This window comes from Jatropha curcas, chromosome 6 (genome assembly GCF_041381405.1).
Source record: "Jatropha curcas cultivar XTBG-Jc1 chromosome 6, XTBG_Jcur_1.0, whole genome shotgun sequence".
In the NCBI taxonomy this organism is placed as follows: domain Eukaryota; kingdom Viridiplantae; phylum Streptophyta; class Magnoliopsida; order Malpighiales; family Euphorbiaceae; genus Jatropha; species Jatropha curcas.
Window position 1 is genome coordinate 25,630,785 of NC_143156.1, and position 63,286 is coordinate 25,694,070.

The 63,286-nt window shown below is 32.9% G+C and overlaps 5 protein-coding genes across 9 annotated transcripts; 2 read left to right on the forward strand and 3 right to left on the reverse strand.

Annotated features, from left to right (window-relative positions):
- Positions 1-2,172: 2,172 nt before the first annotated feature.
- LOC149495805 (putative aquaporin PIP2-5) lies at positions 2,173-5,869 on the reverse strand. Its single transcript, XM_089722206.1, has 4 exons — positions 5,449-5,869; positions 4,672-4,967; positions 2,791-2,931; positions 2,173-2,673 (listed from the first exon to the last, which is right to left on the reverse strand). Exons 1-4 carry the CDS (start codon positions 5,747-5,749, stop codon positions 2,554-2,556), a joined length of 858 nt encoding a protein of 285 aa, XP_089578332.1. The 5' UTR covers positions 5,750-5,869; the 3' UTR covers positions 2,173-2,553.
- A 10,296-nt stretch (positions 5,870-16,165) lies between these two features.
- On the reverse strand, positions 16,166-23,618 carry DCP2 (decapping 2). The gene is made up of 8 exons (XM_089722972.1): positions 23,277-23,618; positions 21,914-22,065; positions 20,937-21,064; positions 19,715-19,810; positions 18,680-18,832; positions 17,548-17,651; positions 17,396-17,463; positions 16,166-16,713 (listed from the first exon to the last, which is right to left on the reverse strand). The coding sequence occupies exons 1-8, from the start codon at positions 23,351-23,353 to the stop codon at positions 16,532-16,534; spliced, it is 960 nt and encodes a 319-aa protein (XP_089579098.1). The 5' UTR covers positions 23,354-23,618; the 3' UTR covers positions 16,166-16,531.
- Positions 23,619-31,866: 8,248 nt separating this feature from the next.
- LOC105650905 (Zn-dependent exopeptidases superfamily protein) lies at positions 31,867-45,537 on the forward strand. The gene is made up of 13 exons (XM_012237866.4): positions 31,867-32,437; positions 33,164-33,402; positions 34,008-34,164; positions 34,479-34,556; positions 35,047-35,121; positions 35,211-35,330; positions 36,113-36,277; positions 36,383-36,905; positions 37,604-37,760; positions 39,142-39,251; positions 40,838-40,950; positions 41,877-42,240; positions 44,958-45,537. The coding sequence occupies exons 1-13, from the start codon at positions 32,078-32,080 to the stop codon at positions 45,281-45,283; spliced, it is 2,787 nt and encodes a 928-aa protein (XP_012093256.1). The 5' UTR covers positions 31,867-32,077; the 3' UTR covers positions 45,284-45,537.
- Positions 45,538-46,391: 854 nt separating this feature from the next.
- On the forward strand, positions 46,392-49,732 carry LOC105650906 (Acyl-CoA N-acyltransferases (NAT) superfamily protein). The gene is made up of 3 exons (XM_012237869.4): positions 46,392-46,645; positions 47,136-47,532; positions 49,252-49,732. Exons 1-3 carry the CDS (start codon positions 46,498-46,500, stop codon positions 49,538-49,540), a joined length of 834 nt encoding a protein of 277 aa, XP_012093259.1. The 5' UTR covers positions 46,392-46,497; the 3' UTR covers positions 49,541-49,732.
- A 794-nt stretch (positions 49,733-50,526) lies between these two features.
- Positions 50,527-60,440, reverse strand: LOC105650907 (phosphoglucosamine mutase family protein). Of its 5 annotated transcripts, none has more exons than XM_089723095.1 (18): positions 60,279-60,440; positions 59,376-59,588; positions 58,983-59,049; positions 57,598-57,781; positions 57,112-57,164; positions 56,561-56,649; positions 56,116-56,253; positions 55,738-55,802; positions 54,051-54,111; positions 53,859-53,976; positions 53,701-53,782; positions 53,518-53,590; positions 53,383-53,444; positions 52,086-52,181; positions 51,826-51,980; positions 51,657-51,753; positions 51,118-51,195; positions 50,527-51,037 (listed from the first exon to the last, which is right to left on the reverse strand). In XM_089723095.1, the coding sequence occupies exons 1-18, from the start codon at positions 60,283-60,285 to the stop codon at positions 50,930-50,932; spliced, it is 1,746 nt and encodes a 581-aa protein (XP_089579221.1). In that variant the 5' UTR covers positions 60,286-60,440; the 3' UTR covers positions 50,527-50,929. The 5 variants fall into 5 exon arrangements, with proteins under 5 accessions (XP_089579221.1, XP_089579219.1, XP_089579220.1 ...); XM_089723093.1 differs by having other exon boundaries at positions 56,116-56,352; positions 60,279-60,439; XM_089723094.1 differs by lacking the exon at positions 60,279-60,440 and adding an exon at positions 60,132-60,233 and having other exon boundaries at positions 56,116-56,352.
- Positions 60,441-63,286: the final 2,846 nt, after the last annotated feature.

Consider the following 63,286-nt stretch of genomic DNA (forward strand, 5'->3'; position numbering starts at 1 on the left):
TGTAACATAACAAGGTTGTTCTTGAACCCATTGGACCAACTTAAATTTGCTACCTTTACTAATACATTTTTCGAAAAATATATTTAAACTTTTACTTCAACATCTATATTAATAATTGTTTTCATATATAAAAATTTATTTTACATTTTAATTAAGTTTTATTTCACAATAAATTGTATAAAATACCATGTAAAATAGTAATTTCCATAATATTATGTTATTCTTTTTAAGTTGCTCATGAACTTTTGAATTAAGTTAAGAGATTATTACAATCCTTCAAAAAAAAAAAAAAAAAGAGTGAACTTAAATTTGTATTTGTATTTATTTTGTTTAATTAATTATTGAGTGACTTCATCAAATTTTTTGAAAATAAGCTTAAACGTATTTCAAATTATTTTATAATAAGGATTCAATTTTTCGAGAAAATTTTTAACCTCCAAATCTTCTTTTAATAAAAATGAATATACATAGAAAGGAGAAGAAAACAAACGATGTATAGGGATGGGAAGCGAACTAGTGATGGCTAGAGGTGTGCAAATGATGTTCTCGTGGCGAACCGGAAATCAAATAAACTCATTTTCATTCGGTCAGTTTGCTTAAGAGAAGTTCAATTAGTAAGTTTTTTTTATTTGAACAAAATTACTATTCAGTCCTATTTAATTTGTCGGTTAGATTTAAAAGCGAACATATATATATATAGTAAAGCAAATTAAAAACCTATCGAACTGACTGATTTTGTTATATAAATTAGGCCCGTAAAGTATTGGCATTTGGCTAATATCATAATTTTATTTTATCTCATCTACTCAATAAAAATTAAAAATCATTTATATTGACGGAATTTGAAAGTTTGATAGATTTATCAAATTCCTGTATTTTGTTTAGTAAAAATATATTACTAAAATTTATGAAATTGATAAATTTTAGAATTGCCTCAATTTTACTTTTTTAATAATTTTAATCAATTTATAAAATTTAAACCACCTAATTTTAATTAAAACAATATTTTTTGAATTCAAGAATTTCATTTTCAATTAAACGTAAAATTTGAAATTATATGAATAATAAAATCCATGATTTTTTTTTTTAAGAAGAGAAATCCATAAATTATACACCACCAATAATTAATAATTCACAAAAGATCAAGCCCATTGGTTTGAAAGAAAGAGTAAAGGCCTATAGGACTCATCAAGAAAGTGAAATATCAATAGAAAGCAAAGGTTCTCTTCAATATCCATTTCCAATTTCAACTTCCAACCAAACTTGAAAGCTACAATTAATTCCTCCAAAATTATCAACCTTCATCATAATCTTTATAGATTGAGTTAAGATGTCATCGTTGTCGTCGCATACTCTAAGCACGAAGAAAAATATTTATCTCGACTGAGTCTATGCCCTTATTTATAGACCAAATAAATAAAATTAAAAATTCTTTAAAAAGTATTCCGATTTTATTCTTTTTTTAATGTATGATAAGAAATACTGTGTCTCATCAACTTTGATTTTTTGGACCAAATAAATAAAATTAAAAATTCTTTAAAAAGTATTCCAATTTTATTTTTTTTTTTTTAATGTATGATAAGAAATTTTATGTCTCATCAACTTTGATTTTTACAAGTTATGAATGTGATACCAAATGTTTGAATATCAGAATCCTCTAGAAAGGATCTAAGTAATAAGATGTAATTAATTAATAATTAATGCAACTGCACAATTAGTGAACACAAAATGGCTCAAAGATGCAGAATGGAGTTGGCAAGATCATATGTTGTGTTAAAGTCCCTTAAACAAATGGATAGGAAAAACAAAATTATTGTATATTTAATTATTATCTGGAGATATGTAATATTCATAGAAATCTTTTGAGAAGAGCTCACATGTTCTAAACATATGTATCTGGAGATTATTAAATTAGAATCTTTAGGTCATGATGCTAAGTTTTCGTTTTCTTTTTTTTAGCAAGATCATAGATTAATTTTCTGTCCAAGCATATTTATTCATTTTCGTAATCATATCTCTGTCATGGACTGTGGTCTGGTCATGAATATGAAAAACTGGTAATTAAATGTCAACAAAGTTGCTGTTAGGCTTGTGGGTTGGGTTTCCATGTCAAGACCTTGATGATTTATATAGGCACATCAGTAAAGTTGACAAGATCAACTGAAAAAAAAGTTGACAAGAAGGCATCATATCATAACCCTTGACTTTTAGCAGAAGCAAGGGACTTGACCAAGTAGCCTAACTTTTCTTACAAGCATATCATCAATAAGTGCAAATTAGTTAAGTAGGAAACTAAAACATCATAATAACAATGTAAGAAAAATTCTAAAGGAAACAGTAATTACTAACAAGTGCTTGAAAAGGACTAAAATAAAATAAAAAAGGAAAGGGATAATAAAAAAAAGCCTCCCTTTTCAAAGAGACTTTATCTACAATTCCATGATCCTCTCAAACCCCACAAAAGGTTAAAGAAATCACCGTAGCACAACCACTTCTAAATTTTTAAATTTTTTTTTTATTTTCTTAGAGAAAGTAGTCTCCAATTTTGCAAATTTAAACAGTTGGGTTGCTCCTGAATGATCCAAGAGCCTTCACAGCCCCAGCTCTCAAGATGAATTGGTGGTAGAAGGCTGCAATAGCTGCGCCAAGGAAGGGTCCAACCCAAAAGATCCACTACAAAATTAAGAAACAAAAAGATGATTAACAACAAAATTAAGCACCCTTTGCAGAGTTATTAATTAACAATAATTATCTTAATTAATGAGAAGTTTTTAGAGGATATGGACTGACCTGGTCATCCCAGGCCTTATCATGGTTGTAGATAACAGCAGCTCCCAGACTCCTAGCTGGGTTGATGCCAGTGCCGGTGATTGGAATGGTGGCCAAGTGAACCATGAACACAGCAAATCCAATTGGAAGTGGAGCCAAAACCTTTCATAAATTAACAAAAAAATTCAATATAGATGTCATAAAATTTGTGAAACTCACTAATTAAATAGATTTTCTTTTAAAAAAAGATTCTAATTGCAAAAGGAAAAAAGAGAGAGAGAGAGAGAGAGAGAGAGAGATGATAAAAATGCAAGCATTATGAGAGTTGCCGAAGGCAGCAAAACGTACATGTGAAATGGGAACTTAATTAGGTAAGACATCAGTTCTAATGATCACATGATATTGGATACATGCAAGTGTCATGGAGGAAACTATTTATACCAAATAGAGGAAAACGACAATCAAGCAACAAAAGTCGTTTTGTTTTGCTTTTAATTTTAAGCATGCATAATGAGTTTTCATTCATTAGAAACTCCCCATTTGTGAACTGTCATAGGCAAGAATAAGATTTGGAAAAGACAAGAAACAGAAGAATTATACTTTTTTTTGTAAAGAGAGAACAACCAAAAAAAAGGTGACTGAAATGCGTTTAGACACTCTTTTAACAGCAACCACAAACATAAAAGGACCCATAATATTGTTGAACAACATGCACATGGTGATGCAATACAAGCTCCTTCTACATTATTACTATCATGTCAACTTATTAGACGATGTAACTAATTTCACATGACAATGTAGGAGTTTTTTATGAGCCAATTCCCCATTTGGGAGGGTTGAGATCCCAACCTTTTGCTACTTTTGTACACTTCTCTTTATATATAAATCACCAAACTAAAGTTAAAGCTTCTTCATTACAATGCTAAATATTTGTCATTATGGTGAATAAGGAGGAAGATGCACTGCAATTTCAAGTTTCAAGAAACAACCACAGAAAACAATAAGATTATTCTTTCTTTTTCTTTTCTTGGAAAGAATGTATTTTATATGCTTTTTATACAAGTACTTTAGCTGCATATGAGGGATAAGATCAGCAGAAACCATTATTAACAAAAGAAACAATATCCTAAAGTTATATAAATTATAAATAATATTATCTTTCCTACAAAAACGAGATACAAGGTTTTGGAACTATTTGTCCGTTTTCTATTCCTTTTTTTTTTTTTAATGGTTCTTCCTTAGTTCTCTCTTCCATCTTGAAACTAATGAGTCCTGAAATTCTATATATTCCCTATTTCTTCCCTAGTTATAGATCCAACACTAAATTAATTAAGTTACAGAATTTTATTAAAAAAAAAAAAACATCCATAAGGTTATAAATAAATAATCATTATCATGAATTTATGTAGAGTTGTATAAAATCAATGAGCACTATTTTTTTTAAATCAAAAAACACTAACATTTATAATTCTTCTAATCCTCTCCATAGCTATAAATCTTAGTACTATCTATGCTCGGTCTATAAATCTCTATTTTTCTAAATATTCTCACTTTTTTTAGCGCAAAAAAAAAAAAAAAAAAAAAAAAAAAAAAAAAAAACCATGTTGCTTAAACCTAATTAACATTTAAGGCCACACAAGACTTTTATGTTTTAAAAGCCAAGGATATATTAAATGTTACAATTAAGTCAACATTTTTTTTTAAAAAATAAAAGGAGAATATTGTCCAAGTAGATGGATGTTGCCAATGTATTAATAGACCCTAAATGTTACGCAATAGCAAAAAAAAAAATCCAAAAAAATAATTAGCATTAATATGAATACAGTACTACTACAGTACTGCATACTACGTGGGGAAATAAATAATGAGAAATTAATAGGTGAGAGAAGTTATGGTACATACAGGGACATGGGAGTCTCTAGCACTCCTCTTGGGATCCGTGGCGGAGAACACTGTGTAGACCAACACAAAAGTGCCAATGATCTCAGCTCCTAATCCAACGCCTGTGCTGTACCCATCAGCCAGTGTGTTGGCCCCACCACCATACCTCTTATAATATGCACTCTGAAAAGCCTTTACTAGCCCAACACCACATATGGCTCCTAGTGATTGGGCTACCATGTACATCACAGCCCGTACCAATGACACCTTTCGGGCCAGGAACAGCCCGAACGTCACTGCTGGGTTAATATGCCCTCCTGCTCATAGTAGAAAAATCATATTAACGCCTGCTAAGATACGCTGCATATTTATTATATTTATATTCGTTGCTCTCTTGGAACTTTTTATCCATTTTTGTAGAGAGGATCCTTGAAAGGTAAAACACTTTTTTAGTATCCAGCTTAAGAAAAACGGACGTAATATTCTGTAAACATAATGCAAATTATGTATACGAAAAAAAAAGTAAAATAGGAAGTAAAATCTGTTTGTTTTCCAAGAAAATTTTGATGAGAAATCATGAGAAAACAAAATAGATTAATTATTTCTAAAAGAAAAAACAAAAAAAAAAAAAGCCATTTCCAGAAAAATTTCGATGAGAAATCTTAGAAAAGAAAGAAAGAACAAAAAACAGCCATTTCCTATTTCAAGAACCAAAAAAGACTCACTTAACTTCTGAAGAAAAAGAAAGAAACCAGAAGAAGAAGAAGAAGAAAAAGAGGAAATGGAGCTAGACTTGACCTGAAATACCAGCAGTGCAGTAAACAAGAATAAAGATCATGCCACCAAAAGCCCAAGCGATGCCGAGAATACCAACCCCACCACAAGAATCGGCATTCTTGGCAGGATCAGTCTGGCTCTTGTACCCAATCACAGTTAAAACAGTTATGTAAAGGAAAAGCAGAGTTGCTATAAATTCAGCAATCAGAGCTCTGTAAAATGACCATTTTGTTAGCTCCTCTGCATCAATCAATGGTGCTGGTGGTGGATCATGATAGTCCTTAGCTGAGAATGATCCCTGTTCTGCTACGTCCTTTACCATCTTCGTTTCTCCTCTTCTGCTTTAAAATTTCACCAACAGAGAAACAGAGGAGAGAGAGAGAGAGAGAGAGAGAGAGAGAGAGAGGTTTAGGCCTATTGGCTTTGAGAGTGAGTTTAAAGGTAGGAAGAGATGGGTATATATGGGGAATGCGAGAGTGAGTAGAGGCTTTTGGCATATTTTTTTTCTTTTTTTTTTTTCTTTTTTATTTTTTGTGTTTTTTTAATATTATTTTGTTATATTTGCTAAAAATATGTATTCTAAAACTTAAATTAGTTGCGCCTCACTAAAACTTGCCTATACGCCCATTTATAAATTAAATTATAGACCTATATAAATCGCTTTAACATGGTATATCAATTAAAATATATTTTAATTTAAATATTTATTTAATAAAAGAATCACCTTAGCATAATAATTTTAAACCTCAAACCCTTGATTTTATAATTAAAATTCAATTGAAAATACAATCTATGATTAGTTCTTAATTTGAAATTTAATCACGTAAAAAAAGTCATTGATTTGAATTTTTTTTTTACACTAAAAGAGTATTCGAAATAAAATCTTTTAAATACTTGATCTTACGTAGATATACATAATATTTTAACTGATGGGATGTCCTATTCATCCATAATGTTTTTTAATGATATTGAATCCTTTTCAACTATATAATTTGTACTGAAATAATAATTGTTGTTTTTAATTGTAGTAGAACAATATTTTAAAGCTTAAACAGCTTTCTAAAAGAAAAGAACTATAATTTTCAAACACTAACTACTGCAGTATATATATTTATTTTTCCCCAGAAGGCAGAATTTTTAAGGAGGAAATAACTCAGATGCCAACTGTGCAATGCACTATCGATCCTATTTGTGAGGGTTTTGGCACAGAGAGCCTAGCACTTGACTTTTCACCGCTCCGTCTGTCAAGCTTTGGCCTATTTGCTTAATTTCTCTGTTTTGTTTACTGACCAATCCCGTGCTTCCCACTTACTTCCAAAAGGATTTTTCTTATTACCAACTTGTTTCTGTCCATGTCATTCTTTTTACTTAATCCTTTTATTATTATTACTTTTACTTCTTTGCTACTTTAACCCATCTCCTAATTAAAAAGTAAATTTGAATCTCATTTTTTTTTAAATAAAAAAAAATTTAAAGCTGTAAAATAAGTTAAATTACTTCTAAGCTATCTAATATTCACTTGAAAAGATATAAATTTCATTGAACTCGTTTGGTAAATTTGATAAATTGAACTGCCACCTATTTATCAAACTCATTTAATAGGTATTCTACAGACGTGAATGAATTTATTTCTATCGCATCTTTAAAGCCTTTATAGGTTTTGGTATAAATATTTTGTCATTTCAATAAAAACAAACTGAAAAGCAATCTTTGTTATAACTTAATATAGCATCTTTCATTATTTTCTTTTCCCTTTTTAGAGGTCTAAGCTTTTAATATTTTTACCATCATGTCAAGATATTATTGATATAATTTGGTATTTTTTTTTATTAAGAGAAATGCAGTAATAAAATGAAATACTTATATAAATAGCAAGACATCAAATTCCAAAACAATTCATATTTAGAAATGGGACAATTTTGAAAATCATTTTAGTTTAGATTTAACATTGCAAGGATTCAATTTTTTGATACTAGACTTATAATTAAACTATAAAAAATTAGGAAAAATTCTGTGATTATTCAAGAAATAATTTTAAATGGAAAATCTAATCAATAAGGTGCACTTTGAATTTTTTTTTTTAATTATAAATATTTGATCATATAATCGTTCACTTTTCATCAACATGAGGAGTAGATGGTCTCAAATTCGAATCTTTTCGGCCACAAGAATTTTCATTAATTTGGTAAATAAGAAAAAGGCTACTTTTTATTATATAGGCTATGTATTAATATTTCAGTTCATCGGGTCTTCAATGAATAAAAAAATAACTAATTGCTATATATTAATAACTAATTATTAACATTAACCAAATAGTATATCTTAAGTTTATTGAGATATTGGATTTATTCAACACGTGCATTTTTGTAACATTCTTTTTTTTTGTTCGTAAAAAAATCGTGTATTTTTACATTAAAAATGCTATGACTTATGAAAGTATTAGGGAATAATATAATAGTGGCTTTATTTGAAGAATAATATTTAATTTGCCCTTTAACTTCATTCATGATATACAATTTAGCTAAAATTTTAAGTTTTTATATTAATTTTAATAAAATTTCAATTAAAACACTAATTAATTTGACCAAATTTCGACTAATCAATATCTTGTGTAATATGCAGTAAAAAAATTGTGATTTAATTTTCCTTCAGCTTAAATGATTATTTTTTTTTAATAATTTGATCAACGCACTTGTTCCGATTAAAACATGAATTTAATTGATTTTTTTTAAATTGATTTAAAAACATACTTTGAGATAAATTATATATCGAAAAATTTGTTATAATGAAGAATTACTCACAAAGTTTCTTGTTATTTATAGTATTTAAAACAATAGAGAAAATTTTGTTAAAAGAAGAAAAAACCGGTGGCCGGTGGCTGAACCCAAAAGATAAGATAAACATGTCTCACGCGCACAGACCCATTAATGAGTCTAATGTACGGGGATTAACCCGGGCGACACTCTTTCAGCCAATCTCCCAATTGGCTCAGAGTCTGAGAAAGAACCACAGTGCAGTCCAGACGGGGACCACGTAGACACGTCAAAGCCAAAAGCTTGACTTAAATCGAGAAGTTTGAGAAAGTGAACACGTGGACGTTTCTGAACCAGTTGTTGATGGAGTAAGTTTAATCCCACGTGGCATAAATATATGGTTTCAGATGGCTTGACGGTTGGCAAAGGGCAGTGAACTTTGAAGGGCGTGGAGAAGTGGGACCCCATATGTTTATATAATCAGTGGTTTCTTATTGGACAAGAGTGTAGAAGGTCGTCATTATGATATTTTGTTTTTAAGAAAATAAAAATAAACTAAAAAAATGGTGAATGGTCATGTCAAATTTTATTAGCGACAGGTCAAAGTTTTTATTTACTGTTGACTGTTGTACTTGTCTGATTGAAGACGAGTGTTTTTCAAGGCAAACTCCATTTTTTACTGTTATGACAGTAGAAAAAGGGTGAAAACTTTCAGGTTTTTGACCATTGTCATTCACATCAAAAGGTTAAAATCTAAGACCCTGTTTGGAGAAGAGAGTAAAGAAAACAAGGAAGGAAAATAATTTTCATACCAACACAGCAGGTGGTTAACCAAATGTTCAGGCTCACCGGTCACCGCAGACTTAGCAAGTTTTCAATGTTGGATAATGATAAGGAAAAGAAAAATTTATAACAAATGGATTGTTTACAAGAGTGGAATCAAATTAGATTTTGGCTAGTTTCCATTTAATTCTAATTGGTTCTAACAGGATCGGTCTTTTACATCCAATCTACTTTGATTATTTCTAAATTAATTTTGATCCAATTTCGATCTCGTGGCTATTCTTACTCATAATAATATCTTGAATATTATATATATATATATATATATATATATATATATATATATATATATATAATATTTCTAAAAAAATGGTAGACAAGACAAAATCTATCATCTATTTATGGCCTTGTATAAATTACAAATCTTTATTTAATAATTTTATTAATCAATAATTAGTATAAATAGGAATCTTTTAAGTTTTTTTTAATTCGATGTACCGTAATTATTGAATAAGATGGAATAAAGATGGTAATATATATCAATGTTTTTTTTTCAGAATTGAATATTACACGTGGATGTAGTAGAGTATGATTGCCAATTTTTAATTATTTAAACTTGAGGTGAGAGAATTTGCAAATGTAAAAATTGTAGAAAGGATTGGTAAACAAATTAAAAGGGTGTTGCTTTTTTTAAGATTAAGTTATAGTAATTTTTTGTTTTTTCTGTTTTCTTTACCCAAAAAAAAAAGTATAGTTGAGTTCAGTTTGGCTTGTAGGTTTTGTCATTTGCCTCTAATTATCAGTTTGGAATGGTCATACAAAATTGCTATTGCTTAACGTTAAAATTTTTATATGACCGTTGTAAACAACTTAACACATGCTTAAAATCAATTTTTCTTTTTCTTTGAAGAAAAGGATTTTCCAAAAAATTGTAGAAAATCAGCAAAATATAATAATGTGGAAAAAAGAGGTAGTGTGGGCCCTAGTGTTAGCTGACAAACAAATGTAATTGGTAGGTCAGCCAGCTAAGCAGAGGGTCTTCTGCACATGAGAGCCCACCACCAAACTTACGTGAGCCCACTCAGCTTGACCTCACAAGCTTTGTCCTTAAGCAAACAAACTTTACCACTCACCGCTTTTGTTTTTTAACCACATACTTCAAAGTGGAAACAAAAAGGAGAATCCAACACTTCTCTGTTTTTCTTTTTCCTTTTTTAATAAATAAACTTTCTTTTGGAATTTCGACTCTAGAGGAACTTTTTTTTAAAATAAAAATTTCTTATTTAGGTTAAATAATTAATAAATACGTTTTAAGTTAATATATTAAGAGAAAATTAGATTCTTAAATGAAATATTTTATTTTTAGTATACGTTGTTATTTATGATCAAATTTCAATGGGTTAAAATAAAAAACTCAAGCATAAGAAACTCAAAAATAAAAAAATCAATTCATATTATGATTTTTGTCTTTTTTTTTTATATCTGAAAATTTTTATTTTATTGTTTCCACAGTAAATAGAGATTGAAAGGCTCGTCAAAGAACAGAGGGATATTATTTATTATTGAGAGATTTAAAATATAAAATTATCATTATTAAAAATATTTCATAACCACATTAGGTTATAAAACGTAAAAATGCATGTTGTAATTAGCAGTATTATGATTTTCTGAATGGCTGCCCACCCGACAATATTTTGTTATACCAATTATTGAAGATTTTGTATTTCTAGCATGCAGTTTTTAAATTATTTCCTTTTGTTTATATTCAAATGATAATGAGATTGAGAAGAATATGAAGTGATAATGGCCGTATCTGAATATAACTATTTTGAGACAGCTCGTGAAGAGATATTCTCGTAATTTCATACCATTTTAGAAAATAAATAAATAAATAAATAATTTCCAGTCAAAAATACGATTCGAAATGCGGTGGCTTATGTAGTCCAACCACTTCAGAATTCGGTGCATGAAGTGCAGAGATATGGATCTTTTGTTTATTTATATAAAATTAATTTAATATTGTAATACCAAGTGCATGGTTAATTACTAATTAGTCTCCATAATTAAAATATAAACATTGTAAGTACGTGAAAATTTGTGGTTTATTTGATTTTATTATGTGTTTTAAGAATGTGAGAAATAAAAATTCTCATAATTAGGATTTTTTTCTACTAAGGAGAGTTCTTGGAATTAGAAAAATAATATAAGTATAACCTTATAAAGGAAATGAGGCAAAACGAACATAATTTATACAAATATTTTCTCTTTTTTTTATTAAAAAATAGATCGATTCTCATTTTACAAGTTAATTCACTATCGACTAAAAGATTAATAACTAGATCAATTACATAAATATTCAAATAATTTTTATATTAAAAATCATAATATATTAAATCTTATAAATCAAATTTCTGAGAAAATATGCAAATTAATGTACTATTAAAAAGAAAAATATGTTGATAAATAATATAAAAAAATATATATTTTTTTTTTGGTCCAAAAATACAATGATAATTTATAATTTTTTTTGGTTACACAAAAATATCAAATAAAGTCGGGGAAATTGGACAAACCGACCAAGGGTAGACTCAACCAGTCAGTCGGTCAGTCACCCAAACAATGGGTTAGTGCCACGCAGTAAGGTCTTCGCCTAACTTAACTCAAATGATTGGTGAGTCACGCTGTCACGGACTCGAGACGTGGGCAGCCGCAATTTCTTGCAACAAGTTGAAGAGAAACAGGAAATAGGAAATGGGAAAGGAATTACTTAAAATCTGGGCACGTGTCCACAATCGCTCCTGTCTTATCATCAAGATTCACTTTCATAGATTTACTTGCAATTTACTTTTCTTCGTTTTGATCTATCTATCCATTTTGCCTTGCACTTCACATTTATAGATGCATTTGTTGTCATCTTATGATTGATCGTGTTTCTATATTTCTGAAACTAATTCACATGCCTAAAAATATAATATCTCAACTGTTCTAAAAGAATAATTTTTAATTTTTAAAATTATCATATTCTTTTAATTTATTTTTTCATATTAATCTCTAGAGTTTTTACTCAGTTATTAAGTCCGGATAAAAACTAGTTTCTTTGTATAATCCATATATTATTCCGACTTATTTGGCTTTTCAATCAATCAAATGTAATGTAATTTTAACTATAAATAAAAAATATTTTAAAATATTTTTATATAGTAATTAATAGAATATAAAGATTTTCCAAGAAAATTTAATCAATATTAAATTGAATGGTTAATATATCAAAATTTCAGAATTAATTATTTTAAGATTTTTTTCCATTGTTTAGAAAATTTCATCAATATTAATTATTCACACGGATTATTACATAGGAATATTGTAGAAAAGTGAAAAAAAAATTTCTAAAAATACAAATGAGACTGTTATTTCGAGACACTTATAAGGAAAACTAATCTAGACTATAATTTTGGGATTCAAAAAATATCAATTATTGTTAACGAAAAAAGTCCTATCCTAATTATAAAAAGTAACATTCGGAAAGAAATATATATATATATATATATTTGTAATAGATAATGGTTCAAATAGTTTATAAATGTAAATGATTAATAGTTTATCTTTATTTTTTAGTTATAATAATAGAAACAATAATGAAATAAATCAAGAATTATGAAATCCGATAAGGGATTTCTTTTTGTAACTCAAGATTAATTGTTATCTCTTCTTTTTGTATAATATACATACAGATATGTCAGTCAAATGTGGTCTGGTTGGTCTTCTCACTTATATAAGGAGTGAGAACTCTTGAGTTCGAGTGCTCTCAAGTTTGAGTTCTATATGTTGAATTTTCAAAAAAAAATATATATATATATATTGAAACAAATAAGGAGTGAAAAAAGAATAATAAAAAGAAAAATAAAAAGAAATATAGAATAAAAGGTAGAGAAGAGCATGGACAATATATTGAAAAGAAATTCTTGTCTATTTCTTTGGGCGTCAAGAAATCAAGCTGGTGATTCGCAAGGCCCCATAAGCTTTGGATATTGTAAATGACTCATAGTAGCTAATCAATAATAAGAATCAAAATTAGGACCACTTTAAAAAATTCAAAAGAGCCCTTCTTTATATATACATTTATGGATAAAATTTTTATATTATGACATAAATATCTAACTCTAATGTTTAACTACTCGTGGTGATACCACACTTCGCGTGGTAATATTTATAAGTTACTTAAATTGTTTTATTATTATTTTTTTGTTTAAACCGGTAGTATCCGACTCTACATCTCTCTCTACAGGTATATTTAGTGGGGATTGAATCCGAGAACTCTTTCCACATGTCCAATCTGCAAGCCATAACCCGTAGATAATTATTTTATTATTTCATTATATTACTATTTCGAAAAGTTTTTAATTTGTAGCTTCATATTAAAACCTAATTGAAAGTACTTTTTGTAAAATTTTAGGAATAATAATAATTGAGAGAAAATTTATATTGTATTCAAAGTTGAAGGAGAAAGAGAAGAATTTGCATGGTATTCAAATTAATGTTCTTGTCTCTATTTAATTATCTATAAACTATAATTATTTATATTTAAATGCCTAATTATCAATTTATCGATTTAAATAATTTTAAATAATTAACTTATTGAAAAATATACATCCAATCAAATTGTAAAAAATAAAAAAATTCTAAAAATTCTTTTAAAAAAAAAAATCAATACCGAATATAAAATGAAATTTTGGACCTTCTCTTTGTTTGAGCTTTCAGATTATAAAACTATATATCTTATTTTTAAGACAATATTACTTCTAAGTTTGAGACTTTTAAAATTTTAAATTTATTGTGTTTTTCGAATTTAAGCATTTAAATGTGTTAGAATCCTATTATAAAATTTATACCACTCTTGTATAAGTTCATATTTTAAGATAAGTGTACTTTAGAAAGGAAGATGAATATGTACTATATATTGTTTAAATTCAATGAGTTCCTAAAGAGGGCCAACATGTTTCCCATCCACAACAAAATTTACCATTTTAGGGAAGAACAACACTTGGTTTCTTCTTCTTTTTCAAAAAATTTATGCTTTAAAGATATTTTTTTTATTCATATTTTTCTCTTTCTTTGATTTGCTTTTGAAAGATGAAAGGTTAGAAATGGACGAAAAGATTGAAGTGTCAAACATAATCAAAATTTAAAAATATAATCATACATTTTAGAAAAATCAAGGACCGACTAATATATTTGATCGTTATACAGGGATGTAATAATAATTTTTCTTTTTATTTTATGTATTTTCTATTATGATGTATATAAAAAAAAAGGACAAGGGTTTCAAGTAATTTCTGAACTTTCCTTTCCATTCTATGTAAGTCGATTGATCCATATGAAATATAGAAGCATGGACTCATCAATCATGAGAATAAAACTTCAACATTTATTCAATTAGCAAGTGAATTTACTTATATAGCTATTGATTATATTCAATTTTATGTTAAAATATCATAAGTGACAGAATATTAAATATTCTAAAGACCTATATATATGTAATGAGTAGAGGGATCATAATGATATTATCTTATTAGATATTGAGATTTTATCTCCATGATTCTCGTGTGAATGATTATTCCTCCTAAGCAATAAAAAGAATAAAAATACAATAACGAGAGAATGAATCGTTTATCTTATTCATTCAAATACAGAAATTATACTAAAAACGTATTTTGAATTTTTCATTTTTTTTTAAATTTTGACTCATAAATTCTAATGAAAAATCTTTTGGATATAATTCTATTGATATTTAAAAAAGAAAAAAAAAATTGTGATAGGAGGCACATTATGAGAAAATGACATATCACTATATGAGCAAAATGAGAATCTAGTAATGGGAATATAACATATGCATAGAAAAACAGAATAAAGGCCTATTGCCCTCTTATTTTGCCTCACTTCATAGCCATATATGTCATTTGTGATATGTAACTTAATGCTATGTTTGTAAATTGAAGAAAATGAGGTGAAAATGTGAGTTTATTTGGACTTGGACTAATCAATATTAAAAATTAATACTAACCAATTAGCCAGCTAATTTGCTACCTTTATATGCTCATTATGAATTTATTATTTAGCGACGTGGGATTCTTAACACCCTCCTCTCCTCTCTATGCATCATCTAGCCATATCATATATGGCTCTCATGTAGGGACTATATGATCTTAGCAGCCAATTAGAGTCATTACATTGTAATATATATATATAGTTCATATAGTAAGATTAAAGCTTAGAGGGAATCCTTCGTCATTACCTTAGAAGACATTATGTTTGTTATAAGTGATTGAAAAGAAAAAAGATGTATCGAAAGGGACTCAGAAAGAAATGGACTTGACAGATACAGCCACTAGGCGTCACACCACCGCCAGTGCCACTAACCTTGTGAGATTGATTATACGTTTCAATTTCATGATATTAAAAAGCTATTGCTGTCCTCTCTCATCTTGCAAAGACTGGAAGACATGCTTTATTTTACACCTACCCACTTACAATAAAATAATAAAATAAAATAATAAAAAAAAAACCTATTTTAAAACATTATCTATTTTTCTTTCAAAATTACAAACGCAATAAGCAACCAAAATTATTCACAAAATAATTCCCTTTAAATGACTTTTCATTAATTTCTATGATTCCTCATTTAAATAAAGATAGCAAACCTAAAATACAAAATTTAAAGGCTATTATTACTCCGAGACAGTAAATTAATTAGCTAAAATGCAGAGAGTGAGAAATTTCGAAATTGAATCCTCTGAACCATAGAGAATTTTTATCAGAAAAAGTAATTCCCCATTTTATAATCTATAATATTATCCTAGCCTAATAAACCACATAATAAATCATTAACAAAAAAAAAAAAACAAACAACTTAAGATATTATTTGTAGAGAAAGAAAGTAGCAAACGCCCAAGAGCTATTTAAAGCTTCGAAATCATCTTACCTTAAACAGGTGAACAGTGAGTGAATAATTTGCTCATTTCATCTAGCTTATGTACAAGTTACTTCATTAATGCTTGGAAATGCTTAAAGGGCAGAAATGTTTTATCGCTGTAAAGCCAAACGAAATTACAATTTGAGATAAACAGACGATGAAGATGAACAGGCACCATTTGTCAGGTAATTTTTCCTTTCAACCTCAACAAAATATTCTAAGGACAGACTAATTTCGAACATAGAAGCAACATATATTCACTTTCCAATTAACCAAAAGAAAAGAAGCAACATTCATACTTTAGACTGACGAAATCTCAAGATTCTTGGCTTAGAGACAGACAAAACAACTGATAGAAAAGACACTTGGCTTTTAGCAACAAAAGGATCTCTAGTTCAGAATTTGACAAAGCACTCCCTGCCATAAAAGAGCTTCTGTACAGGATATACACTAAAACCCAAAAGCAGAATACTGAAACAAACGATGTACATCAGACACAGTTAATTGGCATTAAGGTGATTACTGATTCTTGGTATTACAGAAGAGAAACACTAACCCAGCTATGTGAGAGTATAGCATTTACAAATAGTTCTCAATGTCAAGCAGAAAAACCAGCTTCCATTGCATGCAAGATTCCAGCAATGTCAAATCTAAAATTTCGAAAGCTTTTGCCAGGGCCTGTGTCTGGAGGATGAGTATCAGGTGCAGGCTTAGTTGATGGAGTCTCCGTTGTTATGCCACTCCCTATAGAAGTGTTCTTGGCTTTCCACACACACATGCCTTCACAGAAATGAAAAAGAGCTAATCAGCAAGAATGGACAAGAAAGCTAGCACATTAACCTGGTTTTCAATAACAAGATCTGAGGATGCTCTAAACACTTGTTATATCTGAGGATGCTATAAACACTCGTTATATATGCAGCTTCCAGAGGCTCCTTAGATGGCTGGACTTTGTGAATGCCACCATTTTACACTACTGCAATTCCTCTATTCCTGTTTTAAACCATGATTCTCCTTTTTGAGTCCAACAATACATTTTAGCACTCTGGTGTTGGTAGCCAACAAACAACGACTGAAAAGAAGAGCAACTGAAATCCTGCAACAGGCTGACATGGACGCGCTTCTTTGATAAAGAATTGCAATTCATTTATTAACAATTTGAAATGTTATTGTACAACTGTCTTAAATCAAAACCCTAAATGAAATCTCATATGGTTCCTAATTGCTCCTAGTAATACTTTATTAGTTATCAAGTAACCTCATAATCATCCCTATGGCCTCAAAATACTCTTCCCAAATATCTTACATGGGCTGAAACACAGGAGTGTAAAGGAAGATCTCCACTGCAAAATGTTCGATTAATTATTTTTTCATTTATTAAACTGTATTTCGATAAGATTCACATAAAACAAATGCCAAGAAAAAGGTATCAGAAATTCCAGAGGAAACAGGACAATGAAACCTTTGATAGGCATATCAGGTCTTGTAGCTACAGGGGGCTGGTGCTTTGAAATCCACACTTTCAAGGACCTGCAGTTAGACATGAAATCTATTGAATTTAGAAAGGAAAAAGAAAAAAGTTGAATCCATAAAAAATCAAGGTTAAACACTCACCTTAAAAATGGGGCAACCATGTAAAGCTTGAGGCCAGTGATCCCACGTGATATTACCTCATCACTTGCTGGCTGCAGTTCGTCAAGCCGTTGCCATGCAATTTCCTTCAGAACAGATAAAACATAGCATACTTCAACATTGTAAGGTATTAAAATGGTACATTCTATTGCGTAGCTGTAATGGTTAACTCATTAAGGTCATCCAGTCATTGATGAAGGCGGGGAAAAAGAATTTGGCAAGCTACAGGAGACAAAGCTGGTGAATTTGCAAACAAATATAGTTGGTCAAGGATCAAGATGCTGGCAATTTGAAACAGAACACTCAAATTGCCAAGAGAAATTCAAGGCATGACATGAACTGATTTACATTAACACAATATAAAAATGTTGAATTTATATTATGGCCATGGACTTTATAACTAATAACAATTGTGGCCAATTTAGTGTGAAAGTGTGTTAATGTGCATAAGAAGTTTATGCAGCAATCCTAACTGACAAAAACTACATATTTTATTCCTTTTCAACATTAATAATACAAGATACTATTCTTTTCAAAGTTTTTTTTCCTTTTGTAATAAAACGATTTTTAATTTGCCAACCATTGAGAAAAGAAAATTATTTTTTGGAAGGAAGAAAAAAGTCCCTAATTATAGACTATAGCACACATTAAATTGACCACAATCATAAATATCAAAAAAGCGAGCAAAGCTCAATTCAAGAAGAAAAGAAAAAAAAAAAAAGAGCAAAATTAACATTTTTATGATAACTAAGCCTATATTAGTTAGTGACTATTATGAGTTGCTTGAAGTGCTTGTAGATAAAAATACAAAAGTTGACACAATTCATGATACAAACACTATTTGAGTGCAAATTGCCATCCCTGGTAGTTGTTTCTTCCAAGAAGCTCTAACTAGTAACTAGCATGGATTCATGTTATCTCTATCACGATTGTATATGCATGAAAGTACATATACATTCTTATTTGGTCAATTTCTAACAACAAATTTCACAGATGAATAAACTTTTAGTTGCAGATTTCAAACGATTCCTTTTGTTTCCAGTTAATAACATATTTTAAATAATGAAATTAGAAATAACAGCCAAAGAAATCTAGAGAACAAGGGATCACATACACTGATCTCCTTTTTTGTAAGTGGTGCAAAGGCAGTATCATCTTTCACACCAGCAATTATGTAAAGTTTCACCCTCTGCTGTCCAAACATCTCTTCAATGTATTCCTCTTTGTTGAGAAGCTTGGAAACATCAAAACCTGTTTCCTCTAGGACCTGCAGCAAAGCAAGTATAAAGTTATTTTAAATTTTCTTTCTTTTTTTTTTTTTGAGGGGGGGGGGGGGGGTGGGGGAGAAAAATTTAGAGACTGCTAAAGCATTTTTTTTTTTTATCAATTTCCCCAAGTTAGCATAAAAAAGTATGCAATGAACCAATTATTTTTGTTTCTCAAAGACCCTCTAACTTTGTTTTTACCCTCCAACCTGAGAACAAATAAATTAACTCTCAGCAGTATTCAACATTCATGCCACAAACAAACAAAAAATGATTGAGATTTCAAATGCCAAAGTCAAGAACTTCCTCCACTTAGCTAGGAATTAAAGTTGAATAAGAGTAAGCTAGCATTTGGATGGGGATATCTAAAAAGCCTACGTCAATGCTACCCGAGTCTATTAAAGTATAGCAATCTACTCTTTCAAGGAATAGTCTGGTTTGTACACTAGAAGGACTATCACATTAACGCAAACTGGATTTATAGTCTGCACTGAACAGGTGAGAACCAAATATGGAAGCAAATTAAACATAATTTATGTATTTCAACCTTCTTCATCTCTCCCAAGAAAAGGAGACAGAACTTTCTCATGGAAGGAAAACATCAAGCCCCATTAAAATATTGCACGAGCTCAACATCCTTGTTCCAGCAAGGTTGGTTTATCCTGCAAAGATGTGTAACGTACATTTGCCGAGTGTTCATTCACATAGCACAGATTAGGATCTGTGTTTACATGGTTTCAGCATGCAACATATAGTTACTATCAATAGTCCATAGGTTCAATTGTTCATATGAAGAGCATCCACCGTTCACGCACAATGAAATACCAAAAGATAAATGAATGAGGGATTATGCAAAGTCAATATTACATAAGAAACAAGCTTACTTCTCGAATGGCACATGCATGGTCTTCCTCATCCTTGTTCTTTTTTCCCCGTGGAAAACTCCAGCTTGTTCCTTTCCAACCCTTCACTAGCAAGCACTGCCAATCACACCAACCAAGCTAAGAAATTGGATACAAGGAACTCCATTCTTTACTTTAATATCAGATAAACCTGGCAAGTATGATAAGTAAACCCAAAAAAATTACTGGCATCCCACCCCTTTCGCAGAAGGTCCAACAACTGGGAAATAGTTTGCCAAACAGACTAACATGAAGTATCTGACGTTTCAGCACTAAAATCTATAATTAAAAGCCATACAAGATTATTGGAACAATCATTACATAAAACAAAAGAAATAAGGTAGGCTGTACGCAATCATTTCAGACAAAGATAACCAAATCTTAAAATTATGTATCTTGTTAGTTTATATATATATATGTAATCTCTTTTACTCATATGTACATTGAATTTCCATTCAACTTCAACATCAGGATTTCAATTTATATTGGTTCAATTTTCAACATTTTCATTAACACTAAAGGGCTGCATTGAGAGCACTATTAACTATTCAAGAAGAATCAAATAAGTTACGATAGCCAATGAGTTGAGAGCCATTAGTTGCTGGGAATCCCAGTAGCTACTGATTCTGTCAACTCCATGCTACTTTTTCTGCTAAGTCAGATATTGAGAGTTGTAGCAAGCTTTGGAGTAAATTGTCGAACACAAACTTACCTCGCTCCCTTCTGAATAAATATAAAATATTATCAAAGAATTATATCTTGATCGCAATGACAAACTATTATCTTAATGACACAAATAATACTTGGATTACCAATAACATTCTCATTTTTGTGCAATATATCCAAAATTTTCAATCACTGTTCTTTATCCTGATCATTTACGATGATAATTAATGACTAGTGGGATATACATAAAACAAAAAATGAAAAAAAAGGATGCTGTATTTAGGACTTCATGAAAATGATGAAGATGCCTTGCTGCAAAAAGATATTCTAGTAATTCAAAGGGAAGTTATTGGCAGGGCTATGTATCCATGTTCAAATCCAAAAAATATTGCACAAATTGACAGCCACAATATCAAGTGCAGAGATAGAGTAAAGACTAATTGCTAATTGGTAATAGATTTCACGTTGCAGAACCCCAGTCACTAAACAGGGGTCATCTATTAATGTTGTTGAAATATTTCAATATAGGATGCCTCACCCTTTCATATGTCTCATCCAAAATTATTGCCCCAGTTACAGGAACTCGAACTTTGTATGAAGTGAAGTCTTTAAATATGTCATCTATGTGAGCAACATATGGTCTCAAAACATCACAACTGTTAAACACTGCAATATTATTAAGGAAACAAGAAAATTTGATAAAGAATAGAACAGGAAAATGGAAACTTGTGAACTTATGAATAGAAGATATAGGTGCAAACTGCAGCTTAAAATATTATGAAAATACTCTTCATGAAGTGGTAGAACATGATAATATAAACAATGTGATGCTTCATATCAAATCATCATATAGAAAAATTCATAGCAATGATAAAGCAATTGACGTTGGCTTATCTGGTTTCTGTAGTTTTTGTGAGAGAGAACCAATTTTTATTGCATGTAAATTTAGATAGGACAAATCTCATTCCAAACTTAGGGTCAATATGGCCTCAAACAACAAAGTTACTAAAAAAGATTGAAGTGGCCTGCTATGCTATATTTCAAAGAATGCTCCATTAGCTTCTTCCAAACTCCAATTCACTCATATAAATTGATCAATGACTCCTTTTTCCAAATAGACATGCTAACATCTTGAAAACTTAAAGAGGTTATTGAACCTATCATCAACCAATAATTAGTAACAGGTGCTTCTGACTACAGGAATCATGGGCATTTCATAATCGAGACCACTTCGATGATTGTCACGCACAAAACTGATTATAAAGAAATGAAAAGCCTCAAGGTCCCTAAAACACTTTATCCTTATATGATGAGTTAATGACAATACTGCCTGCTTGTGTATCTGTATTGGTTTGTTTGAATACAAAAAATGGTTGACAGAAAAACAACACAAGAATACATAGGGAATCAAGATAAACATTCATTAACAAAAGAACAGTAAATTAGCAAATAAAAAAGAATTTTCAAATGAAATTGTGTAACAAAAAATAATATCAGATACTACAAAGAGGATACTTAATGATGTGAATTCCTTCAGATTAAATGACTTCAATGAAGGATTTTTTTCCACTGAATTGTCTTCATAGAACCAATGCGCATACTCCACGAGGAATAGAATTCTCTCAAATGATTGTTGATCTTCTTTTGGCACATTCAAAACAAACCGACTGCATCAAAATTGTTGATAAAAAAAGGGCTTCAGATGCAAGATTTTAAGAGCATGTGGTTTTCTAAGAGGGAAAAAGTAAGAGGATAATAAGCAAAGAAGCTTTTCAAATCCTGCAGGTCCATTTCAAGAAGAATTCAAAGAAATACTACAGCATTTGCATGCCAATGGTGCAGTATTAGGTCAAAAGAAGAGTGGATAGTGCAAAAGAAGAGTAGGTAGTGCACTATAGCAAACAGTTCTAAAGTTAAGATAGCTCAAGACTACTATATGCCATCAATTTAGTTCACAGCATGCTAAACACACATATTAGTCAGAAGCAATACTTGAAAACACACAAGTGTGTGCTGCATGCGCGATTACATTTGTGGATAGAGGCAATGTGCAATTACATTTGTGGAATTGTTTTCCCTTCATGTGGTAACCATAAGGCAAACTACGAAACAGCTAAAATTAATAATTCTTCATTTAGAGCTAAGAGAGAACATGGAAATAAAAAAATATGACTTTTGATATAATTGGATTTGTGGACTGCATGCAGTATTATCAACCTTAATCCACATCCAAAAGTTGATCAGCTAAGCCAGCAGCAAAGGCTCAAGAGCCAGCTAAAGATGGAAATGATACACCAACTTAATAGTACACTCCCATCGTTGATCTGATATCTAATCAAGCTTCTTTTCATCTCTTGACTAACTCTATACCTTGGTCAAAGCCAGGTGTACACTAGAAAACAATGGATTCCGATGGTTTTCAAAACTAAAAGCTGTAAATTCATTCATATAGGAAGTAATGACTGCCAAAACCAATCTTAATGTGCATTATTTATGTACGTAGCTGCCAGAACACCATTTTGGTTCTAGAAGTTTAAGGCAAAGTAGGAAGTTCGTATAACACATTTAACACCTTTATTTCACAAATGTAGAATTAAAATTTACCTATCACCCATGAGGACATCTAAGTTACTTCTTCAAACTCAAAAACTAGAAACTATTGATTTCAAATTTTCATGACTACTTCTCTCGGAATCATTTTCTTATCAACCAAAGAACTATATCAACTACGGTAACAATCTAAATTACCCTCGAAGTTTCACCAATCTCCAGACTGAATCAACTCAATTCAAAACAACTCAAATAGAAATTCACTTCCTAAAACTACAAATCCACAAATTCTAACATATAAGAAGTGAAAGAAAGTGAAGGAGAAAACCTGCAGAGATCATCGAGGAGTTCTTGAGGAGGGAGGCCACCGTTCTTCAACTGAGTGCTGGAAGATCGATTAGACATGGTGTTGTCTGGTTAATCTATATCTAATCGGTGAAATCTAAAACCCTAATTTGGATTATATACTATAAAATGGGACAGTAAAAGGAGCTCTTTCTATTGGTGAATTTATACAAAGAGGGAAAGAGCTCCTTTGTGTGGGAAATTGAGATCAAATTTGAAGCTTTACACAACCAAATTTTCTACTCTATACGATTGTTCTTCTTCTCTCTGATAGGATCTTATTATATTGGACCGGCAACCGGCAGATGTTGGAACCGGACTAGACCGTGTATAGACAGCAATCCAAAAAAATATATATATATATATAAATCTGTAGATTTCAATTATATGAATACTAAAAAAATAATCCTCAAGAAGAAAAAATAACCCTGTGAAAAGAGCAAAAAAAATAGGAATATTATTTGAAGACTAATCTTATGATCGTTCCAAATAAATATAAATCTGAAAATCATTAAAAAAAATTAAATTAAAATAAAAGATAATACAGTAAAGGAAGTGATTTGAAAAAAAAAAAAAAAAAAAAAAAAAAAAAAAAAAAAAAGGAGAACCGGAAAAGAGATGGTTAGGCAAATAAATCATTTTGTGTTCTTCTAATCTCATTAAAAGCCCATTTAGAATAAATGAATTTCACAAAATTTTATGAAATTCATTCAGAAATTCAAAATATTATATTTGAAATAAAAAAAATATGAATTTGAATTCAACAAAATGAATTTTGTGAAATTGGGTATGTCTAACTCAAATTCTACTAAAATTGATAGAATTCTACTAAAATTGATGGAATTTGCAAATAAATTCTACAAAATTGAGTATTGAAATATTTATTAACAAAATTGCCCCTCCACTATAAACTCAACTACTTTTACTTTTTTTTTTTCCTTTTTGTTTATTTTATTTGGAAAATTTCAAACTATAGCAACATTATTTTTTTTTTAAATCCAATAACTACGTTAGTCTATATTTTTATTTTTTTTGAAAAATTTCAAACCAGTAATGACGTTTTTTTTTTTCTTTTTGATGCCTAGCAATAATGTTAGTTATTATTACTGTAAAACTGTAAAAACTGAGTATCAACAATTGTTTTCAAATGCAATTAAAAACAATAATAACATTCTTAATATTTTTTCTTAAATCAATAAAATTTTTTACATCAATTACAAATAATTATTATGATAAATGTTACTGCTTATATAATTAATTAATTAGCGTGAAATATTAGTATACTTCTTTATATGAAATTTATTATTTATGTTTTAATAAAAAAATGACAAGTTATTATATCGTACATAATAAGGGGAAAATTATTATTTCGTCCCTGAGGTTTTACATAATTATTTAAGTAGTCCTCGACATTTATACATATATTTATAATATCCCTGAGGTTTGCCACTGTCATATTAATTGGTCCTTCCGTAAAAAAAAATACACTTTTTTTCGTTAATTTTGAGAAGAAAAGACAAAATTATCCTTTGAAAAAATAATTATTTTGTCCCTGAGGTTTGCCATAATTATTAAGTAGTCCCCTATATTTATACAAATATTTATAACGTTCCTGAGGTTTATTTCCGTCATATTAATTAGTCCTTCCATAAAAAAAAAATACACTTTTTCCGTTAATTGCTCTGTCTAGAGAGGTTTATTATGTTCGTTTTCAATATGAGAAGGTTTTCACGATTTGCTTTCTATGTGGCCGCATTGGTCATACAGAGTTATTCTGTGATCTTCGGTTATCTAAACCAAGAGAGGAACTGATTTTGGCCTGGGATGATAGTATTCGTGCTCCGGTGAGGCGTGGAGCGAGACAACAGAGTTCCTGGATCCGATCCTTTGGTGTCGCTGAAATTTCAGCAAATTGGACACTTAGAAATTCGACATCCATTTTGGAAGGAGATACCATTGTGGTGAGAAATTTTTGTAACTCCTTTTATGGTACATCTTCAAATCTTGACGAAGGCAATAACTCTGATAAAATGGAAGATGATTTTTTTGAAGAGGGCGGAGTTGAAGATGTGGCTTTATGTATCAGTGATGAGACTAAAAAAAGACAACGAATTATTCCTACAACTCCTAGCACCGTTGCCGTTTCTAATCAAAATGATTCTGCATCTGGGACCACTTCGACCATCAATCAGTCGGAGAAACATACATCGATCGATCCTGTGAGGCAGGATGGCCGGAAGCAATGAAGATCCTTTCGTGGAACTGTCGAGGACTTGGCAACCCTCGGACAATACAAGCTCTATGTGACTTTGTTGTAATTTACCGCCCTGTTATTTTGTTCCTTTGTGAAACTTTAGTTCATAAAATGAAGCTTGTTGACCTTTGTTCTTTGTTGCGTTTTGATTCTTGCTCTTCTGTGGATTGTACTGGGAGAAGTGGTGGTCTTGGTTTGCTTTGGAAGAATGAAGTTGATGTTTCCATATCTTGTTACTCAAATAATTTTATTGATGCTATGGTTCTTTATTCTGGTATTTCATGGTGCCTAACTGGTTTTTATGGGTTTCCAGAAAGATGTAGAAGGCAGAACTCCTGGGACTTGATTAATAATTTATCCCGTAGACATAATGGTCCTTGGTTATGTGTTGGGGATTTTAATAATCTATTGGCTGATTCAGAGAAGATTGGTAGAAATCAATATCCTAGATACTTGTTGAATGGTTTTAAGGAGGCGGCAGTGGAGAGTGATTTATGTGATATTCCTGCTAAAGGCTATAAATTTACTTGGTTCTTAAAAAGATTTGGCTGAATTATCACCCATGAGAAACTTGACCGTGCTATGGCTAATAATTGCTGGTCCTGTTTATTCCAGGAAGCTTCTACAACTACGTTGGTTTCACCAACATCGGACCATGACCCATTGTTAGTTTCGACAGTTGAGGGTGAGGTACCTCGTAGGAAGGAGAGGAGGTTCCGTTTTGATAATGCATGGCTTCATAACGAAGATTTGGTTGGAGTAGTTCGAGACAGTTGGTCCTCCTCCATGGGTCTGATATAATGCTTCGTAAAAAAATCTAGTATAGACGCACTGCAAAGTTGGGGTATGGACAGGAATTCGAGATTTTGGAAGAAAAAGAATAGCTTGAAGCGTGCTATCGATTTTGCTCGATAGGTTGATCCTTTTACTGATGCCACATGTTTAATTGGAGAGTGGGGAAATATTCTAATGCAAGAGGATGCTAGACGAAGACAACTCAGTAAACAATTTTGGTTGCAGCATGGTGATAGAAACAGTAAATATTTTCATGCTAAAATCAAAGCCAGAACACGCAAGAATTCCATTAATAAACTACAAAACGCTGCGGGGTAGTAGATTGAAAAGGAATATGAGAAGCAGCAGCTGTTTGTTGACTATTTCACTCATCTCTTTACGCATAATGCCATGAATTTTCAGCCCATTTTGAGATTGGTACACAGTACAATAAGCGATGAAGATAATTGCATGTTGATAGCTCCCATCTCACTTGACGAAGCAAAAGTAGTAGTTTTTCAAATGGGTACTGATAAAGCACCCGGCCCGGATGGTTTGAACCCTACTTTCTATCAGAAATTTGGCCTTTAATTGGTGGGGATTTGGTAACTGCCTGTAACCATTAGCTTCAACAAGGTATTTTCCCAGACTCTCTCAATGATACCTTAATTGTTTTGATCCCTAAGAAAGATAGACCAGAATTTGTTACTGATTTTAGACCTATTTCATTGTGTAACGTGCTCTACAAGATTGTGTCTAAAATCCTAGTGAACCGATTAAAATTTGTGTTACCAAATATTATCTCTTGCTATTAGTCTGCTTTTATACTTGGACGGCTTATCACTGATAATATTTTAATCTCCTTTGAAATGATGCATCATCTTTAAGAAGCCAAGTAAAAGTAGATGTGGAAATTGTGCACTGAAAATTGACATCAATAAAGCCTATGACAAAGTTTGATGGGCGTATATTTATGCCATGCTCGAGAAAATGGGGTTCTGTGCTATGTGGGTAAATTGGATGAAGATGTGTATGACTTCTGTAAAATATTCAGTTATTGTTAATGGGAATACTGTTGGATCTATTGCCCCCGGAAGAGGTTTACGGCAGGGAGATCCTATATCGCCCTACTTATTTTTGGTATGTGCAGAAGGTTTGTCACTACTCTTCTCAGAAGCAGAAAGGTGTGGTAAGATTCATGGTGGTAAAGCTGGTCGAGGGTGTCCCAAAATCTCCCATTTATTTTTCGCAGATGACTCACTTTTCTTCTTCAAAGGATCCAATACTAAAGCCATTAATGTTAAAGGGATCTTAGCTACATATGAGAGTGCTTCTGGTCAATCGATTAATTTTCAGAAGTCTGGCATTACGTTCAGTCTGAATACTAGCATGACTGTGAAAGCCGATATCAGCCATATTCTGGGCGTGTTTAACCCCTTTGAGGGTGGTTCTTACCTGGGGTTACCTTCTCTGATTAGTAGGAATAAAAGACAAGTTCTTGGTTTTCTCAAAGAAAGAATGTGGAAGCATATAAATAGCTGGTCTAACAGATTTCTTTCCAAAGCGAGGAGAGAGATACTTATTAAGTCCGTGATTCTAGCATTGCCGGCTTATTGCATGAGTGTCTTTGAATTGCCTCTATGTCTATGTGATGACTTGGAAAAAATGATGAATAGTTTTTAGTGGGATTCGAAGGGTAGTGAGAAGAAGCTCCATTGGTTAGCTTGGAATCGAATGTGTGGGAGTAAAAAAGATGGGGGCATGGGTTTTAGGGATCTTCATTGTTTCAATATGGCTATGTTAGCGAAACAGGGGTGGCGTCTTTTGACTTCGCCTAATACCCTTCTTTATAGAGTTTTCAAATCTAAATATTTTTGTGACGGGAGGTTGCTTGATGCACAAACGGGTCATCACCCTAGTTTTGTCTGGAGAGGTATAATGTCTTCTAACATGGTCTTGAAACATGGAGTTAGGTGGAGGGTTGGCAATGGTAGGCGTATTTCTGTTGTGAAGGACCCTTGGTTACCCATTGATGGAGCCTTTTATGTGGAGGATGATAGTCTCTTTATTGATAATATTCTCCTGGTGAAAGATCTTTTGGTGGAGGGAGAGAGGCAATGGGATGTGGCAAAGATTCTTAATCTTTTTTTTTTGAGGGATATCCACACTATTCTTGATATCCCCCCTTAGTGTGAGAGATTTGGAGGATGAGCTGATTTGGTATTACGATAAGAAGGGTAATTTTAGTGTTAAATCTTGTTATTATCTTGCCTTGAAGGTGTTGGGAAGGGGTGATGAGAGTATCGAAGGTGAGGGGTGGGGGAGTATCTGGAAGTTGAATGTTGCACCAAAAGTTAGAAATTTCATTTGCAGAACCTTGCGTAACTTATTGCCTACTCGTCGGGGATTGAGCAGGCGGGGTGTGAATGTGGACACTACATGCCCTTATTGTGATTTGGAGGAGGATATTAATCATGCATTATTATTGTGCACAAAGGTGTTGGAGGTTTGGAAGGTGTGTAGGGTGGAGGAAGCTTTTACTAACCTTTCTTTTAAATCTCTTTATTTGCAGGTCTTGAAGCAAAACAATAACGAAAAGTTAGCTTTTATCTCTTATGTTGCATGGAGTGTGTGGGATGCTCGGAACAAATTTCTTTGGCAACAAATGGCTTGGTCTCCCTTGAATGTTAGTGCTACTACTTCTATTGTTTTTCAAGACTTCAAGAATGCCTTGGTGAAGTTGCAAATACCCCAGGTACAAATTATGCACGTAACACCTGCTATTACCAATCTGAGAGAGTGGACTTGCCATGTGGATGCATCTATTTTTTCTAATATACGATCAGCGGGTATAGGGATTGTTTTTTAAGACAATGAAGGCCATTTTTTGTGTGCTATTTCCAGCTTCTATGAAGGTCAACCCTCTCCACTTATGGCAGAAGGTTCGGTTCTGCATTTCACTTTACAGTTTATAACTCGGCATATTCAGAGTGAGGGTACTATCCTCATAGATTCTCAAAGTATTTTTAATGCTCTTTTGTCTAAGACTAGAGATATGAGTGAGTTGGATATTGTTATTTCTGATAGTATATTGTTATTAGCCTCCATTCCACTAGTCAAAGTTCGTTGGATCAGAAGAGACGATAATATAGGTGCTTATTGTCTAGCTAGAGCGTCCTATCATTTTAATCGTGTTCATGTTTGGGACTCAGTGCCTGACTGTTTGATGGATTATTTTTCCTTGAGATAATATATGATACTTTTTTCTCTTTCAACAAAAAAAAAAAAGAATTATATTTACAAGTGAATTTCAATATTTTAAATTCATTTACACCAAACGGAGCATAAATCACAAAATTTTGTCAAATTTATCTATTCAAATTTTGTGTTTGAAATAAAAAATAAAAAATTAAATTTTACAAATTAAATATAATTAAATTCAATTTTATAGATTTAAATATGACTAAATTAAATTTTGTTAAAATATGTAAAATTTTTCAAATGAATTTCAAAAAATTAAATAACTTAAAATTTTATGACTAAATTATCCACTTCTTCGATTTCTAAAATTATAGCGTAATGAGTGTTTTAACAAATAAAATTAAATTTATTCTAAATTTTAAATTTATTCCAAACGTAAAATTTTATTTATAAATGAATTTCACATTTTAAATTCATTTATACCAAACATATATAGCATTAAATTAAATTCTATCAAAATTTAAATACAAATAACACGATAGGATGTAATAAACACGTTTATGTATATATTATTTAAAAATTTCCCCTATATTCAACCGGCTTCGAATCATTGCTATTTGACTCGGACCTCGAGAGTTACTCATTTCCTTTCGAGTTAACTGCATCGTGATCGAATGGGAGTAGATAAGAGGCTCGTAGGATTGGCTTTAGCAAGAACTGTAACATCCTAGTGAGTTGAGTTGAGTCATTTCATAGAAGTAAGTTGAGTTGGGTTGAATCAAACCTTGTTGGGGTAGAATGAGAGTATAAGTGGACTTATGTGAATGTAAAGTTTGGACTTGTTTGCATCAAAACATACAGCTTGGGTATGAAGTTGTAGCCTTTGTATACTTGAGGTACCAATTAGATATGTTACACAGCCAAATCATTTCTTCTAGAGACTACCCGTGGATTCCATTTCATTTTCATTTCTTCATCCTTATCTTCATCTTCTTCCTCTATTTTCCTCTTAAACTTTCCTTTCTCCATCACGTTTAATGGTGGTGAAGATTTTCATGGGAGTTAAACATTAATTCAACTTCTATGCTATCCAAGTAAGTAAACCTTCTTGAATTTCATACTTGAATCATTTGGTGATATTTTTAGATGATTTATGAGAATTCTTGTGTATAGGAGAAGAAAGTTCAAAAGTAGCAGAACAGAGAAGCTAAAACAGAGTCCCAGCTTTTTGAAAACAAGGTGTGATATCTCTTTATATTTACCATTTTCTTTGCATGAGAAATTGTGTGGAGTGTTGCTCATGAGATCATATGTTGCTTATTGTGGAGTGAGAGGATTGAAAATGATGTGAAAACAGGGGATGGAATGAGTTTATGAACCAGAGTTTGCTGGAAATTTTACCAGCAACTTCATCTTGATTTTGACCCCAGTAAACGATGGAATTAGGAAGTGTCATAGAAGAGTTATTTGTTCCTCTATGTGTTATCTTTACGTGGGCTTTTGAATCATTCAATTTGAAGTTGTATATTGAGAGTTATGGCCAAAAGAATACAGACTGCACAGAATCACGTCGCGCGCTCGTGCATGCTGGAAAGCACGTCGCGCTCGCGACTTCCCATTTCGCGCTCGCGACTTGAGTCAGGTAGCTCTCTGACTCTCAGTGTGCGCATCTCGCGCTCGCGAATCACACAAGCGCGCTCGCGACTTCATCTCGCGCTCGCGACTTGTGCTGCGCGGTCGCGACTTCAGCCAGAAACACACTGACTCTCAGGATGCACAAGTCGCGCTCGCGACTTTCACATACGCGGTCGCGACTTATGCTGTGACACTCTTTTGCCTTTCATTTGCTATGTAATTACATTCCTTGGCTCAACATGCATGCATCCAATCATTTTACAACAAAAATACAACATAAGAACATGGATTAAAACAACATATAAGCATTCATATGATGTGAAATCAAATCAACATGATGAATTATGCAGTTATGCAACCATTTATATGTTATTGTGTTACATTGTTGACATGTTAATATTAAGCTCCATTGAGGTTGGGTAGAAACCATGTAGATAAGGCTATGTCGCGACATAGAATAGCAGATCTGCGCCCCATACAGTTTGGAACTCCGGCTACAGGCCGTTGAGTGGATATGATTAAACCGTGCGGTGCAAATCCGGTTAGGGGCACCAAAACGGACAATATTGACATAGGTGAATCCAGTTCAAATTCCTTCCCGATGCTAAAAAAAAAAAAAACGCGAACCAACTAACCAAGTATTGGGTTCGTTCGGCTCATGCTCCAAACGGCATGCGTTAAATACCGACCTCAACGGAGCCATCCAAACGACATGTGCTCTTCACCGTTAGGACTAGACAGCAAGTTGTAGAAGTCAACTAAAACTGCCATGGCAGTCTGGCTCTGGCAGTTCATAACCAGCCTTTAAACCTTAGCACCTTCGTCTTCCACTGCGCAAATTGAAACAAACTCCTCTCTCTTACGCTCTGTCTCCGTCTGTCTGTCTGTCTGTCTCTCTCTGTCTCTCAATTAAAGTCAAAATGCGAAAAAGGCCCGAGGCTTCGTCTTCCAAATCGAAGCCGTCGAACGCTCAAGAACCTAGCGATGATGATGATACCACTAGAAATAGCAATTCTAATGTTGCAGACGCAAGTGGTTCGATTACTGGAAGGAGAAGTAGTAGAAGGTCAGGGTTTGTGTGGCTGATATTGTTCGGGGTGCTTGTGTACTCTTCATGGGCTGTTTACTATTATCAGTTCGAGAGTTTGCCATCGCCTCTCACCGCTGGCCAAGCTGGTAAGAGAGGTTTTTCTGAGGTGGAGGCTATGAAGCATGTTCGTGCTTTGACTCAATTGGGTCCCCACCCTGTTGGGTCTGATGCTCTTGACCTTGCTTTACAGGTATTTTGTGGGTTTTTGTGTTTGGCATGTGTATAATCGGAGATGGGTTTTCTTTGTTGAGCCTTTTTTTGGAAAATTTGCTTGTTATTATCATTTATCTATGTAGTAAAATTGGCCTCATTTAAATGAATAAATTAAGTCTTTAGAATTTTAATATGCTAACTATAGGCTTTGCATTACCGCTTGAACTGCACAATGTTGAAAATGATGATTAGAGGTAATTAGATTTAGTTTTTAAGGGAGTTTTACATGTTTTAATCATAAAAGCTTCAAACATCAATACCAAATAGGCTTTTAAGTAGTCTCATTATCATTGTAAAAGCCTGTGCTTGTTAATCTCTTGCTTGCAGTTTGAAAATGAATGAAATGGTTTTGGAACATCCTGTTTGTGTTTTGAAGTGTAGTGTGGCTTATCAGTTTTCATGTCTGTTGTTTATTTGTTACTGGTTCTTTTAAAGAACAGTAGTATATTAAAACACTCAGTTATATTTTATTTATTAATCTTGATTTGGAAATGGGGAACCAAATTAGAAGAACTTCATGAACTTTTCAAGTTTTATCACATGTTATGTGTTTGGTTTGGGTCTGTACTCTGTACTATTGCTATTTAATAGTCCATCCTTGTATAATTTTACTTGGCATTATCATTTTCTTAACGATTATGTAACAATATTATAATGGACAACCATTTATAGATATTTTCTTTTAACATACATTCTACCACAGTATGTTTTGGCTGCAGCAGAAAACATTAAGAAAACAGCTCACTGGGAGGTTGATGTTCAAGTTGATCTTTTCCATGCAAAATCTGGCGCTAATCGTCTAGTCAGTGGCCTCTTCAAGGGGAAAACACTTGTTTATTCAGACCTTAATCACATCGTACTAAGAATCTTGCCAAAATATGCATCTGAAGCAGGAGAAAATGCTATTCTTGTGTCTTCTCATATTGATACCGTTTTCTCAACGTATGCTTTCTCTAATATTTATCATGATCAAAATACTTCTGTTTGACCATTTCCGTTAACTATGATTATTCTATTCATACAAGAAAGTGCTTTCTTTTTATTATGGTAGTCCATTATGATACCTCTATTGAAAGTTATTTCTCTTATTCTGCCTTTTGGGTTCCAACCGTGTATGAAGTTATGCCATCACTATTGGTGATATTATCTGAGAAAGGTTTATAGTATCAAAGGACTATAACCATTTTAATTCTCGTGTGAGTTTAATGATTACGTTTGGAAAGGACTAGAAAAATATGTGATCTTATTGGAGACACTGAATATTAAATGTCATATATGGTCATTGTAGTTGTTGACAAACAAGTGGAATTGAAGATCCTTATTAGGTCTCAATTAAAGAACTGGATATTTATTTAATCATTGGTGATAAAAATCTTCTTCTTTCAAGTATCTTGTGTAAGGAAGAAAACTTGTCCATATAATGTTTATTCAAGACATCCATTAGTTGACTTTTGGTGTGCATACTCACATGTCTTTATTGTGCTTTGATCACAAATGCTTCAGAAAAACACTGCCTTCTCAGTCAAAAAGTGCTATACATGTTTCAGGGAAGGGGCTGGAGATTGCAGTTCTTGTGTGGCTGTTATGTTGGAACTTTCTCGAGGGATTTCTCAGTGGGCACATGGATTTAAGAATGCCATCATATTTTTATTCAATACTGGAGAGGAGGAAGGTCTAAATGGTGCTCATAGCTTTATGACTCAGGTTGGATGCGTTATCAATGCTTGCATTCATGATGGCCTTTTCTCCGAATCTTACATTAGATTTTAGCTCTGGAGCTGTAAACTATTTATTTAAGGAAAGCCAAAATGTTTAGGATCTTTCTAGTCTTTCTATTTTTCTTCTACATTATAATCTTGCTGAATTTAGTATTTTGCATATCCTGTGAACAAGAGTACTCAGCAGCATTTCTACAAAAAATAGAAGCAATTGAGTTTTTAAGTAACTCCAAGGCTATTCCTTCCATTAACAGCATAAGATCTTTTCAGCAGTAGAATAAATTTGTTTTGCTGATGCAGCATCCTTGGAATGCAACTATTCGAATGGCTATTGATCTGGAGGCTATGGGTGTTGGAGGGAAATCTGGCATTTTTCAGGTATATTATTCTGGCAATTTGTTTTTGCATTTCCTTTTGCTGCCATTTGATTAGGTCACATAGTTAGTGGTTTAGGCTCTAGCAAAAGGTGTTTCCCTTTTCCTTTTTTTAGTTGAGCAATGGCTAAAGGAACGGCTTTGAATTATCTATTGCATGACCGAAAGTGATCAGGAAAAAAAAAGACATGTTTTAGACTGTCTCAGTTGTAGGATTTTGCTGTGAACAGGACAGGAACTGGCAAATGAATCTCTTTCTAGCACATAAAAATAAAGACTTAACATGTAATATATGCAACTTATCCACAAAACGTTATCAATGGCAAATGACTAAGTCACTCTGAAATATTATGAGATGGTACTGATTGTAACTCTGATATGCTATGATTCTACTTCTTAAATTTATTATGTAGAATTTTAAAACATTAATGTACCATCTTTTGTCTCTATGGTCTAGTAAGCACCTTTTGTAATTTATGATTCTTCACCTATAGGCTGGTCCTCATCCATGGGCTATTGAGAACTATGCATCAGCAGCAAAATACCCATCTGGTCATATTGTAGCACAGGTTGGTATTTTTTCTTTTTTTTTGTTAATGATATTTCTTATATATATCTTTTTGATAGTTGATGTATCTGAATGGCTTTAAGGTTGCAGGATCTTTTTTCATCTGGCATTATTAAATCTGCTACAGATTTCCAAGTATACAAAGAGGTTGCTGGTCTTTCAGGGCTTGACTTTGCTTACACGGATAACAGTGGTGTATATCACACTAAGGTCTTGCTTTTATGTGCATTCCTTTTTGTTTCCTTTTTTTTGGAAGGAATGTGATCTTCATCTGCTTGACACCTTATTATTGCGGGGAATGGAGTAAAATTATGTGGCAACTTTTTGGGCTATCTATGATGAAGCAATATTCTGTTAATCTTACTTATCTGACCCAAATAAATTAGTTTCATTAGCATCAAACTGAGACGTATGAGCTATGATGTGAAGTTTGAACTCAGTTTCATGTATATATTGTCAATGAACTGAACCAATTTCTGCATGTTGGCAGTACATAGTATGGCATGAATGGTGCACTCACAGTGTGCTTTAATGGGCTCATGCCTGAGGAAGCATACTGCTGATGAATGTATACCATTTTAACAAGTTAACACGTGTGATGGTTGTTTTTGGTTAGACAGGTGACTTGCATGTCCTGAGCTGCAAGTTGTTTCATGTGTGCTTTATAATCAGAATGTTTACTCGTCAATTAGACCTATTTTACATGGTGTTTCCAAATAGAAGAAAGAATAGCATAGTCAGTCTCTCTCTCTCTGTCTCTCTTTTTGTTATAAATAGAGAAACGAGGAAACATGTAAAATGATTATATTTAATTTCTTTACTTTTAAGCGGAGATAGATTGTGATGCATTCTTTGCTGTTTTGAAGTTCTGAAGGTATTTGTTAAGCAATGTGAATGTTGCTCATTAAATAATCAGAATAAATTGAATAAAATACATAACATATTTAATCATATTTCTGGGTAAGAAGAAAATTTGAAAATTTTCTTTGCAGAATGACAAAATAGATCTGCTCAAATCTGGATCTCTTCAGCATCTTGGAGAGAATATGCTTGCTTTTTTGCTTCAGGTAGCTCCAACACCTCATCTTCCTAAAGGCAAGGCAATGGGAGAAGAGGAAAAGAACGGCCATGACACTGCTATATTTTTTGACATTTTGGTACTTCTTACTAAGACTAGAATGCCATTTTTGGGTTTTAAAATAGTCACCTTGTTCATTCTGATGCCTAATAACAAAGTTTGCAACTATTTTTTCCAATGTCAGGGGACATATATGATCATATACAGTCAACGTTTTGCGAGTATGCTTCACAATTCTGTGATATTGCAATCACTTCTAATATGGACAGCATCACTGTTCATGGGTGGTTATCCAGCTGTGGTTTCATTGGGCTTATCATGTCTCAGTGCCATCCTCATGTTGGTCTTTTCAATAGGATTTGCTTTCCTTGCAGCCTTCATTCTTCCCCTAATATCATCATCACCAGTGCCGTATGTTGCAAGCCCATGGTTAGTAGTTGGGTTATTCGCTGCACCTGCAATTATTGGAGCGTTGACTGGCCAACATTTTGGATATCTTATTCTTCAAATGTATTTATCAAATGTGTACTCCAAGAGAAAACTGCTATCATCAGTTAACCAAGCAGATTTGATCAAGTTAGAGGCTGAAAGATGGCTTTTTAAAGCTGGTTTTGTTCAGTGGCTTGTTCTTCTGATCTTGGGGAATTATTACAAAATTGGATCATCTTATATGGCACTTTTTTGGCTAGTTCCACCAGCATTTGCATGTAAGTTTACATTTAGGCATTCTTAAATGTGGATGTAGAAGTATGTGGGTAACCCCACACTGGATAAATATAAATTGACTAACTGGGGGATAATGAGGAAGATGAACCAACCAAAATGGCTCAGGCCATTTTGTGTTAAAGATAAGCCCAAGTCATTCTAAGTCCAAATTAACAAATGAATTGTTAATTGAATTTGACTAATTGCTCCTGAGGCCTAAATTCTTAACACGGTATCAGAGCCTGGGACCCGAACCTGTATTGCATGAGGGAAATTCCCATGTGGATTGTACCCTGAAGGATCCATGTTGGGTCTTCGTATGCTTGTCAAGTGGCCTAATTGCCACTTGTGGAGGGAGTGTAGGAGTACGTGGGTAATCCCACATTTGATAAACATGAATTGAGTAAATTACATATAATAAGGAATGTGAACCGACCAAAATGACTTAGACCATTTTGTATTAAAAGTGAGCCCAACTCTTATAAGTCCAAATTATTATTTATTAAATGAATTGTTAATTGAATTTGACTAATTGCTCTTAGGGCCCAGATTCTTAACAGTGGATAAGAAAGAAACAAACACAGCCTTTTCTGACTTGGTTTTGAGATCCAAGACAGAATGGTGTTAGGGAATATTTACATGTGATAATGAATTAATGACAAATTTCCATTGAACTGTTTCTAAATATTGTAATGTTCAGATGGCTTGCTTGAAGCAACTCTAACCCCAGCTCGATTGCCAAGGCCTCTCAAACTTGCAACGCTACTGATGGGCTTGGCTGTGCCAATTGTAATTTCTTCAGGAACTTTTATCCGCTTGACTGCCACAATAATTGGGATCATGGTTCGATTTGATAGGTAAACTTATAATTATGATATTATTTGACTCTTTAGAATGCCATTCTTTGACTCTTTGATTTCAAATTCTTGTCTTTTCTCTCAAATGACCTATATTATCAGTGGTTATTCAGGTTGGTACAGGCCTTTTGTTTTGATTTCATTAGGAAACTAGAAACGTACATCTGTCTGATTTTCCTCTACTTATTATTACTGTTCATATTCATATTTTTATGAAAGTAAAACGTCATAGAAGTAATTAGAACAAATAAATGTTTATTGGGATATTATTCCTTTATTATGGTGTGATGCTGGGTCTGTAGGATGTCTGAAAATTAGGAGAATGGTGGTTGGGTAGTGTTTGTGATGGTATTGATGACAATGGTGAAGGTGGTAGTCAGTGTTAATGCGCTATATGTTGTACTGCAGGGTTAGCAGCGTTGGTACTTGTTGAGGTGACTGTGACGGTGACAGTACCAATGCCGGTGATGGTGGCACTTTTGGTATTGGGTGCTGATGGTAGTTTTTGGATAATGGCAATGCTTTTTTTTTTTTTTTGGTACGGAACATCATAACAACGAATAGAATAAAACGGCTATAGCTCCTATATAAACTGCTGGGAAGATCATGCTATTGGTAAAAGTGGGGTGGTTTTGTGTGTTTTTGTTGATGATGGTGTTACCAATGGTGATGGTGGTTGTACTGGTTGTAGGTGACTAAAAAAATGTATTGTTGGATTTTTCTATTTTAAGAGAAATTGGAATCAAATGGAGTTCTATGCAGGAAACAACTGAAAATCGTTTTTAGTTATTTTCAGCTTTGGCATCATACTAGAAACTGGCAAACCAGTTTTGCAAAGGGCAGAAAATTGGAAAACTTATCGCATTTGTAGAAAAACAAATCCGGTTTTCTTTTTATGTGAAAAAAAATTCCAGAAGATGCCTCATTTTTCCATATGTAAATTGTGAACACGTCTTGAGTCGTCAGGCCTGTAACCTATTAGTAAACTATATGAGATGTGGACCATTTCAAAAATCACATTATGGTTCATTTGACTTTGGAAAAAGAAGGGAGGATCTTTGAGGAATTTAGAAATATAGCCTTTTGCTCTCTCTAAAACAAAAAAAAAAAAAAAAAAAAAAAAAGGAAAATGTTGAAGATCTTCCGTTACCAATTATCTTCTGTACACTTTTTTGGGGTTGAATGGGGGAATATCTGTCTTCTTCTTACAACCTAGAGGGTGCACTGGTAGACATGTCCATAGACACTGGCAAGTCATCGTTCATTAACTCTCTAAAGCTATATAATTTGGTCAATAGGACATTCCTAATTTGCTATATCTTTTCAGAAATTTACTACATAAGATTGCAATAACTTCTGATTACATTGTAATTTTTTGCAGGAATCCGGGCAGCACTCCGGAGTGGCTGGGGAATGCAATACTTTCTGTTTTCATTGCTGTTATCGTATGCTTCACTCTGATTTACGTCCTTTCATATGTTCATCTTTCAGGTTCCGTTTTTATATGATTTCTTTATTAAATTGCATACCATATTGACACTTTTGTTAAACAATCATTTAGCTATTATGTGAACTGCGTTTTGCATTGACAAGTTAGTACATAAAATTGGTGAAAGCCACTTGGGCACAAAAAATGAGATGGTTTATGCAAATCTGGGTTAAGGTTTCATTTCATAAATAAGTTAAGTAAATCTGGTTGGGTTGATCACTTGATCCAAATAATTGCGATTTATGTGCACTGAGTGCATGAAATGAACCTTTTCAAATGGCCAAGTGGCTCAAGTCATTTATGTAAATAATGATTGTACAAACACATAATATGATGATTTAGTGCTAAAAAATTTTCTTGATAAACAATAAATAAAGTTTGGCTGAATAAAGAATAAATGCATTTATAGAAAGGTGTTACTAACATCCATTGACATTTTTTTTTTTTTTTATCAGCAAAATAAATATATTTTGTTTGAAATATATGAAAAACTTATCAAACTCCAGCAATAAACCCAACTGAATAGACTCCTCCAGTACACCCAACCTTGCTAGAGAATGATAAGTGGAAAAATCTGGTCCATATTACATCTAAACAATAGAAGCAAGTTACAAAATGAAACCTTTTCTTGAGATAAGAACAATGAGACCTTTTGCAAGGAATCCATGTTTGATATTGAGAAGATATAACTACACATAAGGTAGTCCTTCAAAGCATAAACAGAAGAAAAAATCGCTTTAGCTCAAACTAAATCCAAGCCAAAAGAGAAACAGCAGCTTCCACGCCCTTTTTTGCTAGTATATCAGCAAAAGAGTTCACCGATCTTCAAACCTGAACAAAACTAACATTTCATAATGAATGAGAAGCACAAGAAGTCCAATCTATTAAAAAGAGGCCACCACTTCCAAGGTCTTTTTTTTTTTTCCCTATTTTTTACCCAACACAATGCATTATGAGAATTAGATTCAATGATCATCGGAAACTCTTTATGAGGAGAATAAAAATAAAGTTCAATGGCTTTACAAATAGCGCGAACTTCAGCCTCATTGGATTCTATTAAACGTACAAACTCAAAAACATACATTTGACTTCACCTTTGTCATTTCTGAGCACACCACCCATCCCAGATGGCCCTGCCATTGACACATTGTTGAGAGAAGATAATTTAAACCTTTTAGAGAATTACCTAATAAGTTTGATGATAATCTAAAATAAAGCAGCTGTGAATTTAAGACTGCCTATTTAGTTTATTATCTTATCTCTACTGTTATTGGGCCCCTAATTCTGTGGTGCATGAACCAAAGAAGCTGTGAATTTAAGACTGCCTATTTAGCTGAATGTGGATACCTAGAGCATCCCAAAGTGAATATGGGGGTTTATTTATCAACTTAATGGGGGTTTATTTATCAACTTACTTTGGACGCTGCATAAGCATTTTCTGTTAATTGTAAGTTTATCATTGAGGTTTAAATTAAGGGCATCAATGATTAATTGATCATCTATTTAGGCGCATTTATTAAACAAAAAAAATATACAAATTGGAATCAAATACTGTAACTGCACTTATCAGTGTGCTATTGATGTGTAGGTGCTAAAAGATCAATCATCCTGGCAACTAGTGTCCTGTTTGGGGTCTCACTCATTTTTGTATCATCTGGTATTATTCCTCCGTTTACTGGAGACGCTGCCAGAGCTCTGAATGTAAGTTTCCATTTGCATATTGACTACAGTTATGTTTTCTTGCTTTCATATTCATAAAAGTTCCCACTTTGTGCATGGTTCTGACTTCTGAGTGTTAGGAAATTATGATTACTAAGTGACTGTAAGATTTTCCCATTTACACTGTCTCTTTGCTTTTCTAATCCAAAATTTCACCAGCTGAATTGCTTAACCACTTACTAGATTCTACCTGGTGTGTTTGTTTGTTGGATAGGACTTCTTCCTCCAAACTCTGATGAGCTCAGAGATTCTTACATCCTTGGTCTTACCAAATTGAGGAAATGTGGATGAACAAATGCCATAATGTTTTAGTTCCTGATACTGCAAATTGAAGGCTTAAAAATTATATTTTCTGAGAAAGCAAATGGTCAATTAATTGTACTTCAAACTACTTGCTACACTGGATTCATCATATGTCCTGTTTTCCTCTCATCCAGCAATTACACAAGCGATGTACTAAGTTCAAAACAACTCTTTTTTCTCACTATTAAACCAATTAAACTAATGCTTTTGATATAAGTCGCACTATACATGCATAGAAACTTGTATTTGGAAGGCTGCCTGAAAACATTTTTCAATGAGAGAACTTAAATTTGTGTGATCCGAGCAGCTTCGTATCTTATATGTGAACTGGCTACTGATTTTTTCCTGCTGAGCTGCAATCAGTGAAGAACTTGACTTACAACAGCATCTGATTGCATGATCTTTTGATGATGTTATCCAACTAGTTAACATGGTTAGGTCCCAAAACTCACTGGGCTTGCACAATTTGCATGTTTTTTTTGTCTTCTGTGGGTGGTGTATAATATGATCACTTTGTTGCATGTAGGATGCTATAGTGATGAATTCAAGCACTCAATTGACTGTTATTTATATTTTAAGACAATTCCATACACCATGCATTTCAGGTTGTGCACGTTGTGGATACAACAGGAAGCTATGGTAATAAGCAAGATCCTATTTCATATTTATCTCTATTTTCGTCAACACCTGGAAACTTGATGAAGGAGGTTGAGCAGATTAAAGAAGGATTTTCATGTGGTAGGGAGAAGATTGTTGATTTTGTTACTTTCTCTGTTGAGTATGGCTGCTTGACCTATGAGGACTTGGACAATGGAAGAGGATGGAGTGATGCAGATATTCCTTCATTGCATGTTGATAGTGATACCAACGCAGAGGAAAGAATTACGAAAGTGGCAATTGATACAAAAGCTTCTATACGTTGGTCTCTTGCAATCAATACTGAAGAAATAAAAGATTTCATTTTTACAGGTATATTAAGCTTTTATTCTGTGCATCTTCCTTTCAATTTGTCATAACCTTTTTTGTATGCTATGATGCCCATTTGGCTACTGAATCCTTAAAAGCAAAGTATATATTAAGATCCCCTGGCAATCTCGTGAAATGGGCCATCATCACAATGTTGTTACTTAGGGGTGGCCAAAATCTGGTTTTCGGAACCAGAACTGTCAGTTCCGAACCGGTGGGAACCGGAACCGGAACCCGTCCAAACCGGTTCGGTTCCGGTTCCCCAGTTTTGGAACCGTGAACCGGCAGTTCTAGTTCCAGTTGGAACCGATAGTTCTAGTTCCGTCTGAAACCGGCCGGAACCATCCGAAACCGGCCAGAACCGGTCCAAAACCGGCCGGAACCGTCGGAAAACCGGCGAGAACCATCGATTTTGGAACCGTTGAGGAACTGGAACCGGAACCGTTCTGTTTCAACAGTAACCGGAACTGTTAATTTTCGGTTCGGTTCCGGAACCGTGGCCACCTCTATTGTTACTAATGGTTCTTTTAAAGGAAGATTAAGGAAGATAAATGTTTATGGCAAATCATGTCCCTCATATATAATAGATGCCGTCTCCACTTCTTCTGAATATATTGAAACTTTCTTGTCCTTGAGAACTGTTAAATATTATCATTATGCACTTTACATCTTGTTGTGCAACAGTTTTCGAATAGATTTTAAGATGATGATTTATTTCTTTTGATGCATGGCGATCAAATTAGCATATTACTGACCAAGAACAGGTATATGTTTCTTCAACTATGCATTGATACCGAAAATTTGCTTGCTTATTCTGCTCGTCTTATTCCCTGAACACTGTAGAGGAAGACTTGATTTTTAGAGTCAATGGAAAGAGAACTGATTCATATGCTAATTGTTGATAAATGGTAGATACTGTGTTAGGACTTAACTGCAATTGTAAATGGGTTATTTCCCCAATCCCGTAGGAGTTAGCATTCGAGGTTTCCCCAAATTCCCTAGATCAAGGTGTTGGAAGCAATGCTCCACCTTCATTCAACAACTGCATGCTAAAACCCACAGTAGGGTTTATAGGGTCCTTAGTCCTTACGTCACTGCACGGAGCGCATTAATTCCATCACTAGGTTCATTTGCTGCGAAAATTCTTCAATTTTCTTTGACTAAAGAAAATGTTAGCTTGTAAGCATAGGGTTGATTGCAATTGAGAATAAACTGTTTTGAATTTAATTGTAAATTTGTAATTTTTGTTCTATTTAGTGAGTGCTTATGTGGTAGTTGATGTGGCATAAATAAGCAACTATTGTAAATGATGTCCAGAATTGACATTTCACATTCAATATCTTTTTTAAGTTCTCATTTCTCTCTCTGACCTTCTCTCTGCTCTTGGCGATTCCAGAATTGTCCATCTTCATTTCCTACCCTTTCTCTCATTTTCTTCATGTTTCGTAGCTATCAGACATCATCAGGCATTTTATGTTTGCAATTCCTAACATGCTGATTCATATGGGACATTCTAAGTTTGTGGATCAAAACTTTGCTAAGGAGTGTTATAACAAAACATTTAAGGAGTTTATGGTCCATATACATCTAGGCCTACAGGACATTATTTTTTCTTGATGGATTAAATTAAACATGCCAATGAGATTTTTACTACCCTTGCCTGATTGATTTTGTTCTACATGTGATGATAATTGGTCATCTAATTTTGTATCAAATAACTGTGTATACCATAGGCCTGTTCCTTTTTGCGTTGGAGTGCCATGCGTCAATGCTGTACTCTTGGCAGTCCAACAGCAAAGCCAAACAGCCTCTATGTACTTAATGATGCATCAAAATTGATGAGTTGCTCTTAGTTATAATCATCCTTGAGTAACAATTTTTCAGAAGATATATTACCAGTCATGTAATACAACCATTAGCATTTGTTGTGCTACGATGAAAAAAAGATTGTTTTTGGTCGAGTAGATTAGCTGGCAATTTTTTTATAGTGATCTATTTTGCATTATCAGAATGTTGTCGACTTGTTTCACTCAAGGATTTGTTGAGCTTGTGATGGCTGCTTATACTGATATTTCTTTAGAGTTTAGTATAAAGTAAGGTCCAACATGAAATTAGGTCTCTTCATGGTCTCTTGACAAGAAAAACTGGTGCTGCATTGAAAAAAACTGTTACTATGTTTCAAGTTGATTTAGCCAATGATATGTATCCAGACAAGTCTATTTGCAGGGAAAAAAGCAGCAAGTCTCGAGTTTGAACTCCAAGGTTTGCAATGTTTTTCTTTTTTTTTTTCTTTTTTTTTTCCAAGAAGATAAGGGGGGCTAATTCTCCACTTCTCTTCTTAGCGGCTTTGCCACCGAGTCTACTAATGTTGATTTGACAGTGCACTTACCTGCATTCTGGGAAATCTCCTCTATACTCTTATTAGTATTAGCAGTTTATTTATGCAAGTACCATCAACACCCTAATTACCTCCATCATCATGTTAGATTCATTTTTTCTTAAAAAAAAGGTCTTGCATTTGAGATATGCAGATATGGTAAGATTACAGACTACATGATGATGATATTCTCTTGCTTCCTATTATCATCCTTGGCACCTCGTGTAGTGAAAAAATGGGTTCTCAACGCAGAAACCCTATTTCGCCCTTTAGTTTAATAACGAATGCTAGTCCCTTCCTCTTGCTGTTTTATCCATCTCAAAAATTTGACCTTGGAATACAGGGGATTCAGAGGAATTAATTCCACTCGGCAACAAGACCAGCATAGATGGATGGCATATAATTCAGTTTTCAGGAGGGAAAGAAGCTCCAAGAAAGTTTGAGCTAACCCTATTCTGGGCGAAGGAATCCATGAAGTCTTCTCGTAGTGCGGACAGACGACAAATGGAGGACCAACTGCCTCTATTGAAGCTAAGAACAGATGTTGACCGCTTAACACCGAAAGTTGAGAGAGTTTATAAGAAACTTCCTAAATGGTGCTCTCAGTTTGGGAAGTCCACATCTCCTTACAATTTAGCATTTTTGAGTAATCTCCCTGTTGATTTCTAGGTAACTGAAATATATCTCAAAAAGAGCAGTGATTTACAGTTCATTTAAACATCAACTGTTGCATCTTCCTTTTTCTGGATTTACTTAGAGAGCTTAGAAAGAGAACCTATAGGTAGACAAATCCTCAAACAAATTGCTGTACATTGTTTCTTTATAATGGTCATTAGGGAATCAATAATCTTTTTCATGAAAAAATTATCCACAGAACAATAAACAAGTTTGGGTATTAAATGAAGGGTTTGCTGTTGCTGATATTCGTATACTCTCTCTCTCTCTCTCTCTCCTAGAAGACTTCTTGCTCATTCTATTATATGTAATTAGATAAAGATACTAATTCTGTTTTTCCCTTTCATTGTATTCCTATTTTACTGTGTAGTTTATGTTAAAAAATCACTTTACCTCCATCTAGAGGTGAATACCTGGTTAAGTGAAATTGAACATAATATTTTACCCCTCAAACAATAATCAGATGGAGTATTTTGATTCAGTAACCGAAATAAATTATCAATAAAATTTTTTGTACATCATTAATTGAGATATAATTATATGGACAAAGCATTAATAAAGAATCATTTCAAATATGTATTATAAGAAAAAAATTATTATAAAATAATATATTATAATAAGAAATATTATATATATGACAATTGAAAAATTTGGCAATTTCAGTTAATTCAATTATCATTTTTGAGATAAGAAAATTGATAATCAACATTTTACTTTTTTTAATAAATTAATTACCTAATTGAACACCAAATTGTTTTTTTTTTTTTGAAACCGGAATAATCGAATTTTGTCAGTATAGTTTTGTTATTTGATCATAAATAAACATTGAACGAAATTGATTAGTATACATAACTAAATCAAATATGTTATTGAATAGATTTTAATTTAATAAAACCAAATTAAACAAAAAAAATTTCCATCTTCTTTTGTCAAAATTAAAATGAACCAAAGATATTAAAAATCGAAATAGAATCTAATCAATTTACTTTAGTCAAATTTACCAAACTATCCTTTGCCCCAGAAATAATTACCATGGCATCGGTAAAAAGGAACAACTGTTGTATGTAGTCATAACAATAACAATAATAACCAAAGTGTGAAAACAACCCCAAAATGCAGTACAAGATGTACACTTCAGACATTCTGAGGTAAACACTGCACCATATAGTTCTCTATCTAGAGAATCTGAGAGACAAAATCTCCAGGAAATGCGGTCTATACCGTTAGGTATTGCAATATCCCCAACCTCCATAAACAGCGGCTTCCATTTCAAGAAACAGCAACAATCTTTCTCTAGCTCTTCTCCTTTTTCTAAGGTCTCTAATGAACCTTCTTTGTCTCCTCTCCTCAAATCAGGTACCTCAAAAGTTAGTCTTTTCATCTTTTCCCATTTATATCTTTGTTGGTTTTTGCAGTTGCTGTGGAATCCTTTTCTGGTTTTCTTTGTAGATTGTATTGTAGTTCTTGATTTTTATTTCTAATTGTGTTAGCTTCCGAAGTAGTCAAGATTTGTCTACTAATTGAACTGTTGTCTACTTGTCATTTCTGGGCTAACCTTAAATTTATGCTTCTTTTTTTTTTTTTTTTTTTTTTTTTGAGAATTAAGTCAACTGAGGTTCGAGATCTTCAATCTATAAATTAAATGACTATTTTTACTATAGTTTATGTAATTAGTGTATATGACAACATTTGTTTTGAACTAGATGTATATGACAACATAATGTCTAATACAGGTTGAATTTGATACTTTGTTTTTTGTTTTGATGAATTTTTATTTGAAGTATTGTACTTTGCTTGCGTGATTTGTTGGATGTTAAAAGGTCAATTTGATTATTCTGGTGCTTAGGAGAATGCAGAGCCAGTCAAGTGGTTGAATTATTTCCTACTGTGTCCCCAGAGATTGTTGTGAGGGAAGCAAGGTTGGAGGATTGTTGGGAAGTGGCTGAGACTCACTGCAGCTCCTTCTTTCCCAACTACTCTTTCCCTCTAGATTTCGTGTTGAGGATTGATAGGCTGGTGGCAATGCTTTCAGGATTCTCTATACCATCTGGTTGCAAGAGAACTTGTCTGGTCGCTGTCATTGGGAGCTCTGGTGATGAAACTTTCTGCTTTGGTAATGAAGATTTCAAAGTTGGAGGTTTTGATGGGAAATTCAGTCTCAATAGAGGGTATGTTACTGGCATATTGACTGTGGATACTGTAGCTGATTTTCTTCCAAGAAAAGGCCCACTTCGGCAAAGAAGGTCAGTTAATATTTATGCTGGGACATTCAGGTTTTTATGACTGCCTTGGGATCTAGTTTTCAAGTTTTATAAGTTAATTTGAATAAAACATCTTTTATTTAGCCGGCAAGTAAGCACGGTGATTTCTAGTGATTGAGTGTGAATTATGTTGCTTGTTTGGTGCTGAAAATTGTTAAGTTCCAAGATGTTGTTGTTTATCATCTTAGTAAGATGAATAACACATTGAATGGATTATTAGTTTCTAAGAAGTGCTTACAGGATGATCTTTCTTGATAACTCATGTTAATAATAACATTAGAAAATAGTAATGACACTACAAGGATATTTTCAGGTTTTGGAAGAAAATACTTAGGTGTACTTTCATCTTAATTATTAGGGCTACCTATTTCCTTGTCATTTTACTTCACATTTCTTGCAGAGGACCTTCATTCTCAGCATTTAGCGAAGCACTCTCTAGAATGAGGCATTCACTCTCCTAACTAGGACATAATCATTTTAGTAACATTCTCTACTTTGGAGTTCTGCCCTTTCATGTTCCTTATTTTCCATTTAAAAGTCCTCCATATCTCCTTTTATTTCCACAGTAGGGAATAATTAACATATGTGTCCTAGATTTCCACCTGCCACGTGACAATCAATTCAATTTAGGTTACCTACTCTTCCTCCCATTGCATTTCAAATTCCAACTGGGTGTCTGAGCATGGTAAGAAACACAACTTTTAGTGAAGGCATCCATTCAAATCTCCCTGAAAAAGGTTATTGCATTGGACTAAATTCTGAGCTTGAGAAGCAGCTGTTTGACTAAATTTTTAGATTATTGAATAGCATTTCCCTAGAGGCATGATATTATCCTTGAAGATTATTAGGAGTGATTTGTATTAGGAAGTTTTGATGTTTCGGAGAAACTTTGGTTTAAATTTCTTGCTTCATTTTCTGGTTAAACTATATAATTTGACTTCCACATGGCCTCCTTCACTGTGTGATGTCATTGTATTTCAACTCAACTTGTTATGAGGAAACTTTGTCTTTTCATTCCTGCATATACAAATTGCTGATGATAACTGATCGCGATATATCCCCGTCTTGCACATTCTAATATTGCTGAGTTTATTTTGGCTACTTGTTCTCTCTCTTCAAAAATCTTCTCAAGATAACTTGGAGTTGATTTTCAGCATCCTACATATATTCTATTGCATTCAATAACAAGGAAACTTATGAAAACTCTTTCAAGTGAAATTCATGGGTTACTTTCTGATTTCGATGCATATCTTTCCATTAATGAATCCTCAATGGTTCATGTTTCTTTTATTACCCTTTTTCATAAATGTATCAACATTACCTCTTATATTAATTATATTTTTCCAACAGCAATTTGAAAATGTGTTCTTACTAGTGCAAATAAAAATTGAATAAACTATAAACTAAGACTATAAACTAGGAATGGTCTGCTAATTGCAGTAGCAGGCTCTTGCTGCTATTCAACATGAAATGGTCTTCCTCTAGTTATATTTCTGAATTGATAAAAAGTGAAGGAAATTGAAATCCATAGTTTTTAATTTATGCTTGATTATTGGAAAAGAATTTTGTCTCACGCTCAGGTTGTGAGGATGTGATTTTTTGTACATCAATTTTTTTTTTTTTTCTTGATTCTTATATTTAAATCTAATGTGTTTTGTCATTATATCCTCACTGATGGCACCTGTACATTTTGTGTGACAGGACTGGGATTGCATACATATCAAATGTTGCTGTTCGGGAGAAATACCGAAGGAAGGGCATAGCTAAGAGACTTATAGCAAAGGCAGAGGCTCAAGCCAGGAGCTGGGGCTGTCGTGCCATTGCTTTGCACTGTGATCTGAACAATTCCGGCGCCACAAAATTGTACAAGGACCAGGGTTTCAAATGCATTAAGGTGCCAGAAGGAGCAAACTGGCCTCAGCCTAGAACAACTCCAGACACCAAATTCAATTTCATGATGAAGCTTCTAAAAGCCTCAGCAACCACTTAGAACTTGTAGGAGGACAGATTTGGATATTTAAATGAAAATTGTAGGTAAAAAAGATAAAAAGTAGGACAAATTTGAAGTATCTCTTGTATATATGTATAAGAAAAATCTTAATGACACTGTACTTATGGTGCCTGTAATTGTTCTATATCTGCCTATTGGCTACTTGTATAATAGAGAATCTTTTTTTTTTTTTTTTTTTTTTTCTTTTGTAAAGCTTCTGTTTTTGGGTATTTACGCTCGACGTGCCCTTTATATGGAAATTCGAGGCTGGGGGCCATTCCTTTGACTCGTACCGATGAGAATTTGACTCCGCGATGAAAGAATGTTCCAAAATATGACAATATGCATTGTATGCACATTTTAAATTATGGTTGCTTCTGAAGAATTTTAGAAAGCAACTTTATCTGCTATTGTTAAAAAATATGCATGACTAGGAAATGAATTCCCTCCCTTCTTTTGAAGAAAATTCTTCCCCATTAGATGTATAATTATTACATATAAATTAAAATTTATTTTTATAGTTAACTACGAGTGTAATTATCATGAAAAAAAATGATTACAATTAAATAAAAAAATATTTAATAATATCATCAAATATTTATTAATAAGTTAGATATTTATTAATAATATGAAAATTTTATTTAAGGAATTAAAATTAAAAAGTCTTGATAGTAAAATTTTAACAAAGTACTAAAAATTTATAAGATTAATTAACAAACATCAAGCAAATATAAAATTCAAATTAGTCTGTTTCAAAAATATTTGTAATATAAACGATGAAAGAACAACCAAAATAAACTTTACATGATAATAGAAAGATGGATTAAAACAATATATCAAGAAATATATATATATATATATATATCTAGATTTTCCTCTGAATATGCACATTTTACTTATAGGGAACTTAATTAAATGAAAAGAGAGAATTTAAAAATAATATACCAAGTAATCTATGAACAGAAGATATATTATTAGAAAGCGAGTTTAAATATAGCATTATTAATAATTTTTTATAAACGTATAATATACTCTTTAAAAATCAGTTCACATGTCTTATAAAAGAGATTGCTAGCTAAGCAGATCATACTGTTTATAATCAGCAGTTTCAGCACAAAGAATAGCATAAACAGACTCAGCTTATCATAATGAACCAAAAAATTGAATGTCTCATTATGCACAAAGATGACACTGCTCTCACAAGTAGGGTATTGTTCTCTGTAATTTCTGGGGATCTCTATAGTTTTAAACTGGATAATCGAGATAGCTCATAACATTCACATTATGAGATTATAGCACCACAGAAAAACTTGACAAGCCACTGTTAATGCAACAAAAGGGTTTGCAGAAGAAACTATCTGACAGATGTATCTGGCACTCGACAGCTTATTATGATTGGATAAATTTGTCCAATGCAGATGTATCCATTGCGTGAAACTCTTTGACAGCAGAAGCCACAGAGAGTCCAAGTTTCACAGCATCATCTTTGCTAGGTGCCTAAGATAAAAGATTACTTTTATTAGTAGCTATATATTCAACGGTTATAATAATCTATGCAGACACTGAAATGAAGTTACCTCTATGTTAAGGGGAAGAACAGGGTCGTGAAGTGACAATCTCAGAAGGAACCACCCACCATAACCAGAAACTCGAACCTGTTTTAAGTTGAAAAATTGAAAAATATTTACTATTTATTGAGAAAAATAGGGGAAATCAAGTGTGAGTTATAGATATGGGGTCTTCTTTGAAAAACTCACACAAAAGAAATGAATTCTTCAAAATTAAATTCAATTTTGGTATGTAATTAAATGAATCTACTTGTTTTCCCATTTTACCCTTTTTCATAAAAGAATTAATTTCATGAAATGAATTGATTTCTTCCAATATCATGCCACTTTTAATATGATTTTGTTTCTTTCACATTGGCTCATTTTTTAAACGTCAGAGAATTAAATTCCACCGATTATACCTTTCCAAACATGAAAATTACGAAAACTGAATTCAATTTAACTGAGTTCTTGCGAATTTTGATTTTCCAAACAGGATGTAATTACTTAAAAATGCTAGCTAAGTTGGTTTCCAATAAGTACTATTGATCTATGTGTGTCAAACTCACCCCTTCATTGTTAACAGGAGCTTTCTGAAGCTTTGGGTCTAAATCTACAGAGGTCTCCAAGTGTTGCAGCACTGCCTCGCCATATTCCCGGAAAGATCTGGAGTTCTAATTGATTAGTACCTTCAAAAGCTGCAAAATTTTCAACACGTGTACATATAAATAACCATACCCTCCTTTAAGATCTGGATGATTCTGATTAATTTTTAGTCTCAACTCTACAGCAACTGCTGGCTCCTGCAGACCCTCAACCAGATCAGTCAAGACTTTGCTGCCACCACCAATTCCTGAAGCTCTGGCTGAAGCTAGTTTATTTAAAAGCTTTACCTGCAATAGCAAAAAGACAATTAAGAGAAGTAAATTCAGTAAAACAGTGGGCAACATTATAATTATATGCCAGAAGTAAGGCCACAATGTTAGACATAAACGTACCATGAGATATGCACCATCATCTAGCCAGTTGTTTTCCTTAAGAGCTCCATGTCCACTTGTTTCAATAGCCAGATGTGATTCTTGACCAACCGAGTTCTGAGAGCGAAATTATTATTTTAGTTTGATAGTTAATGACATGAAAGGCTGAAACATGCCTGATCTTGATGTAGAAAAATCAACTAGAAGGATCTTACAATTAGAAACAGACGAAGAGTAGCAATCCAAGCTTTAAATTAATTAGGACATTTTTCTATGCCAGTTCAACAAAAGATAAAAGTGAAGTAATGTAACAGGAATGCATAGCCGAAAGCTGAGTATACTCTTGTGTTTGATGAACTAAAAGCAAATTGGAAACAACCAAAGAACTTTAGTCACACAACTGACACAAGGCAAGAAGGTTCAACTGAAAGGCCAGTTTGATATCTAAATCATGTTCACACCTTCAGAATTTCCAACCTCTGGACCTATCACAATCACTTCAACTTTCCTTTCCCCTTTAACAATGTTGGTTCTCAAAATTTTGCATTCTTAATTCAACCATTCATCTCTAACAAACACTTGATCCTCAAAAGATGCATGCCCTTTGCTACTGGCTACATCCTCCAAACTGCAACAGATTCACTTTCATCACAGAACTCTTATAAAATCAAATTCATTGTTGAACCCAAATTTTTATTAATCGAAAAATTCAATAAAAAAATCAAACTGGAATGAAGGTTCATGCAAGATGTACGATATGCCTCTGTACATTCCTTATGAGGAGAGGCGGAATAGCTCATGCTATTTAACAATTCACTACAAGTCAAAGCATATGCATATTGCAAAGCTCAGCTGAGCCACTAAAACAATTCAATGCTTAGCCTCAGTAACTTGCAAGCATTTTGGCTCATTGACAGCCCTGTGCTTTTATCATTGCACAACAACTGCAATCAGTTGATTGTCAATTTTCCACAAGTAAACAAGAAAAGTGTCATTGCTCCCAGTAACAAAGAAAAGGAAATATCAGAATCCAAAAATTAGGAGCAGAAGAAAAACTTTTAAGAACACAACCATTCCTTGAAAAGAATTGGTAGACATCTATTAGTTTGGAATAAACAATTATCTGTTGCTAATAATGAGCTACAACAAGCACTTTGTCCAAAGAATTTGGCTGGGAATATATACAATTGAAATTATTATTAGCCAGCAGTATTAGTATTATTTTTGTATTAACTTCCAAATTTACACTTCCAAATGATTGTACAGGGCTTGAAACATCACCCTGCTCAATTTCTTGCTTAAACCATTGTACACTTACCAAACGAATAGCTTCATCAATAACATTTTTATAGCCTCTTTTGAACCGATGATGCTTCCCCCCTAAAAGAGATGTAGATTATTAATATATTCAAGTACGAAGAACGCTAAAGTGGCATTTCTGTTTTTAACATACCAAGTTTCTTTTCAATAAATGTAGTCAGTCCATCTGAAGTCACACTATCCGTAACAATAGTTGTTCCTGGATGCTGAAGGAAAAATGTGAACAAAGCAAATTGGAAAAAGAAAATTAAGGAAAGGGATTTATAACAATATAAAAGCAACAGCTCTTAAGACAGCTGAAATAAGGAGTCCTTACTTCCTCAAGAACTATCGCAGACATTAAAGCTATAAGGCGATTCCGGTTGAACTCACGACCAGTGGAGTCCACAGCAGCAGATCTAAAATAAATAATCACATATTTATTAAAATACAACTCAAATATATTAAGTGTATATAAACTATGATGAAGATTACCTGTCAACATCAGTATCAAATATGATCCCAAGATCAGCCTTGTTTTTTAGGACTGCTTCAGTGATAGCTTTCATTGCTGCCTTGTCCTCCGGATTGGGAATATGATTAGGGAACAAACCTGTCCCAAATAAGTTTTTAATAACAAGATGATATATCAGACACCCCAACACAATTTTTCTGATTGCAACTCACCATCTGGTTCCAAGAACTGGCTGCCAGAAGTGATAGCGCCCAGGGGCTCAAGAACTTTCGCCTGAAGGACAATTGGATAAAAAAATACCAATTTTCAAATGGAAGGATTAAAAATTAATAGTGACAATCTTGTTGAGACCTAGAACCTTTCCTTAGTGCATGGATTAAAGATCAGTGAACAGTCCAAACAGTTCCAAAGTCACGAAATCAATCCTATAAATAGAGTGCCTTAACAGTTTAAACTTAAAAGGGAAAGATACTAATCCTTCTACTTAGGGGTGAGCATTCGGATCGGCCAATTCAGTCAATTTGATTAATTCGGTTAATTTGGTCAATTCAGTTTGGTGAATAAATGTTCGGTTAAAAAAAACTAAGATTTCGGCGATCGGTTAAAGGTTAATTTAACCGAATTAATCAAATTAATCGACTCTCAAAATTACATCATTTTGATTAGTAGATAATAAAATTAAAAATATTTTAGTTTTTATTTTGATTAAGTAGCAACTAATAATGTCGGATAATTTTTATTTTGGTTAATTCAGTTAATCATAAATTCCGATTAAATTCAGTCGATTAATTAAGTTTTCATTTTCTTTAACTTCGGTTCAGTTAATGATCAAAATTAATTCGGTCAAAACGGTTCAGTTAAGTTCGGTTAAAAAATTAATTCAATTAAATTCATTTAAGTCAAAAAAAATTTCGGTTGATTTGTTTCGGTTAAAAATATTACTCAATTTGACCGAATTGGCCGAATGCTCACCCCTACTTTACTCCACAAGAGACAGTGATATTCATCTTTGATAATTTTATTTTAGTCGATTAGATGGATATCAAGAAAAGAATTCTTACCAAGGAAGTGAGAAATTAAATCATGCAGTGATAATATGCACATCCTAGGGTTAATTAAAGATTAAGATTCGTGCATTTTTTTACCCGAACTGAAAGTTTCATGCAAATTTAAACAAAGTTGGTAGCTCTTCAAACATCATTCATTGAGGCAATCTTCTCTTCTCAAAGGATTTAAGAAAGAACATTAATAATGAGAACGTGTGTAACATGCATATGACTTACTTTTTTTCACAACTCAGTTCCTCTCTCTCTACAATATTTTAAAAATTTTTAGGGAATTGAGATTACAATGTATGTCATCAAACCATCAATGTTATGATGATATATTCAAATTAACACTAATGGCTTTTTGTAAATGCTAGAACTACCAACAGACCTTGTCAACTATTTGAACTCTAATTGAGATTTTAAACTTAATATGCCTATTAGGATCACTTGCAAAATTTTAGTAGATCATCGGCGCCCTTTATTATTATTATTATTATTATTTTGATGGACCTTGGCATCATCACCTGAAGCTCAGGCGAGTGATAAGAAGGTCCAATGACAAGGATGTTGCCAACAGAATATCTTGACATCTATTGCTGACAAAATTGTACCCTTTGAAAACAAAGTCAAAAAAGTTGATTTACATGTCAATGATAGCAATGAAATTTGAATAACTAGGACAAGTAACTGTTTTAAAAGTTTTAAGACTAGGAAGCCATTAGATGTGCATCAGAATAAAGTAAATTAAAAGATCCTTAAGGCATTAGATGTTTCGTTAGAAAAGGTAAAATCCTTGGACTGACAAAAGAAAGCCAAATCAATCTAAACGTAAGAATGTGAATTAACTTACAGCAAAAAATCCTCCAGCTCCATTTCCTGCATCAACGATGATATGGAACCCCTCCAACGGCTTCTCTATGAATTAAGAATGCCAATCAACAAATTAGAAGGATCTCACCAACTTAGCATGCAAATTCAAATTAAACAAAAAAAAAAAAAAAAAAAAAAAAAAAAAAAAAAAAAAAAAAACGCATGCAAGTAAACAACATTCAACTCATGTTTAAACAGAAAATAATTAGAACTAGAGATCTCATATAAGAATGGTCAGAAAGAGGATAGAGCACAACATTCATTCACACCCATATTGCACTTCTTAACACAGAGAAAAGAGATGTTCATCTCCAAGTTTTGTTTTAATTTTGCTTACATGTTTTCAAAGAGTTTTTACCTATATTTCCTGCAGCTTTACGGACTGCCTTCACAAGATCAGATGTATACACTGTCATGTAATCAACTTTCTTTACTGACGCTTCTGCCTGCCTTTTTGACTTCACTAAACCTTCATCTGTAAATTTGTTGTATAAATCTGCAGCACGGTCCAAAATGTCTCTAATATCAGCCTTCCCAAGCCCTCCAGCATTGGTAAAGAATTTGAAACCATTCCGATTGTAAGGAAGATGGCTAGCTATTTGCATAAAAACATCGACCATAGATTTCGATTAGTTGAAAATAATTCTAAATCAAGAAACCCTATTAACATATAAAAAGGAGACGAGTTTAATCAAAACTTAATGCAACAAAAGAGTGTTAACCAGTAAAAGCATCATTTCAAAGGCCATCGTCATAGAAGATCAGAGTCGGTAACTACAAGAAAAATGACTTCTATCAATTACCTGTTATCATTATAGCCCCATCAACTGGACATAAAAATGCTTCATCCACAGTAAGTGTACTATTAAACATTGCTGGGGTGGATGCCAATCTACAAGAGGTATGTCAGGTATAGAGTTGCCAAAAAAAAAACGAAAGAAAACAGAGAAAAGAATATCATCAATGAATTATTTGAACCACAGCTACAATTTAAGCACTAATCCCTCAATGGAACGAGGTCTTCAGGATAAAAAAAGGACCAGCCCAATGAACACATCAGAAAAAGTGAAAGCAACCGTTTCACCCTGGTTCAAAGGCCCATAATTTATGTGAAAACTCATCCCAAATGTCAATCCCCCCTCCCCCCAACCAGAAAAAAAAAAAAAAAAAAAAAAAGGTAAGGTGTTTCATCTGATGCATCGTCACAACCCAATCCAAGGAGTCAAGATCTAAACCTTAACAAACAGATACCAGCTAAATTCATTTGGGTCCAAAAACTCTGAACTTAGACCTCTTGTATTGACAGTACGTTTTATTAACATTGAGGCAAAGACAAAATGAAGCATTTACCCACCCATATTGAACAATACCCAAGCCTGCACTAGTGATACCCCGAGAAACAGCATCCTGCAAGTTAAATCATCAAGTTCTCAGTAACTTGTTATGTTAATATGATACAATTCTTGAACAAAAATAGCTCTAATACTGCAGATATATGCACACTTATTTAAGCACACTTATTTTATTAGAAAAAAAGAACAATTGATAGCAAAAACATTTAGCATAAAATCCCTAGGCTACATTTTAAAAATTAAAAACTCAAGGAATTCAAGTGGAAGAAATGTGATCTATGTGCACGGTTTTAGTTACTATATTTATAAAAAGCTGTACTGCATTGCTAAATAAGCACATTTCTGCTAATGATCAAGGGTCCAAACTAGAAACTGCAAGCATCATGATGCCAACAAAACCAGCAACACAATGAGACAAAACCAAATTCAGGAAAGACAACAAACGTTATGCTCTCAGATTCTGAATAATTGGGACAACAAATACGCACCTGTAACATTTGTGCAGATATTCGGGAATCATGACCGATAGAAACTCTCAAAGACCTAGATCCATCAGGCCCTTTCTTTTCCAATAACCATGCTGCAAAGGCAGCTGCTATTGCTTCTGTAACTGGTTCAGTAAGGGTAACAGGTTCTCCCTCAACACCAGCAACAGCCACACCACGAATATCACTGTGGGCTCATTAGGAAAATACAGAAACAGAAACTCCAATTTAGATTGTGTATCTTATGTTAACATGTGCTCAATTATGCTTGACTTTGTTGCCAGGCATACTAGAATATCCAAAAAGAAAAGGTACTCAAAGAGAATGGAGAAAGCATCTTCTTTCACCATCTTGAATTTATGGATGTGGTAGGACATTAGTTTAGTCACTAGGATCTAATAATATCAAACAACTATGCACCGACCATATGTTCATCCATATAAAGTGGCATAGATAAACAGTGAAATAATCTGTTGAAAATTTATATGATACTTAGAATGAATGAAGTTATAAAGACCATGTAACACCCGCCGCCCAATCCCGAAAGACCCGACGGTGGATGCCACATTCGGTGCTGGAGGCACCGTCGCGTTACAGACTGTTGAGAATCTGGGCCCTAGGAGCAATTAATCAAATCCAATTCAATTATTTATTTAATATTGGGCTTATAATGAGTTGGACTTACCTTTAACACAAAATGGCCTAAGCCCTTTTGGTTGGTTCACCCTTCACATTATATGCCATTTCATTTAGTTGTATTTATTCGATGTGGGATTACCCACATATTCCAACACTCCCCCCTCAAGTGGGACTACCCACTTGACAAGCATACGATGGCCCAACACATGGGTCCATCAGGGTACGACCCAACACGGGAACTTCCCTCATGCAGGTTCGGGTCCCAGGCTCTGATACCATGTTGAGAATCTGGGCCCTAGGAGCAATTAATCAAATCCAATTCAATTATTTATTTAATATTGGGCTTATAATGAGTTGGACTTACCTTTAACACAAAATGGCCTAAGCCCTTTTGGTTGGTTCACCCTTCACATTATATGCCATTTCATTTAGTTGTATTTATTCGATGTGGGATTACCCACATATTCCAACACAGACCAAATGAAAGAAAGAACCTAAAAGCTTAACCCTTCAAATTGATTGTCCAACCCATGGATTACATATTTAATCCTCCACTCATATGAGAAATTCAGGGGACTGTCAAGACAATGTGAGGACAACATGGAGGTTATTGACGGACTTTTCATTGCCTCAACTGATGAACACAGGACAAAGAACAGAATATATGCAGCAAAAACATAGGTATTGATTCATGAAAAGACTATAAAATTTAAATTAATGCACATGCTATAAGCACAGATTTTCCTCACCTGCCATTTTGAAGTTTCAGAAAATCAACTTTGTCGAGATATGGCACTGCAGTTGCAGATGAAGCAGCTGCAACAAAAGTCCCAAAATAATAATATAAAGGATCAAAAGTAGAAAATAAGGTAAAACCTTTGCTCATTTCAAAATTACATACTAGGCTGGTCAGAACCACTCCAAAACCAATTCTATCATGATACGCAAAAAAAAAAAAAAAAAAAAAAAAAAAAAAAAAAAAAAAAAAAAAAAAAAAAAAAAAGAAAAGCAAAAATCCAGATAGGATAGGTCAATAAGTTGGTGCATGATATTGATCAAAGAAAATGGGATGCATCTCTAGGGTTTAAAAATGCAATTAATGTGCTTTGGATCAACCTGGATAATGAGAGTCTAGAACAGACCATTGCAGTAAACAGTTCCTCGGTTAACAAAACCCCTCTGGTGTTTTGGTAGGTTGTGCATTTGCATGGAAGATATTCTAGTCCATGCCAACTTCCCTCCACAGAAGGGAAGTGAATTGCAGGTATAAGGGTTACAACAGTCCCTTCGGTATTGGGTCCCGAACTGCCTATTCTGTGCTACAAAAACATTTTGAACAATCTTCCCTGACATTGCTGCATAAGAATTTGGAATTTTATCAGACACCATATCTGTAAATGCTTAATCAATATCGTGGAATTATATATGTTTTTACTATTCTATACTTTCCTATGAATGCTAAGGTTCTCATTCTTTGTTATTCTTTTTTTTTTTTTTTTTTTTTTTTTTAAGTTTAATAGAGGTCATAGTTACTGATAACTAGTGCATCACTATAACATGAACAAATGGATACAATAAATTATATAAATAATACCCATATTCAATTTTGACCATAGAAGCTATAACTCTCCTATAAATTGAAGCTTTCACTTGTTACTATAAGGAGGAGAAAGTTAGCCTGCACATAATTCTAAAATGATCCTTCCAATTCCAAATCATGAACTCATTAACTTCCATTAATATTCATTACCGAAACCACAATTTCTTAGGAAGCTAAAACAGTAAATCACTTCAAGAAAGATATCTTCACTTAACAAATCCCAAAATCAACAGTTCAAATCAAAACAATAACCAAAGTTTCTGCGTATTATCAGCAGTTTTGACAAAGAAAGGCAAACCTATAAGTAAGCAATATAAAGTGGATTCAATGCAGAAATAACTTGAAATCAACTGAAGATATGAATCAAAATGAGAATTTGGAATTGAACTAGAAATAATGAATGGGAACCAAATTCAAAATGACGGGTAATGCAAATCACACGCACCTGCCATTTGTTGACTGTAAATTTGTCAAGCTAAACGGCCTCGTTTCGTTCGATGAATGATAGAGAGAAAGAGAGAGAGAGATGGTGACGGGCGGAGAAAAACAGATTAGAATGGAACGTTACAGAAGAAGGGTAGGTGATGTGCTCAGCTCCTCAAATATTCTATTTTGCGGTGCTCTGTTGGTTTTTATAGGATGCGGATGCTCACATTCTCGTTGTTCCACGTGTTTCTGTCCTTCTTTCTCACTGACTATTGTTACTATTGGAAAATGCTCAATTTGATTCATGAACATAGGAGTAATCTACAATTTACTTAAAAATTAATTTTTTATACAGTTTACTCCTTGAATTTATACTAAAAAAAAATAAAAAAATTCAATTTTTTAAAAATAATTTTTAATATTTTAAATAATAAAAATTTATTTAAAATTTTAAAATTAATAAAGAAAAAATTATTTGAAACTAATTATGAAATAAACATTATCTTTGTCACGACCCATCTCCATGGGCCGGACCGGCACTAGGGCCCAGGTAAGCTTAAGGCCCCCGAGGCCCGTAGGAAGCCTGAAACACTACAAATTTGCTATCTCAATAAAATTTTAAACATTTACAAATTTCCCTGCTTACAATACACTATAGTTATAATACAGGCTCACAGAATTATTCCATCTATAATAATACACAACTTAAAAGTATACAAGTTCTATAACTGCGGAGTTTACTGACGGATGTATACATATAAGTCTTCGGACATTTATCTATTTAATTGATCAATACTAAAATTAGCGAATTTCTTTTTAACGGTGAAGAGCAGAGTTATAGCTGGGATTTAGAAAATGCTACTTCCTGAAAGATTTGAACAGAAGAAATGTGAGTTTATTAATGAATAATAATTATTGCACAACACATGCATTCACACAATTGTATAAATATATCAACCTAGTCATCCGACTAGGTATATGCTCACACAGCCAGTCACACAAATGGCATATCACCAGCACTCACAATTATTAACATCTTCATATAATCACATCACGTGGAAATTAGTCAGTGGAGTCACCGAACCCCCGATGAGCCGTCCTCCCACATGGCTCATCCTCTCACATGTGCACCAGGGAGCCGATCCCCCATACTGGCCGACCGGTCTAATCCTCACTTGACCAGCCCTCTCATTATTTTTCCATTCTCTCTTTTCTTTTCCATACCAACAGGAGGCAACCCGGTCGTCTCCATCAAATCTAGATCATCAGGCGCTCACAACAGGAGGCCACCCTGCGGGCTGCGATCAAATCTAGATTATCCGGTGCGCCCAATAAAGAAGCCAACCTGTGGTTAACAGTAACGGTAACGGTAGGTGCACACGGGGGCGCCGATCTCCCATTTACCCGGCTAACAGAAACAGAATCAGGATCCATATAACAGAATCAGAATATAACAGAATCAGAATCAGGATCCGTATAACAGAAACAGTCTCACAAACCCATGGTGACCCACTTCATCCCAATTCCACACAAACAAAGCAAGGCATTGTCACATCACAACTAATCAAGCATTGCAATTAATTGCAGAAATATTGCAAAGTTAAACATCGGAATGCAATGCACAATTAGACATTCATACTCAAATGCAAATAAATAAATAATATTAACAATAAACAACAATGATAGAATAAATAATAATAATGAAAATAAACAATAACAATGAAAATAAATAAGTAATTGAATAATTAAGTAAATAGTGATGATAGTAAAATAATTAGAATACTTTATTTATTATGTATTAAGTTATAGAATTATTCTAAATAAACTTATTACTTTATATTGTTAACTAAAACTAGTCTAAGTTCTATCGAAATTTCGCCAGCACCTCCCCTAAAAATTGGGCTATTTACCTACTCAAATATCACAATAATATATATATTAATCATTCAATGCACACAGCCCATCCGTCGGGCGATCAAACAGTTAAATTTCCCTTCCTCCATCCAAATAATAATGTCAACATTCAACTATTAATTCACAACTTATAATAGCCTTCAAACGTGTTCCAATAATATTACTGAACATTCTTTGCTTCACATAAATATAATCAGCTTCTTTAGCTAATTGACAAATAAATAAAATCTTTTATATATCTATATACATATAAGAACACAATTACAGATATTACAAATTTTATGTTCTAGTTACAATGCTACTTGCTGAAATAATATTGAAATCTTTTAAAGACCAGCTTATAAACTATCCTATAGTTCAAACAAATGGTACACTATCTTAAATGCAATTGTCGTATTTTCCCAGTTGAAGTTATGTGTTTAAGATTTCTCGATCAATGTTTGAATTCTAACTTATAATCTATTTGATTTATTAGTAGAATAATTATTCATCTTATCTTAGTATAATTATTAGCATTTACTAAGTTTTTGTACTACACTTATTTGCACCCATAAATTTAATCAATAGTAACTCGTATCCTATTATAACTCTATTAGTCAACTAATGATTTCTAATAATACACTTGGCCTATTAGCTTTTAAATATTCCGCCGAACACCCGACAGCATCTCTCCTTAATCATACTCAACATCTAGTTTAAATTACCGTAAAACGATCGGCAGCCCATCCACCAGGTAAAGAACTTTAAATAAAATCCCCATCCTCCTATCATTATCAACCCACCATTCTTCGTTATACAGTAATTATAAAATCAATATCTTGAATCCATAATTTACTATGAATTACTTAATAAGTAAAAACAAAATAATTTCTTAAATTGAATCAATAAGTCTTATTTATATGCATACCCATCATTGATTTTCACCTTTCAAATTTAATCACAATCAAATAAATGGTTTGTTTGACTGCACCTATTTATATTTCATGACCTATAACCAATTATATACAACACTAAATCCTAGATTTTCCTTTAATAAGCCAAGTATAACTTCGATTTAATCTCAAGTCATGCTAACAAAATAAGCTAACAACCAATTTATTCATGTGATTAGAA

Bases quoted from the DNA above. Each gene is read 5' to 3' on its own strand.
- LOC149495805 (XM_089722206.1), bottom strand. From the start codon at position 5,749: ATGGTAAAGGACGTAGCAGAACAGGGATCATTCTCAGCTAAGGACTAT. The intron at 2,932-4,671 runs GTATGTACCATA...AATTTATGAAAG, and splicing joins CTAGAGACTCCCATGTCCCT to GTTTTGGCTCCACTTCCAAT. The intron at 2,674-2,790 runs GTCAGTCCATAT...TTAATTTTGTAG, and splicing joins ATAAGGCCTGGGATGACCAG to TGGATCTTTTGGGTTGGACC.
- DCP2 (XM_089722972.1), bottom strand. From the start codon at position 23,353: ATGTCTAATCGATCTTCCAGCACTCAGTTGAAGAACGGTGGCCTCCCT. The intron at 21,065-21,913 runs GTATCCTCTTTG...ATAATATTGCAG, and splicing joins GAAGGAATTCACATCATTAA to TGTTTAACAGTTGTGATGTT. The intron at 17,652-18,679 runs GTATGTGATCCC...TCTGTTCTGAAG, and splicing joins TTACAAAAAAGGAGATCAGT to GAAATTGCATGGCAACGGCT.
- LOC105650905 (XM_012237866.4), top strand. From the start codon at position 32,078: ATGCGAAAAAGGCCCGAGGCTTCGTCTTCCAAATCGAAGCCGTCGAAC. The intron at 34,557-35,046 runs GTATATTATTCT...CTTCACCTATAG, and splicing joins GGAAATCTGGCATTTTTCAG to GCTGGTCCTCATCCATGGGC. The intron at 37,761-39,141 runs GTAAACTTATAA...AATTTTTTGCAG, and splicing joins ATCATGGTTCGATTTGATAG to GAATCCGGGCAGCACTCCGG.
- LOC105650906 (XM_012237869.4), top strand. From the start codon at position 46,498: ATGCGGTCTATACCGTTAGGTATTGCAATATCCCCAACCTCCATAAAC. The intron at 46,646-47,135 runs GTACCTCAAAAG...TCTGGTGCTTAG, and splicing joins GTCTCCTCTCCTCAAATCAG to GAGAATGCAGAGCCAGTCAA. The intron at 47,533-49,251 runs GTCAGTTAATAT...TTTGTGTGACAG, and splicing joins GGCCCACTTCGGCAAAGAAG to GACTGGGATTGCATACATAT.
- LOC105650907 (XM_037640709.2), bottom strand. From the start codon at position 59,622: ATGGTGTCTGATAAAATTCCAAATTCTTATGCAGCAATGTCAGGGAAG. The intron at 53,445-53,517 runs GTATGTTAAAAA...CATCTCTTTTAG, and splicing joins ATTTATTGAAAAGAAACTTG to GGGGGAAGCATCATCGGTTC. The intron at 51,981-52,085 runs GTACGTTTATGT...TTGCTATTGCAG, and splicing joins ATGATGGTGCATATCTCATG to GTAAAGCTTTTAAATAAACT.